Consider the following 67,167-nt stretch of genomic DNA (forward strand, 5'->3'; position numbering starts at 1 on the left):
AAAACTTAACAGCCTATTATTATGCACCAATTAGCACACTTACCAAACTACAGGTATTTACTTATATAAGAGATGAGTAGATGACAGAATGGGTTTCATTTCAACATCTTCATCCATTCGGATGTTTGTTACATCACAGGGGGGAAATTTGAAAAAATAGAAAGCGGACAAGAATATGCAACCAAGCCTTTCTCAGGAAAGGAGGCAAGATATAAGAAATTACAAAATTTAAAGAGAAAAAACAGAATCTCAATCAACTGCATATAGATAAAATTCTGACCTCAGGCAGCCTAGCAGCAAAATACTTGATATAATCCCTCCCGATATTCTTCACAATACTGTCCAAAAGATAGAGAGATGGCAGCTTTTGCTCACTAGGAATCTGTAAATGATGTTCAAAGGTAGATTAACATGAGCTCGCCATAGCCATCAAAAGTCAGGTGATACAGGGTAAAAGCAAAGAAAGAGCATGAAAGCAAATTCTCAAAATGATGACGAAATGCAAACAGCAAGAAAGACAGCATAACCAGTGAATGAAGTAAGAGAAAACTGTTATGCCCTTTCAAATGTGAAGTCCCACAGGACAGTCTAATATGCAGGAAGGAGCTACTGGACACTCATACATGTCTATATAATCAGCGTATAGAAACTGAGCAGTAACAAGGCTGAAGGATCACCATATACAACCATCTAATATTCAGAAAGATTGACGCTGTATGAACAGAGACTTACTAACATAGGAAACAACTGAATCCACTACCTACAACCAGAAGAACAACTACACTTCAATCCCGAACTAACTAAAACTGCATCGTAAACTAGTTTTACCTGCATAGTCTTTATTTTACCAATGCAATTTAATGTCGCAAGGAGAACAACCATTCAAAGAATCCAAGATTTTTGATGAGCAGTAGAGTGAGAAACCTGCCTATTTGAAACTTGTCATGAAGCAGCTGTAACTTCTTTCAGACATACCTTCGACCATAAATAGGAAATTGGAAATAAAGATAAGAGACACATACTTTTGTGCTAAGTTAGAGGACTTCAGACACCATCCAGAGATTGGAAGTAGATTCTTCAAGACAACATCAGCTCTTGCTTAAAGGATTATGCGGAAAACAATATCAGAGTTGATAGGGGCTCAGTGTGTGTTTATTCTTACACTTCTAATATAGAGGGACTGTGTGTTTAATCAATCAAAAACTTAAGAATAGTCCAGCAACCATTGAACAGTGATGAGTTGGAGGTATTTTTGTAGGTCAAGAGCCGTATCAGAAAAATAAGTGAGTTCGCATGATTCGAGAATGTAACGAAAGAACGACCCTTTTTGTTGAAATGTTTAGAAACTATGAGGTTTTCTGTCTTCGGTAAAAAGACAGGCAAAACTTTGCTCCTAGTGAAACTAAAGCTCTGGTATCTCAATAAAACATGTACACAAAGAAGATTTTCTGCAGCGAGACACTGATTTGAAAGATCTTATGATTATCATATGTTATTGTCCCAACAAGATTCCATCTCTGTATCACAAGAATTTCTCAGAATCAGAAGTGTCACTAGAATTACTTGAAGGTGCATCGTAGGGTCTATTTAGTACAACTCCAAGATAAGTCAATTTGATGAGAAAGATTCACTAACATGTACCATAAGACAGCTTGAAATAAGATCCCCTAATTACCCTTTAAAACCCAAAGAACCAAGATAAACATAGAAATATCAACTTCTTTAAAAAATAAATGGGCTGAGAAAATTGCACAACTGAGAAAAGAAAAATCATTTGAGACAATATGCCCCTTTAACATGGAGAGCACTTCAATACTTTTTCGAAAAAATAATAAAAGAAAAGGAATTTATCCTGCATGCATCATTCATACAGGTTAATTCCTGCATATCCTTCATACAGGTTAAGTGTGTAAAACCGGCTCCAATGATGCTCTACATAGATGATTATTTATAGACACGCTTCCAACAAGTTCAATTACTAGACAAGTAATAAGAACTGCTTCACGATTATGCGGCAGGAGCATCCCTGTCACTGTTTGAAGTAAAGCAAGACTGAAAGCTGCCTTTTTTCCTTTTGATAACCGTAGTTCTCCGGGCCAGCTTGACCATACCCCAACTAATTCCACGGGGTACCTGCTACGTCCCACCAGCACAGAGTACCAGCTGCTTGGACATATGAAAGGAAATCACCTAGTGTTTCTTGTTGGAAACTGTCCTTTTGAGTATCTAACAAGATTAATAGAGTTGAAGGGACCTTGAGTTGTCTAAAACCAAGCGGTGACAAATAGTACTTGAAATCCAGCAGATCAAATAACTTCTGCAAGTTTGGACGAACAACTCTAAATTGGATCCACAAGAGCTTACACAATTGATTACTGAAAATAATCACAGTTGAAATTTTGTTTGTGCTCATCATTCAACGTTTGAAAACACAGCAAAGAAATTACTGTGACTGATTACTGATCTCATAAGCATACCATCACAATCACCATACAGAATCAACCATATATTATAGTAAACGACGGAATTGCTTCCACAACCAAATTTCTTTCACTGAAATCCCACATTTGTTACAAATGTATACTCTACTTTTCACTATGCAATCACATTTACAACGAGCCAGCTACACTAATCTAAATAATTTAGCACCATAACGTCTACTGGAAACTAATTGAAGTCAATAAACATACACAGAACAGCACTTAGACTGGAATATCACCTCAAGAATGTTCGCGCAGATAATAGCAGCAATGGCCTTCGCATCACGCATATTTTCACCAGCAATAATAGTCAAATTCGTGATTATCGGCTTGGAATTAATAGTGAGCTCTGCTAAGGCTCTCTTGTATTCACTGATAAGCTGTTGTTGCTGCTGGTGTTGCTGCTGATGTTGCGGCTGGTAAGGTTCACAGAGTGGATCACTGTTCTCAGGATCTTCCCAACTATCAATTGCCCGAAACCTCGGGGCAACAGAGCCTGAATTCACAGCCCGTTGTGGGATAAAACTCCCTTCATTTGAAATGCGATTGATTCCAATAGAATCTTCGTTTAATCTGGGTTTTTTTGTATCTGATTCCAGACATGATCTACGAGAACTCTTCATCTCTATGAACCAAAACCAAACCCTAACCCTAAAATGCAAACTATTTTACACCGATTACATCACAAATTGGCAAATAAAAAACAGAAATTAAAACAAACATATACTACTTTTTAACATCTATGATATCAGAATTACAACGAACATTGAATCCAAAAATTTTGAGAGGTCGGAGCTTGATCGGCGATTCACAAACGGAGCAACCGGAGGGAATTTGGGGAATTTGGGGGAGGGGGTGGGGTGCTCATATGGTTTCAATTGATTTTAGCTGAGAGAAAAAGAGTACTAGCTCTTATATATGCCTGAGAAGAGTCCTGGTTTGTAAATTGAGAAATTGACATTTTTTGACCATTTGGATTGATAAATGGCAAAAATAACCCAAAACTTAAATTTGATGTACTTTAAAAAAAAAAAAATTTGACAAATTATATTTAAGTATAAAAATTATTAAAAATGCCCTACTCGTAAGTTTCTTTGTCGTTAAGAAAATAAAAAAGATAAAAAAAATTAACATCAAAATTCTTCTTTTGCTTTTTCTCACGTGTTTTCCGTGAATAATAATCAACGCAAGTGTTTTGTACTTTTTCACTATTTGTACAAACTTGACGGAGTTAAGTTATATTGAGAAAACCGTTTTATTTCAATCAATGAAGAATATTTGAACTGAATAAATCGATTATTTATTTCGTATTGGATTTAGCGTAAATTATGCCCTGCCAATTAGAACAATTTGAAATAAGGAAAACTTACATAAATATACTATATTTAAAAAAAAATATTTATCATTTATATCAATAACATTTTTTCACTTTAGTCACTTTAAATACATTTATAATACGGTTTAATACATATTACAAAGAATAATTTATTATTCACATATAATACAATATTTTTTTTATAGATAATACTTTTGCCACACATTTTAATACATTACTTATGATACAATATGTCAATTTCTTATCAAACAAGCATAATATATTTTAGAAAAACAGTTATAATGCATATACATTGCATACATAATTTACTTTTAATACATATTGCGAATTTAACATTGTATTGTTATGTATTGCTATAAATGGTACTCTAAATAAAAAGTATCATTAAAATCAGTGATTATTTATCAAAGAGAAAATACATTAAAAAGAATCTTGAACGTGATAACAAAACTTATTTTATTACTTTAACTACACGGGTGTTTAAATACTCCTTATATATTTTGAACTAATTAAATACTACCCTAAGAGCTGACGTGACAAGGTGAGTGTATTCAATCTCCTCAAAGCGCGTGAAATAAAAAACGAAAGGTAAAATCATACAAATGACATTTTTTTATTGGTCAATATATAACTAATAATTTTATATTCTTTATATAAGTTAAAGTTTTAAAAAATGTGAAATTTCTTGTTTACAAGTAAATGAAATTTGTAGGTTCTTTTTTTTTTTTAAAAATATATCTAATCTTTTTGTTGTCTCTTTATTTTGTTGTCTTCTCCAAATGTCTTCTTTCCCATTGAAGCACTTCTTATGTTTTATTTAGTTATATTGAGTTAACTTCAAAGATGTTAGGGGTATTTAAACGCTCGTAAAATTTAAGTGTTAAATTAAATTGTGCGGCTAAGTTTATGTATTTTCTCTTTATTAACAGGTACACATCCAAATTATTTTTTTCCCTTAAAATAATCTAATTGAATCTTACGCATGGTATAAAGGTTTTCATAGCTATTTTAGAATATTAAAAGAAGGTCTAAAAAGATCTTAAACTATGAGATTTGATATAATATTGTTCTCCGTCTATATATCGAACTAAAAATGTTTTGATGTCAACTTTTTTGAATAACCCGTATCCTTATTTCTAACGGCTCATTTTAGAAAATGATGTTAATTAATTCATTAATTACGTGACAAATTTTCATTTATTTATTTTGAATCAATCTAATTAAAAGATTCCTAATTTGACATTTACCTAAAAATCAATGTTTATTTGTCAAATGAAGATCGAAACACACACTATATATATAGTAAACTTATATTTATGAAATGAACGGGATCTTTTATCAAATATAACATGACTTTTTTTTCAAAATGTATATAAAAATAATTTTCTTGCTCGAAAATCGTATAAAATTGATATGAAACATGTATATAAATTATATAAAAGACAGATTATATTTTTGAAAAATAAATAAAAAAAAAAGATAACTAATAAGGGTAATTAACATTTCTTGCTTCAAGTATGATTAGAATTAAACTTTGTTGTTAAACATTTGATAACTCAAAACCATATAAAATATATAGGAACAATATTAGGACTTGATTTTGTTCATCTTTAAGGTGTAAAAATAGTATAAATAGTGGGAAAACAAAAAAATTAAAATAGCGACAAAATAAATAGGAAATGAAATTCTCCTTTTAACCTATTTATTCATTTCCCATCATACCTAAATAAAGAGATAAAAAAAGTTTCAATTCATTTTTTTTCTCTCTATATTGCTCCTAATATAAATGTGTAATTTAAGTACCAATCTATTCACACATACATATGGCCTTTTTAAGTTCTTTAGATTCAAATAGAGGAGATACAAATATGCTATATTTTGTAACGTTGTGTTATGTTTGATAAATAAATAAAATTCTCTATATTTTTAGTAACATAAGATCTTATTTAGCTACCATGAATCATTTTTTGGAAAACTACGAGTATAAACAATCATATATTAGTTAATTACTTAACATAATTATAGTTTATCTTAATTACAATTTGCGACCTACTAATTATGCGGCTCAACTTTTTGATTTTGTATAATTAGCACGTTTGTATAATTTGGAATTTGTATAACTTATGTATAATTCATAATTTGTATAACTGTTTACACTTTTGATGTTTGTATTTGTATAAATTTGTTATTTCGAGCTCATATAAAAATAATGGAATTATACAGATATACCCACAAATTATACAAATCGGCGAATTATACAAACGAGACAACTTAAATTATAACTATTACCCATAAATATCCGAACTATAGTTATGAAACATATTAAGTTTATTATAGTGACCATTCATGAAAGTTCCTCATTTTTTCCTCTTTAGGCCTGTGAAATTACCTCAATATATTTGGGCCTATGCATTGTTTTTCATCACTATTAGGCCCAAGACCCGCACAAAAACCTCAATTCTTAAACCCTAATATTTGCAGTGGCTGTTTCTTCTTCCTTTCTTCGCCATTTTTTTCTCTTGTATTCGTGAGTTAATGCATAGTTCTTTTCTTCATAAAATGAATATGAGGAATTCATATTGCTGATCGTGTAATTGATTTTCGTTGTTCTCAGGTAATCATGATGAAATTCAAAACCCCACAAAAAGGAAGAATCAGGAGGGAGCTTGAAAAGCGTGCTCCGAAATTGGTGAGTTTGCTCGGCTGAATATTGGGTTTTTTTGTTCCATTATTGAGCTAATTTCGATTTTTTACTGGCATTACTATAGTTTGGATTCCCCAAGAAAAAGAAAAATATGGTTATAATTTGTAGGATTCATCCTCGGCTAATAGTTGGCTTAATTGTATTGCATGTAACTGTAAAGACTCTATCTTTGAGTAGTGTATTTGGACTTTATCAATAGTTAGTTATTTTCTCGCTAGGTGGTGACCTTTTTTTGTCTGTGTGGGAGGTGGTGTGGGAGGTGGCGGGGTTTGAAAGATGGGGTTTTGACTGTGATGACAACTATTTTTGGCAGGTTGAAACTGGGAAGAAGACTTTGATACTACATGGTACGAAAACAAGCCAAGTATTGAATGATGTGATGACCGAAATTTATCACTTGAAGAGGGATAATTCCGTCAAATATACCCGGAAGAATGATAACATTAGACCATTTGAGAGCGGGGGCGAGACTTCTCTCGAGTTTTTCTCCCTTAAGACAGATTGCAGTCTTTTTGTGGTAAGTGGGTAGAGGCCCTTTTCTTTTGAAGTTCTCTTTTTTTTTCGGTTCATGGTTACAAAGGTGTTATTTTTATAGCTTGTTTCCATGTTAATCAGGATTTATTTTGCGACTCCCTGACTATAATGACTTGTTTCATATTAATATGATCTTCTTTTTGTGGCTCTCGGACTAGTATGATGTTCTTTGTTTGGTTTGTTCTGAAGCTAGACATATCTGATCTTCTCCAACTATCCAGCTAGCAAAACAGTCGGAACTTGTGTCAAAAGATGGTACATGTGTAAATCAATTACAGGAATAAGAAATTAGGTGCAATATTCAGCCATTTGTTACGTCTTCCTGAAAGTCTCAAGGGTGCTCACTTTGACATGGAAGTGCATTATATTCTTTATTAGGTTAAGCCGTAGTCTTTAACCATCACTTGCTTATGGTTTCCATTTGACGTGAAGTCTCAGGTTCTACATTGCACAGTTCCAAGTCCTATTGCCCTTGTTAAAGCACCAATTAGTATTATTAATAGTAGATTTCAACTATTTATGCAGATAAGTACACCTACTGTTACTTTAGATACTCAAGAATGAGATTGAGTCTTTTTGGACTCTAGCTACTGTGTTGAATACCTTGGTTTCAGCAATAGACTATCTTCGTATAAACTGTTGAAAAACATATCCCTTTATCAGGAACATTTTTTTTAAATAGTTCCTCAAGAGCTCCCACCTTTTTGCTCCGTTGTTGACTCGAACCCAAAACCTTTGGGTTGGAGGTGGAGGGTGCTTACCATCTGAGCAACTCCTCTTGTCATCATGATTATCTTCTTTGATTTTATCTTCGGGACATTCCTACCTTTTGTTTTCTGTACCCACTTACAGTCTCTGGTTGTGTTTCAGTATGGTTCTCACTCCAAGAAGCGCCCTAACAATCTTGTTCTTGGACGAACCTATGATCACCACATTTACGATCTTGTAGAGGTAGGAGTGGAGGAGTTCAAAAGCATGAAGTCTTTCAAATATGATAAGAATTTGGCTCCTAAAATTGGGTCCAAACCCTTTTTTGCATTTATGGGAGAAGGATTTGAGAGTGTTGAAGAGTTGAAACATTTGAAAGAAGTTCTGCTCGATCTATTCCATGGCGAGGTTTGTTCCTTTTCTCAATAACTTCTCTGCTCTGCTTCATTGAATCCGAAAGAGTGACATCAATGTTTGTGGGTTCAATTTTGCAGGTGGTGACCAACTTGAACCTAGCTGGATTAGATCGTGTATATGTATGTGTAGCTGTGTCACCAAATAGAGTTTTCTTCACACATTGTGCATTACGTCTTAAAAAATCTGGCACAGTTGTTCCAAGAATAGAATTAGTGGAGGTTGGGCCATCCATGGACTTGGTAACTCGGCGACATCGTCTCCCTGATGACAGTTTAAGGAAAGAAGCTATGAAGACTTCTCTTGAAAAAGCAAAGAAGAAGGTTTGATTGACTTAGTTACTTTCTCAAATCTTGTTCTTTTCTACGAACATGAGTTCTGAGATACTGATGTTACCTGCGGTCATTTTCAGGAGAAAAATGTTGTCAAAGATGCTATTCAAGGAAAACTCGGGAAGATTTACATTCCTGATCAGAAGGTAAGGAGACGCTACCTGGTTGAATATTGTATATATAATTATGTATCTGTTTACCAGTGACAAATTCTTCGTTTATGTAGGTTGGAAGTGTGCCACTGTCTCACAATGCCAAAGGAGTTAAAAGGGAGCGTAGAGAAGCTAAGTTGAAACATGGAACAACAGAGGAGCTGCCCGAGGAAAAGAAGCAGAAGCTGGATTCCGAGTGATTTTCATTTGACCCTTCTGCAGTGTAAGGCCTTAGAGGGTTCTCTCCTGCTGGATCAAATCAAATTTTGTTCTATCTGCCTTTGTATAAGATATAGGCACACAACGTGTTTGGCTCTAACCCTCACTAACCGGATGGTCACAGTAGGTCTCGAATCTACTACGTTCAAAGTAGTCTAATGCCAGGTGATTGTTGTCAAAAGATATCATCTGGGAGCTTTCTGACCTCAGAGCCATAGTTATCAATTATCATTGTTGTTTTGTTTTTTCTTATCTTTGAATGAAGTTCATTATATGAATTTTCCCATTTGGTATATTATGGAATGTATTTCTAGTTGTTTGGAAACATCAGTACTATTAAAAAAAAACTTAAATTAGTTATTTTTAGTTCATGAATAACTTGAGAAGGTCTCTTCTGTAGCTTTATAGTTCAACCAGCTGTAGTCTGAAATTTAGAAATACCTAAGTAGCTTTGCTTGTGCACTTCTGTTTCTTATTTTCAAGTTTTAAAAAACTATGGAACCCCAATTGTCCTGTCAAATTACTACATCAGAGCACAATTTAACGCCACTCTATAAGCACCTGTTTGGTAGGAAGGAAAATGTTTTTCATGAAAAATACTGTTCTGATGCACTTTTACTTATTTTCTTGTGTTAAGTATTTTTAAAGTATTTACATATCATTTAGATTTTAGACATATAGGTGGAGCAAGGGCGTGGGGTGGTGTGGTATCAGGGTAAATATGAAGTATATCGACAGACAATGACTCAATGAATGTGAAAGTCCATGTGTTGGGAATTATTTTCTACTTTCACTAGAGAAGTTATTTTTCTCATTTTTCGTCATTCTTTGCTCAACTAAGAAGGAACTCTCTTTACCAAACTGTGTTCTCTCTTTTTATTCATTCAAGGGAAAAGCAACAAATCATATGAAACAAACGTTCTCTATGACCCAAATTTCCATTATAATGCTTTACATACAGTTATACAAGAATCCTGGGCAGAAATTACAAAAAATTGAAACTGAACAAAATCAGTTGCTCAAACAATGGTTCAAAGAGGAAATGGACACGCCCAGTGCGAAGGATCTTCTGTGAGGCAGTGGCCACTGCTTGAGCTTGCGAAGAAAACTTGGTTTTCTCCAAAGCCAATCTGAATTAATATGCACAGGTACATCATGCAAGCCTGGAAAACATACAATGTATCCATCAGACTTCACCGCCATATACAGGGGAAGAAACTTGCTTAAAAGTACTGTCACTGCAAGAAAGCAAAGAGCTGCACCCATTTTTATCGAAAATAAACTCTGATATCTAGGTTTGTTAGGCTGGGCATCTCACAGAATACTAGCTGCATGTCAGTCTAAAGTAATGCCTTCTCAATCCACAAACAGTTCAGATGCTCCAGGCTCCAGCAATTCCCAAAGGATCCACCAAAACCCAAGAAAGTGTCATCGACAGAAGTTATTCCAAATATTCTACCAAATTATTCAACTACTGCTGGCACCAGTCACCTAGAGTTAACTTACCTAGAATTGAACTAAGATGTGACATACCAAGGGTAATAACTTTAAAATTCAGTATAATGAAGAAACAGTTTTGGAGATAGACAAACCTGACATAATCCAAATGTTCTTCCTCCCAGAAACATGGCTTGCAATGAATGCAGAATATGTGCAGAGAGCACACGTATTCATGAGAGCAACTGCATGTCTGTGTGACCTGGTGGAGGTAGAGGAGATTTAATATGAGGTCTCAGCATATCCATGATAGTGGAAAAGGAGGGGCGTTTCCACGGTTCACTGCAACATCATCAAAAGTAACTTTAAGATAACACATTAAAACAATCACAATGCTAAATGGTGCAAACTTGGGAACAAGTAAAAGAAACACACTTAGCCCAGCAAGCCTCAATAATAATCGCCACTTGAGGATTCAAGTCACTTGGAATATCAAGCCTCTTCCTGTTAAAGCCGACAGCTGCTATAACCTACAAAGTCAAATTCATTACAGCACATTTCCTGCCATTCACAATAATAAAAAAGAAAAGAAAAGAAAAGAAAAGAGAAGGGAATAGTTCAATAATCACGAGGCTTGACAGATGATCCTCTATTTGATCTTTCAAAAATCAAACTTGTAGCAGAAGCTAGAATGTACTATATATCAACGAGAAACAGTTTTAATAATCATGAGGCATTGATATTGTATTGTCTCATTTGGTCTTCCATGAATCAAACTTATTTCTACATGAACATAGGAGTCTCTAACCCAATTAAGAGAACTTCTCACAAAATTGGACACAACAGAAGTGTAAAAGCTAAGCTCAACAGTTAATCCAACTAGCTAATGTACCCTATATGGATCTTTTTTCTTCTATTATGTTTATTCTTACATAAGCTTGTATTGATCTTCTGAAACTACTTTTCTTCTTGTGCTTGTGCCCTCTTATCGCCTTCAACCTGCATATTGCTGCACCTATAGACTGGTGCACATGGAGGTCTACAAGAACATGAGGGAACTAACTTCTTATATTGATAATACTCTTTAAAAGCTTTTGATATTCATAATCCATTTGTTCTGTCTTTTTACTTTAACAGCTCTTTACACGCTTCTCTAATTGAGCTCCCAAGTCCTAAGCCTCTCTAAAATGTACCAAAGACTTCTCTTATTGCTTTCATAATGCAACTTGTCATTTACTTCCCACAATATCTACATCAGCTTCCAACTCCCATTTACCTTCCTTCTATGGCCTCTAGTCCCATGGGATCTCTTCGACCAAGGTTATCCTACTATCCATATCTTCCCAAATTTTTGTTTTAGTTCTCTTGCCTATTATTTGTAGTACATAGAAACCCATGATATTGAGTGCATACTTTTCCTACAATAGACTTAATGAGATAAATCATATCGCTGATTTTCTTTACTTCAACAATTCACTTTAAATCCTAATACTGCAATGAGTCCCACTTTCTTCCCAGTTTTATCCCACAATACCACATTTAACACATACTCCAGTGCTCATATAGCACATGTCTGGATAGGCAGGCATTACAAATATAGTAAGATGATTCATCATACTCGTACTACTTTTATGCTGGCCGTCAACCTCACCACCGCCACTTCTATAGTTCTCTTCTTAAATATTATCTTGACAAACTGTTTACATATATGTTGCACAAAATATGAACTATTAAAAGACTACACAAGAAGTAAAATAAAACCTACACACAAATAGAAAGTAGTACCCCTGGAACTCTTCCATTCAATGGCTCATGAATGCCTAGCTTTCTACATTAACTACATGAAGAAGAGAGTAGATGACGCAGAGCAAATTGAAAAGACTCTTCCTGGAATGGCTCATCCAGACTTGTGGTGCCCTAATCCCTGGCAGAACCATATGAGACCGACTCATTTTCACATCCCAAGAAATAGCTTTTGGTCCTTTGTTGATATATAAACTATTCACCTCTAGATTGCACTGTTTAAATCATCATTTTTACCTAATACTCTTAACATTAAAATACTTCAAACAAACAAATACAAACCTGTGGTGGGTTCAATTTATTCCATGGTTGTTGAAGAGTTGCCAGCTCCCACAAAATAACACCAAAGCTGTATACATCAGATTTCTCATTTGATGGTTCATCACGAATAACTTCAGGCGCCATCCATTCCGGCTGTCACAATAAGCACCAAATCATTTATTTCCCCAATTCAATCATCAAGAAACAAGTCAAAGATCAACAGAACATAAAGGCACCAGAGTCGAATTAAGAATTTACAGTTCCGGCAGCAGTCTTTGATGAAAGGAATGTATTCGCTTTGAAACGAGAAAGACCAAAATCACAGATCTGATGAAGACATTAGACAAGAGAAAACATTTAGTACCTTTTACTGAACAAAGAGAAAGAACAGCTTCATATATTATTTTCAATATTCTAGACAAACTCTAGAGTAAATTATTTGTTAACTTGCAATATTTCTCTCATCATTAAGGATCAATCACAAATAAAAGTAGAGGTAATATTAGACATAGTCACACTACACTATGGATGCTGCTAGCTGTAAAGGACAGAGCCTTCTTAAATCACGGACATCCCAAAACCCCTCCTCTTTCTCAAGCAAATTCTCAATCAGATCTCAAAGAACTTATTTTTTAAAAAAAATCTTTTTTTGGTTGGGTTTGAAAAGTCAAATTGAATGATCAAGAATTTATTAGTTTTCCCTCGATGGTCCAAGTTGATTAAAAGGAAGAGGACCACACACGCATTTCCAGAGTAAGAGGAGACACATCTACCCTAAATATTTCCTGTTAAAAAAGAAATTAATGCACCAAGAGGTTGAAAAAAGAGGAGAAGATATGTCATGGAAAAATATAAGAAGAAAATTTGAAAGACAATCTAAACCGGAAATAGAAACTTCCTTCTCATATTGACTCCTAAATTTCTTGAAACATGCTGGATAAATGGCAGTTGAAATAAGCACTTTATAGATGGCATATATCTAGAAGATCACAAAGAAAGATTATGGACCAGACTTCCTCCAAAATGTCAGATAATGTATAATGATTTTTCCCCTTTTCACAGAATTTTCAAGAAATATCCCCTCTTATCGGAAAATAACTCATTTCATGGAATGAAAAGTTAACTTTCATCAGAGAAACTGATAAATACTTGCTTTATGTTCTTCAGCAATTTTGATTAGGTTATAAAGATTCTGAAACCACAACTTTTATATGTTTCTCTTGACACTTGGAAAATGTCTGAGGAAGTTGGGTTTGAAGACGCCTCTCAAATGGAAAAAAAAAAATGTCCTATCCAGGATGATGCTTCCTTCAGATTTGACTACTCTGACAGCCAAGTCTGAGAATACATCAATCATGACAAAGAGGATTGAACCTTTATGCTTGCTAAAGTTCTTCCTCTCACCTTCACTGTATATTTTTTGTCTACTAGAAGATTTGGAGATTTTAAATCTCGGTGCACAATGGGAGGATTGCGTTTGTGAAGATAATTCATCCCATTTGCCTGCACGGTATCATATTAAGCGATCAGCCCCAATGAATAAGTAAAATGAGAAAGAAGAGAGGAGTAGGACACATTTATTATACCACATCGTAAGCCATACACAGCCGACGCCTTTCATCCAACACCTCTCTCGCACCAGGTTTATGAAGAAGTCTATATAAGCTACCTCTGAAATACATGATAACATGGCAACCAGTCAGCTAAATCAGGAAAAACAAAGTGCTTTCTCTAATAAGCTGAAGAGAGAAATAGGCTAAGACCTCGATAAATATTCTGTGACTATGGACAAATTTGGTGGCTGAATGACAGCACCCATAAAAAGTACAATATTTGGATGTCGCAACCGCTTCATAATTGCAACCTAGGACACCCAAAAAAATAACAGAATTAGAAGGATGTAGAAGGAATACAAATAACAAACTGACATCCGCAGATCCTCAATCTCCGTGCATTCTGGTCCCTTTCTAGTTCTTCCTGATTGCTAGTCGGAAGTTGGGGGAGAAAGCACAGACTTACCTCCCTCAAAAATTCCTTGAGTCGCTCTGCATGAAAATCTTGTTCCATGAGGATCTTCACGGCAACATCCTAAATGATACAAACTTCCATGAGATGCAATCAGGAAGGAATAAGACCAACGTAATATAGCAGGCTTCACATGGTTGTATCTCCACTAGACATAAAATAGACTACCCCTCCTCCCCAACATAAAAAAGTGAAAATCTGAAAGAGAAAAAAAAACAACAAAGCCAGTAAAAAGTATTTGAGAGGGAGCTTCAGAGCTAACTCGATTAAACTACAACAAAAATACGGTTTCCCCCCAAAGAAGTACAATAGAGATGAAAAAATTCACATTGCAAAAATGGATCTCTAAAGTAGAAGATACGTTGAGATATTTTTTCAGATAGAAGATTTCCAAAAACTGAGATCTAAATGGATAAGTATCTTACAGAGCCATGCCAATCACCACGGTGAACAGTACCAAAAGACCCTGAAAATAGACAAACTGTGTTAGCTTAATCAAGTAAGAATGTTATGGTACTATAGAATCCCAATATAATGTGTCCCCTCAAGGAATAAAAAATAACAGAACATAACTGACATTTAACCAAGCAACCACAGCTCACTATTCAAATGGCTAAAATCCAGGAGACAGATTACCTGCCCCAATTTTCTCCATTAGAACCAGATCATTCCATGGAATATTGAACTCTTCTACATCGAGATCAAGTTCTTCACTTGGTATAGCAGAAACAACATGACCTCCTCCAGCAAGAAACCTAGTATCTTTTACTGTATCTGGTCGTGTCATCGGTGATTGAGCATCTTCCCGTAATGGAGGAACATGCCTCACAAGAACCTGGTCCTTGTCCATGTTCACTGGGTTTAACATACTTCGAGGATTATACATTTTAGAAATTTGAGATTCTTTATCTCGTTCCTTTTTCCATGCATTTAATGGAGGCAGAGGTAACTGAGAAATTTCATCACAATTACTTGAACTAGAGACTGCATTGTTTCTGTCAATGCAACTTCTGTCTGATTGTCCTGCATCTCCATCAGCTGCAGCTCCTACATCAAATACTAATCATTATGAATCCCTGAAACAGGACTTGATGGATCTAGCATTCACTAAAAAAACTGAAGAGAAATCGTCCAAAACAAAATAGTACTAATATTTATTTGCACAAGTTAAAAAAAAAGATTTCATACTTTATTGTACTTACTTTCCTAGATAAAGGTCAAGGCACAAGGTAGATCACTAGTGTTATTAATTTGCCTTTGCATATTATAACTTTAGGTTGTCCCAGAAAAAAAGAAGGAAGATGCGAAGTATGTAAATATACATGTATATATACTGATGAATTTCCAAAGGTTGATCAAAATTCTCTAGAAACAAAACTCAACACTCAGTAGATAGGACTTGTGGAGGTGGGAAGCAAGGATAGATGGAGGTTTTCCAATTAAAATCATACTACCACAAGCTTTTAGTGAGGAAAGATGGGCTTCCTGCATGTATTATTTGGCTTCCTAGCACACCTAAAAAGTGTGCTTGGCTTGGTTGGCAGCAAGGGAGCAGTTCTGACCACTGGAAACTTGAGGAAAAAGAGGATCACATATGTTAGCTAGTGCTTTATGTGCAGATGTTCAAGAGAAAATGTGGACCACCGGTTATTGCATTCTCATGTGGATGCACGATTATGGGGTGTGAACTAGCTCGAGGTGTACCTTACAATATGTTAAAGATGAACATGGTACGTTAGAGTTCATAGATTCACTACAGGAATAGATGCTTAGTCTGGTGAGAGAACCTTCTTTTTGTTTTGTACAGAAGGGGTTCACACTTTGTACTTATCCAGGAACCAGCTTAGTACCAGGTTTCCAATTTTATTCTATAATATACACCACTTCACCTGTTCCAAAAAAAAAACTTGAAACTCTGGATCGTCAATGTACTCAATTGTGTTTTAAGACATTACAGTGTTGAACAAAGTTATAAGCAAGCTGAAAGTATTCTCCGTTCAAGTAAGACAAATAACCACACATACTGCCGAACTTTTCAGGAGATTCTAATAAGTTCGACGGATTATCAGATACCACACTTTTGACACAATATGAAATGGAACTTGGGAAAAGGGGGCATTTTGGTGGAATGCAGCATGCTAGACTGAAGCAATTCTAAATTCGTGTATGAACCTGAATATTTGTCAACATATCATGGCAAGGGCCAAGTAAGATGTTGGGAAAGGACAATTCAAAACAAACAAAATAAAATGCATTTTTTAAGCAGTTAAAGAGTTAGATAATCACCAGCTGAAGAATCATCAAACAGTAGATTAAGTGATTGACTATCCAAGAAATACTGTTTGGCCAATGACCTGAAATCAGTTGTAGGCTCAACTTGTCTGTATCTCGGAAAGCGCAAAGGTGAAGGGATTGAGATGGAAGATGGACCATTCAACAAGGAATCTGGTTCGCTTAAAACTCCAGGCTTACCGATCAAATCAACCAAGTACTCCCTGTATGGTCAAGAGTTACATGTCAATACTAGCACTCCTTCCTAATATGAGGCTAACCAGGTAGCACACAAATGTTTAGCATATTTTAAAACTATATATGTCTTATCATGTAAACTGAATCCAGCAGAAAAGCTCAACAGATGAAAATAACAGACATATCCAGTTACTAATCTATTTCCAACTTAAAGTAGCAGTCTGCTTTGGATATCTGATTCTACTTCCTTCTAGTACTTTGGTTCTTCTTATCTGCATTTGGGGCTGCATGGAAGAAGAGAAGGATTTCTTTGCATTGGAATTTGGATCATGATTTAAAATCTGAGTGATTAAGACCGTATGACAACTTTAGGTACATTCCCTATCTCATCAACAGTGGATCCGTTTTTTCAAGTTTCTTTTAAAAAATTCAATCTCTGCATATTAGTAAGAACTACCATTCCACTCAAATATCTTAATTCTAAATTTCTAAGAATGCTGCAGCAAGTACTAAGAGAAGCAAACTTCTGCTAGCGACTGAATCTTTAAAGATATATTTTATCACATCAGGAAGGTCACATTATTAGTTATTACAACGAGAAATTTTGCCAGTCATGTTCCGTATATATATTAAGCAGCTCTTTTGACAAATAAATCATATTTTGAATTTGTTTTTCTTCACCAGCTTTATGAAACCGAAGAAAAATTGGATGTTGCGCATAGCATGAATAAAATAACCATGTGAAAGAAGGCAGAAAGCATCTATACAAATTATAATGTTATCAGCAGACACATTATAGCAGTAGGAAAGTAAGGGTATCAGTTTTCCAAATAAAAGTAAGTGGCAGCATCAACTACCATTCGTTTAAGGACTCAACACACCATTCCCAAAACTATTCTATCTAGGAAAAAGGTATACAAAAGGTGAATTGAGTATCTTTCCCACTTTATATCCTAGTAAGATTTCTTTTCAAATGAACCAAAGATTATAATACACACCATATGTAATCTGAACTTTTACCTGTCATGTTCAAATCGAACTAGACATGAGGAAGCATCAGAGCTATTACAATATTTACATCCCTTGGCAATTCGACATGGTAAATCAATGATGTCAGCTAGCACCTGTAATGATTACATAGATGTTAATGATAAAACATCAACCTTGTACATGACAACCAAGCTAAGACACTATGGATTGCAAACAATATCACTCTAAGCGTAGAATAAATAAAAAATAAATACAATATCCATAAGGTTTCTATTTAGTGATAAATACACCATTAGTCTGATTTTATCCTTAAATCTTTCCTTTACAAATTAGATATACTGACTTATACCAGAACCAACTAAACAAGTACATACTTTAAAAAGCAAAGCACGATGCCTGCAAAGCCCAACAGACAGGCTACCAATGGGAAGCACGATAGTTCCAAAACGATCCTTCAGGTCATCACTGCACCCCTTTGACATGGAAACCAATTCCTCTTCTCCAGCAGGAGCTGCACCCCTTTATAGAGAGAATAAAGCTAATTACAAAAAGAAAAAGGAAAAAAGTGGGTCTGTTGGAGCTTCTAAGGAAAAGCTTTCAGTACTCACCCCATATGATCGCAAACCAGCTTGGCAAGCTGATCAACAGCTTCTTTTGTGGTGATGCAACTAGGGGATATGCTACGAATTCTATTCTGCAGTTCCTTCAAGCTGAGATCATTACACCGATCAATTAAAATCACTTCAACAGATGGTGCTTTTGAGGGATCAACTGCCCTCAATGATTCAATTGATGGAATACGGCCACTTTCTTGCACAACTGAGCAGAGAGCCCAAACATATGGATCCATCCCATAAATCCAATAAAATCCATCAGGGACTTTGTCAAAGTATGACATACATCCATTTATCTGGCATAAAATAAAGAGGCCAGAGCAATAAAATGACATTAGGAATGATGACCTGGAAAATCTAGAGACTGTCTCAACTCTCAATTGAGAATGAGAAGAGATCTGTAAGATTATTTAAAATCACAATAGAAAGGCAACATCTAGTCAATGGGTGAGTATGACTACATTCAAAAAAACATCAAGGTAGTATGAAGTAGCTCCTACCGCAGAACATGAAACTAACAGAAGAATATGTGATCAAACTTTTTTTTTATCATATCATTTTCTAGGGCCTTGCAGAAAAAAGGAAGGGGGTTGTCAATGCCGAGATCACATTTTGACTACGAGAAAGGCTTAAAACTTTTGAGGTAGTGTAAACAGCTCAGCCTCGTTGTATTTGGCAACAATGAAAGAAGAAATAGAAAAGTAGAAAGAAGAAAAGGGGTGATCGCGATTAGCACTTAGAAAAGTTTGACTCCCTACAGCCCTACCCAAGAGGCAAGAGCCCATCAGTTGTCCTTTCCCACTTCGCTCCTTTAGTGACTTGAACCCCCAACCTTAGAGTTGAAGGTGTGGATTACAACTAGGCCATCCTTCCCTTGTCACAAGCAATCAATTATTTTTCACCTCCATATCAAATTTTAGAGATTTAAGAGTCTTGACACATAGTATAAACATAAAGATGTTGTAAGTAGAATTATTAAGATCTCTTGAAATTGGGAAGGAAGTTAAAGAAATGAACAATAGGCCTAACTCCATCCCAAGAGCTTGTTTAAGCATTAAGAATTATATAAAACCATATAAAGAGAATACAGTCTATATTCTCAACCATCTGGAACTCTAAGACACGCACAACTCAATCCCCACTTTCAAACAATATGGAATTAACACACAACCACATAGCCAGAGTTGGACCTCTGGAGCGAGGACTACAGGTCCAACTTTGGGTTACTATACAGGTCCAACATTGGGTTACTCTACAACTGAGAATTTATGAAAGAGCAGGATTCCATGTGTTTGGCTAATTGATAGCCCCAGGACTATGGAACATGTGATTAATATTTCTATTCAGCGGACAAGGTAATTGCCAAGAAATTATTTTGAATCCATCGTTTGGGCTCGTAATAAATTAAAAGTTGCTCCTGCTACTCAGCCGAGAGCCTTAAGCATTAGAAAATAAGGTGAGGTTCACAAATATTTTAGATTTTTGTACAATTTGGTATACTTCTTGTATATTGATATTTTTTGTCCATTATTAATAAAAAATTATTACAACAACAACATACCCAGTGAAATCCCACAAGTGAGCTTTGGGAGGGTAGAGTAAATGCAGATCATACTCATATCTCATGGGGGCAGAGTTAAGGAGGACTCTCAACTAGAGTACAACAAATTGAAGTAGGAAAAGGAAAAGCAGTGAAGAACCATAACAACTAATAAGGAAACAGCAACAACAACAAAATAGTGCGATAACAAAAACACAATAAACAATAGATGATGCTAGTAATCAAAATCAAGACACTACAAGAATAATTAATGAACTTTTTTCATGATAAAAAGGGATGGATCCAGTTGTAACATGATGAATATACTTTGGGTCTAACTCACCCCAAAAGCTAGTTTATGATGTGAAAATTGTCCAAAACCATACAGAGAGACTTCAATATAAAATATTTGATCAACGTAGGACTCTAACAAAGGATCCACCAATCACAATATATAATAATTATGCATGTATTTGCATTTGAAAAGCACATTCCTTCCCCGCTTAATCACCTACTTTATGCATGGAGACGTTAATAGTCTAAACCAAATCCTAAACTGAGTTATATTGTTGTCCTGCATAGGTTGTCTGAGAACTTCTTAAAGAGTTTAAAAAGGTCCCGGATAATTCCACTTAATGTCAAAAGAATTTAGGTTGGATAATCAAATTTTTTGACAAATCAGAGCCAACATTTGAAATGCCCATCCTAACACCCATATGGCCATATTGTAATTCATGTGTGGGATGATATATAGTCATTTGTTGTTCTACGTGATTATAAGGGTGTTGACTATTTCACCTATTACCTTAAGTTTTTGGATTAGAAACTCAAAGCCTCCCACAATCCACCACTTAATAAGCTAAGACATTTGTAATCAGATGTGAATCCCCGATTGAACTTTATGAGTTCGAGTTCAAAACTATATGGATTGAGTAAGTTCAAAGTCTACTATTTGTATTTATTTAATGAATCTTTAAAGTATACACCAGTTAGAGCCAACTAGCTTCTACACTACATCTCCTTCACTGTTGGTAAAGCTGAAAATCATTACTAAACAATTACTCTTAATTCTGTCTTTTACCAATATGAAATGATCAAAGGATTCCTAGCAATAAATGTCATACCCACAATCGATGTGACATTGTTACCGCTGATGCAGTAGAATCTGAATCTCGGGATGCCAATACATCAGTCACAGGATCCAAGAAGTTTGGACTATCAGCACAGGTTGCTTCTGAAGAGAGCCTTATTGCCAAAGCTAACTGCAGCTGATAACTCTCTTCCGTCTGCTGCGCCCAGCTCCTTGCCACCGACGAGCCACAGCCCTCATTCTTATGCCCAAAGGAAGTCCCCACGTAGTTCTCCCCAGATAACGAGCTACCACCGAAGCTACCCTCGCTTGATTGCCTCTGCGACCCGATCGAACCCGGTACCAGAAATGATCCGACCCGGTTATGTGATTGCATCATGCGTTGATCAATCAAGTCCAAATCAAATACTTTACCTCTGTTCTTCTCAGCAGAACTAGACTCACCGTACGGCGCTACACCAGCTCCGGCAGAGAACTTCGGCGCCGGCGGCTGGAAAAAATTATCATTAGGAATTTGATTCAACAAAGTATAACTCGATCGTCTACCAGACATTTCCCTGTATAAAAACGTTCAGTTACCAACTGCCATTAGCAATTTTCAGCTCAAAATACACTTCTCTCTCTCTAAATTTTTCTCACAGTAAGAAAGAGGATGGAGAAAATGGATGTATTTGTAATATTCTGAGAAATTTTGAGGTGTAAAAAACTATTAAAGTAGAATTGTGGACTTTAACTTGAATTAATTATAGCAAGTGGGGGCTGTTTGGTCATGAGGCTGAAAGATGCATAGAATTTTGTGCGTAAATACGTGAAGCTTTCCGGCTTCACCTTTTACTTGTTTTTTCCTCTTCTGGTGAGCTGAACTTAACCCATGGCTTTAGCCTCTAACTTTGAATTAAGGACAAATGCATGTTCATACTATTTCCTCCGTTTCATTTTACGTGACGTCAATAATTAAAAAATATTATAATACATAAATATATCTTCTAATTTGAATTTACTTCATATTTATGTTCGAATATGAATAAATAGTCATTTAAACTTGTATAAAGTTTAAAAGGTAGACACATGAGTTCAACATTCCTATAATACATTTAGGACACCATGTACGACACAGATTGTCGTATGATATACTATGTAGGACGTATATATCTATTTATTTAATTTTATACAAATTTAAATGTATACATGTACACACTCAAATTAAAGGGCATCAGTGTGAGATAAGGCTAAATTAAACTAATATAGGGCATGTTATTATTATAGGAAAATGGTTTAAAAATACCTCTCAACTTTATTTATTGATTGACTTTACCCTTACCGTTAAAATAAAGTTATTCTTACTCTTAGTGTATCATTCCTACCCCTTCTTGGATGGAAATTTCCAAATTAACCAAAATTGTCTGGATTTCTTAAAAGATAATCCACCATCCTGCCTAGGGCTGTGTATCGACCGGTTTCGATTCGATTTTGAAGTTTATCAGGTTGGCTTATTGGTTATTGGTTTGTAGATATGCTAAACCGATATAGAACCATTAAGATATTGGCCTATCGATTATTAGTTTATCGATTTTTGCTCGTTATCGATTCGGTTATCGGTTTAACCGTTAAAATTTGACACAAAAGAAAAAACATTGAAAATCACTTAAAAACAAGGTGACAAACCAAATAAATCATGCACTTGAGTTCACAAGTTACATCTTGCTCAAAAGCAAACACTTTTACATTGTAGAATAATCAAGTGTTTGAGACGACCAAAAATAAAAGTAGAAAATTAAACTCTAAGTCGATGACTTTATACACGAAATGGTATAAATATAATTATTTAATTTACTATCGGTTATCGGTTAAACCTTTAAGAAAAAACTTTAAACCCTTAAGAACCGATAACCCGATAACAAAAAAATCAAAACCGTTATGAAAACCACTAAAGCAAGAACCCAATACTATAAATCAATAACTTTTTTATCAATTTCGATTCAATTTTGAACAATCCTAATCAACTATCTCCTATAAAGTTAAGAAAATAGATCATAATCGAGTACAAATAAGTTAGAGACATGTAAAATAAATAAAACGTGGTGGACTAACATATAATTGTACTAATAAGCTTAAGTTGGAGATTGATCATTGACTAAACATACTTTAATAGCTCAAAATTAAATATTCTCTAACACCATATGTTAACTAATTCTACAAAATAACTATACAAAAATTTGGACATTTGAAAGAGGAAATCACATAAGATTTTTAAATGTATTAATTTAGTACAAGATATTTTTTTTTCTAATGATACATCTCTCTCTCTTAAATTGTTCTTTTTACTTTTTAGAGATTTTTTTTTATCATATCAAAAGAAGAAGCAAAATATGACTCTACTTGCTCAACTTCAAAGTGAGCCACATAATCAAATTACAAAAGCTATATATATTAGTTTTATCTGGTATATTTTTTTTCTCAAATAAAATTAATTTACCCACCACATTTAATCAAACGTTACAAGTTGTAAATCAACTGTTAATAAATTTATTATAATGTGTATAGTTAACGAATTTGTTGAGACAGCCATCAAGATAGAATTTTTAATGATAACATAATTGTCAAACTTACTAATTTTATACAAATATACTCTCCATTCATTTTTATTTCGCATCTTACATTTTTCGAAAGTTAATTTGATTAATTTTTAAAATTATATTATATTATATTAATTTAATATTTTAAATAAAAAATATTAAAAATTATACGAAACATATTATAAATTGTAATTTTTTACATATCAATATGATAAAATAATATATCGTAAAATGTCCGTCAATATTTTAATAGTTTGACTTAAAAAACAAAATATGACATTTAAAAATTGACAAAGGTAGAGTGACTTTATTATACTGTCATATGCCCTTTAACTTTGCCTAAATTCATATTTATGTCCTCCAACTTTGAGTGTGCACAGGTAGACACTTAAACTTGTATACAATTGAACAAATAGACATACACGACCTATGTGACATTCTACACGACAATTTGTGTCTTACATGATGTCCTATGTGTATTATGTCACATACATTGGACTAATATGTCTACTTGTTCAACTTTATACAAGTTTAAGTGACTATTTATGCACACCCAAAGTTTGAGGGTATAAATATGCGATAAGGTCAAGTTAAAGGGCATATACATGCATTATGTCATAGTTAGACAGATGGACATTAAGCAAATACACCATAGAAATAAAATAATTACAAATATATACCATTTTACATTAATACCTCACTAAGTAAATAATTACACTATATACCCCCCCCCCATCTCCCCCAAATTAGTTTCGCATAACTAATACTATATCAATACCTTATATTGTTTGATATTCTTAACACTGATAATTTCACTTAACTGATATTAAATCATTGTATGTATATATATTTATATTTATATGTATATATATATATACACACATATAGTATTATTGATTAATGAGTAATTTCTGAATAAGAAACTTCAATGCTATCATAATAATATACATATACTCTTATATTTATTTTTATTGGACAAAATAAATACATTTAATTGTTGATGTAAAATAATTCATCATAATTATTTAGTATTCAAATTTTGATACAAAATCATAATATTCAAACATATTTTTAGATTTAGACGTCTTAATTTAAATATTTATACATGCATTTATATTCAAACATATATTAATTCTTTAGATATTAAGACATTTCTTACAAGTCTCGATCATCCAGATCTATTCAAACCAATGAAGTGGTTGTAATGTAAAGGAAAAAGCAAACTTATTTGGATGGTTGTTACTCGTTGTATTATATTATATTATATTATTAGTTTAAATATAATATACAATACAATACAATAAATTATGAATTAATACATGACAATCATCTGAACTAAGTGTTAATGCTTGAGATCTAAATGATCGAAAATTCAAACTTAATAAATAAGTGTACATAATAACTGAGTTCTAAATGATTACTATTCAAACCTTCATTATATGTGGACAAACGAGGTTTAAACGTAAGATCAACGAGTCGGATCCAAAATACTTACACAACCACACATTATATTCAAATCGTCATTGTGTGTAGACAAACGAGATTTAAACGTAAGATCAATAAGTCGGATCCAAAATATTTACACCACCACACATTACCATTCAATAGATTTATATTCAAACCTTCATTATGAATAGACAAATGAAGTTAAAACGTAAGATCAATGAGTCGGATCCAAAATATTTACAACACCACACATTACGATTTAGAAGATTTAGATTCGTTTTTCTCGAACTCGCTTTTAAGATTAAAATTTTTTAATTTTCACTTTTAGGGTAAAGAAAAAAGAAATCATCATAATTCTGATTATGACATGACAAAAGAAAGAAGAGAAGGATCTCGAAGCACTTTTTTGGTTGAAAATTAAGAGGTTTGATTATTCTTCTCTCTTATCTCATGTTATGTCTTTTGTATTTTCATGATTTATATGTCATAATTTAGGGTTCATATTTTTCTAAAGAAAATAATCAAAGATAATGTATCCTCAACCTTGCTTGCATGATAAAATAAAACTATGATATACAAATCTAATTTAACTTTTAAAAACTAGCTCACAAGAAAAGAATTTCTCAAACTCATATGAACAGATCATTATCAATCCTTTTTCTAAATAATATGAGACTTTTACTTACTTTAACACCTCCTTACACAACGTAATCAAATCCCAATTTTTTCTTTCACAAACATGTTCATGGCTTATCTAATCTAATTGATGTCTTTGAAATACTCAAGATTTGAACGAACATGAATGTTAACATGCATATAAAAGAACCCAATATTTGGGGATTGATGTGTTCTTTTTTGTTTAATTTTTTGTCATGTTTGCGTCCTAGAACTATCAGAATTTAGATCTCATATTTATAAACTTAAATAGATGAAAATTGATTCCCAACCTGCTTTTCTACAAATTTATTGTATCTCAATCATAAGCTAATCTACCCAATAAGTTTGATAAAACAAAAATACAGAAAGAAGATTAAAATACTATTTCCATTTTCCTTTAATTTTTTTAAAAAGCTAACTAATATGAACAAATGACAAAATATTAAAATTGATCAATATTAATATTTTTTTAATTTTAGTGTAAAAATATAGAAAAGATTACGAGATTAAGCAAATATATACCAGTTATTTAACTAACATAGCTATAGTTTGCATTATAATTACAATTCGAAACTTACTTCTAGCTATATTTATATTCTCTCTCTCCTCTCTCCTCTCTTCATCTTTCTCTCTCTCGTATCTCCCTCCGCTCTCTCTAGAATCTTGCTCGCCACTTTTTCTTTCCAGTCATTTCTCCCTCGCCTCTATCCTCTCCCTGTCCAGTCCCTCTCTCGCTTCTCTTTTGCCAATCTTTCTCTCACTTCATACATACACAAATTACTTCATACATACACAAATGCATATCTTTCCGCCTTATACACTCATAATTATACAAATACAAATATTTCCCTGCCCAATTCTCTTTTACATTTTTCTGTCTCTCGTTTTATGCAAACACAAATGTATAATTTGTGTTTATATTTGTATTTGTATAAAACGTGAGAGACGGGATATACAAATACATATCTTTTCGTCCTATACTCTTATAAATTAAAATTATAAAAATACAATTCTCCCCTACCCAATTTTCTTTCGCTTTTCTCTCTCTCTCGCTTTATAAAAACAGAAATGATATAAATACGATTTACAATTTCTGTTTGTATAAAGCGAGATAATTTGGATATACAAATACAAATGCTTTAACTTGATTCAATTGTATACAAATTCAAATTTTATGCAGATATACAAATACAATTATTGATACATATACATAGTAGTTACATATATACAATTATCTAACCGATATACATATACAATTCATCTCTCTCCACTCTATGCCCTCTCTCCTCCCTCTTCCAATCTTGCTCGCCACTCTCCACTCTATAACATGTATCTACAAATCGTAATTACCAAACTATAACTACGAAATATAATTAAATTATTTTTGAGTGACTATATGCGAAACTTTTCCAGAATGTGCCCATTGGAGGTAGTAGGTACTCCAAAACTTCATCATTTCTAATTGGGTCGAATTATAAGAGCCCATCAACTAATCGAGTCGGGTAACGGTTCGGAAATGCTGAAACGGTGCAACCCAGCCGCGCGAATGGCGCGTTTGCTCAAAACACGCTGACCCAAAAAATGGAGGGAATTCCAAAAGCTACAAGGAGGGAAAATAAATAGCCAATAAATAAATGCAGTTAAATTACATAAACTCTGCATTTATTCACATTTTTCTCTTCTTCTCATCCATTATTATCAAATCATATGAGAATTTTGAATTCTAAACTCATAAAGTTTGAATTTTGTATCCTTAATGAATCGAGTTACCTTGTAGCTGAGCCGAGTTAGATTCAGGATTCAAACTCTTACGTCTCTCATATCTATCATTTATTGTAGTCGAATGTTATGAGTTCAATGGATCCAGTTACATTTGAGGCGAGAGGATGCAGATATCTGAATACGAAGGTACATTGGTCAACATTTTTATGCTGTGTTTACTATTTTGATATTTGAGTAATGTTTATCGATTATGCGTGATGATTAATGTGCAATTTGTTATCAATATGTGATGATTCGTGATTCTGTGTAGTTCCTTTTGTAATTGTTAGTCCTGAAAAAATCATTAGTATCGCCTATTTATGTGGTTATGGTTAAATGTGAAGCTTCATCTGGGTGAATTGTTGATAATTCTGGTGCTCAACAATTGCGCATAATTGTAGAGTAACTGTTTGAAAATGTGCATACACTCGATATATTGTTGTTGTATAAATGGTTGAGTTCATTTCTTTCGACTTGAATCATGTATATGTAGACTTGAATCATGTATAAGTAAATATGCGAAAAAAGTTGTGAATAGTGTCTGTGTGCAGTAACCACTTTTGAACCAACTCGATCGATGTAAATGTTAGAATCTACCTCTGTGCTTGTTCAGGTTAAGAACTTGTCATCAAAATTGCTGAAATTGAATGTAGTTTTTTCTCAGCTTCACAAAGTTGCAAGCTAAAAATATCCTCTTTTTCCAGGTAACGCACGTAGTTTTAATGAGATTTCAGTACGTTAAAGATACCATTAGCAGTAGCAGGTGCATTAACATGTTTAGTTTTGAGTAGTACTATTACTTCAAAGTTCAAACTATGTGTAGCAAAGAACATATAATACTACAATGCTGTCCAGTTTAGGGCTGTTACGTAACACAATGCGGTGTTGTTGCTACCTGAAGAAAGATAATGGGGCTTTGTAAGTCTGTTATACATGCCCATATATAGATCTGATTTTCCTACTGGTGTCAATGTAGTTTTTTTTCCCTCGACTTGAAAGAGAAAGGAGATGTAAATTGCGTGACTTCAAGCGAACTAATTGAGAACAAACTGATTGAATATTTCAATAAATTGTTGCTAACTAAAGAAACTTCATAACCTAAAAAAAAACTTATTATCTCATTTACAAGTTAACCAGATACACCTATCTTCTTTTTACCGACTGGAATAGAACTACATGATATTGAATGTTGTTAGATTGTTTTGGCTTTGGCATGAGTACTTGGGTAGCTATGTTCAGGAGGCTACTCCTTTGTCTTCATTTGTTTTCCCATTAGTCCTATTTAACTTGCTGGCTGGAAAATGGAACCTTGCCAATAGCGGTCGAGGTGCTCGTGTCTTATGATCGAATCCTCGCACACAAACAAACCCTGAGAAAAATACAATATCTATTCATCAGAAAAGCAAAAAGGTTTTGCAGCAGGGGACGTCAAACTCTTCTTGTTAGCTAATATTCTATTGTCATAGCCAAATTTTCCCATTTGTCCAAATGCTTGTGGAACAAAATTATTAATTGTCATAAATGGTGCATTTTTTACTGTTATTGTATACTTTTAGTACTTATGTCAGACCTTTTGTAACATATGTTCAAAACCAGTGTCCTTTTTCAAATGAATCTTACAGCTACGTGTGTGTACCTCATTCCTGCTTCATATATACCAAAAAAAGAGTCCTAGGAACGCTTATTGTCCAAAGGGTCTCACACTTTAAATTGAATAGATAATGTTGAAAACAAGATTCTTGTTCATAGAGTGTAAACTGTACAGAAGTCATTTTTGCATTGAAATCAATCATCAGATGAATTAGACAGAATAGAACAACATAAATCGTCATTGTATACTACCATGGTCCTAAGCTAAAAGTACATCTATTGTATATTCTAGACCCTAGCTTAGAGGACCTTTTTTTGGGGATCAGATTGGTGAAGGCGAGGGCCGGAGGACTCAAGAGGTAGAAGGCAAACAGAAAATAAATAGGATTCCCAACAAAGGTGAGCATTGTTGATCCTTGTTTCCTATGTTTTAGGTTTGCTCCTGACAATGAGTGGTTATATAATCCTTGTTTCCAAGGTCTCCTGATGCTTCTTTCATTATAAATTTTGACAATGGCATGTTTAAATATAAACAGACTAGACTGTGATCCGTTTTATCTGTGTATTTAACAGGATGGCATCTCAACATAAAGCTAGTTTAACATGTATTTTTCAGGGATTTACTTTGTTGAAATGGATAAGAAGCTAGCTTTTCGCTGCAAAAATCTTAAGGATTTTCCATTTACATACCTCTCCAAAAGCAGTGTTGGATACTTTCTGTGTTTAAGCCTGATGAACACAACAAATTTCAATGTTATTTTACTCCCAAAATTTTCTAATGAGGTTCCATCAGTTTAGTGGTTCTTTCACCTTTGAATATCGTTGGTATTGAGGTTCCAAAGTAGACAGTCCGCCGTGGGAGATTCCACAGCCAATCCCTTGGAACATTGATTGGGTTAAGGCTGGAGTCATGGTCTGCGAACACCTGAAAAGTAACTTCTATCAATGAAAATTACAATATTTGATGCGGAATCTAGTCTTTGACGTGTGGAACTGTAAATGAGCTAAAAGTTGGTTATATTACCTCATTGACCTGAAAGTATGTACCATTGAGCGGAAAGCTTCCTCTTGTAGCTGTTCGGCATGGTATCTATTGACAAGAACAATGATTAATCATACTGTATGTATCATTTTGGCCGTTTACTCATATGAAATGACCACTATTAGAGTCTATGGATCTTCTTACCAGAAGAGTCCCTCTTACTGTTTGAGATTGTGCTTCACGTATGCTGTTGCATGAGGAACAAGTCTCATCTTCACATAGTTCGCCAGATTCTTGAGAGTTGCACTGAGTTTCTGGAGGTTGCATTGAATTTGCTGTTTCACCTGATATGAATTTGATACAAGCGATGAAATCAGTCAAGTGCTGAAATGGGGATATGAAAGTTAACTGATATTACCTACAACTTAAACAAAACCATGAAATTTGTACTCTATATTTACCAACGTGATAGCTATATCAATAGTTTCTTAAGCATGACCTAGCTAATTCATCTATTTTCCACATTACAAGAAATAGTGGAAGGAAGCCTTCCAAAACAAAATTCTTCAATATATAGCATTAGTGCATTACAGTTCTTGTGATCATACCCGGTGTCCAAATAGCAAGAAGATAGCAAGAAGGATCATCTGGTTCTCTTTTGTCCAACTGCAAAATGAAAAATGTAATTCTCTGGAGGATTAGTTTTATATCTGCTTGGCTGCTGGTTATATGTTGGACATAAAACTAATACTAACCCCTTCCAAAAGAGGATGAGAATCTGGAAGTTCATAGCTGTAGGAGGAAAAACAATTGATAGTTAGTCCAAAAAGTTCTTTAAACATTGTATTACCTTGAAAAGTACAGTCTATCCTTGACTCTTGTTAGTGCTTCTTTGGCAGCATAATTCTATTTTTTATGATGTAAAATCAGGATCGTTTACTTACACTTGATGTTCAGTTCTAAGCCGGCTAACATTCTTAAGTTTAGGCGTGGGAATTGATGCAGCTTCTGAAGTCAAAGCTACTAAGGCATTTGACATTTCTACCTGATGAAGCTCCATATTGTTTTCCACGTACTTCTTTACATTTTGAGTGAACTCTGCCATATTCAATTCAATCATAGGAATTTCATTAGTATCTTCAAAGTAAGCGTCCTCTATGTCGATTTCTGGTGCTTTTATTTGCTCTTGCTCAGGTGTGGATGGAACTTCAACAATGGGCTCTGGTGTTGCTGGCACTTCAATAATAGGAGCTGAATTGATCAATTTCTGATTCTCCACTGATTGTTGATTACCCGGAGGTAATGGCAGAGGCAGGTGAGTGAAATTTTCCCTTGGATTGTTGTTAGTGGCTTTCTGTTCTGTTGCACTGACAATGCTTTTCTCTTCCGGCGCGGGAAGGGCAAGCCTTGCACTGAATGAGGCATTTTTATTAGGTCAAGTTTATGAAATACAATGTATCTGAATGTTTAAAGTTTATACAGATAAAATAGTCATTCAAGTCTTATAGTCTCAGACTCTCAGTCAATGTGCTTGCAGTATGGATATCATTAATAAGCTGGTTAATTTAAGAAGCCATCTATAAAATGGATGCATCTAAAATTTTTAGCATGAAATTGCCTTATCAGTGAATGAAATTTTATATACTAGAATGCATCATGGTTATATTTTATATGTTGGAGGGTTAGCTTGCAATGGACAATTCACTGCCACATAGTAGATTTTTTATACCAAAAACATTGTAGACCTATGATCCTTTGGGTTTGAGTAAATAGTTTATGTATAAGAAGCAAGATAGTTGGACAAACAGGACAGAAGTATTTTAGCTGCAGAAAGTATAAATAGTAGTATGCTAACCTTGCAAATGCACTTGCAAAGTGTCTGCATTCTCCTCTCAATGGACATGCATTGCAATTGGGTTTGCTTTTTGTACAGAAGACCTACATGAAATGTAAGAGTGGCTTTAGCCTTTGATTCTAGATATCTATAACTTTTAGGAGATATCATCTAATATATTGACATACCTTCCCAAAGGTGATCATATGATAATGTAGCTCATATCTGTAAGTAAGATCTTATATTAATGGACGATTACTGATTGGACGAAAAATAAAATCGTTTCTAAACAATCTTAGTACGAGCAAACAATACTTTACATCATTTGATTATTACCAAAAGATTGTCATTGGACTACTTACTTTTAGTTACAATCAGAGCTCGACATCTGTCTATGTATATATGTTTAATAGATGCTACTTACAATGTTCTTTGATCAAGCTTGCAGAGTCGTGGCCATAGGTACTGTTGAATTGACTCCAGTATTGGGTACCTGTAGGAATACCACAGAGTTAGCCTTGCACTATGTATGCTTAAAGATTTAGATTCAGGAATACTCACAGTTCCAGAAGATGCAACTGTAGTGACTCAGGCAATGGCTGCAGGGGCACCCATCCTAGTCTAACAGCTATACGCCCTACATTTACGTCAACCTTATCATAGAAACACAGAAATTAGTGTAATTAAATGACTGTTTCTCGTATATTTAACTCATCCAGAATTGGTTTTAGGTCTTACAGGGAAAGCAAGGTGATGAAGTGTTAAAAGTCTCACACACTCCACGCTCTTTAGACCCAAGCCCCTTATGCTCAGTAGATACTCTCTGAAACCATACATTTGAACTTTGTTATAGTTTGTACATGACTAGAATCTTACACATGGGAGATTATTTGGAACAATTGCTGCCTTACTTTGCTTTGTCTGGTGGAACATCTCTCAGCCATTCAAGATCAATGCTTCCATGATCACTAACAATCCGGTTAAGAAAAGCCTGCAATAGCAAGTTTATTTTTTAAAATAGAGCAATCATGGGGATTTCAGGCAAAATAAATACTGTAGATGTATATGTTCTATAGTACGCAAGGGAAGATCGTGTACAATAGACCCAATTTGGTTTGGCCCTTCTGCAGAACCCACACATAGCAGGATCTTAGTACTATGGGCTGACATGCATATATTCTCTTGTCCTCAGATATTGCAAAGAAGGAAATGCAATGCAATACTCATGTGTGTACCTGGATTCTCTCTGCTAGCTTGTTGTTCATTCCTCGTTCTCTAATTGTATGGGCTATCTCATTAACATTTGCACACCTCACTGCTTCATAGTCCAGTGAATCCATTGTGTTTGCTGTCCTTTCTCTTTTCTTGCCGTTTGCCTGGGCCTGTAACCGTAAGCTGTCCCAATCAATGTTCTCTTTCTCCTTCCCAAGCTGTCCATTTTTTGCTTTAGAAGGATTGTCATTTACTTTGTCTACTTTGCTACGAACATGATTACTGTCATTTTTCAAGCTGGACCCCAAACCTGTTTGCTCAGGCTTGCATGAATCAAAAACTATGCTGGCCCTTTCTGTGACATTTACAATGGTCTCTGAACAGGCTGGGGCTTCAGGAACTTGCTGGACATTGCTATTGCTATCTTCAGTTGGAAATTGTAGTTCAACATTGTCTTCTGCATCAGTCACTGTCTCTATGTCCAACTTATTTTGAGGGGTTGTGTACAGTGCTGAATGTGCAGATTCTGCTGACAATACACTTTTTTTGGGGGAAATAAGTTCCTTTTCAAGAAATGGAACGTTTTCACCTTCTTGTAGATGTTCAGTGCACCTGGTTCCTTGTGCTCCTGAAGTTCCTGCCATCTGTAATAGCTTCAAAAAAGAAGTGGAGTTGCAAAAGTTGCTTGAGTCAGTTCCTTCTGAAGCTTGAATAACTGCAGAGATCTCAGAAGAAACAACAGAACTCGGAGAAGAAGGCAAATCATTCAACTCTTTTCGATCTTGGGAACTTGTAACTGTTGATCCATGATACAGATCTGAGCCTTCTCTAGAAGAATCTGATTGCAGAATTACAGAACATTCTGCTGATTTTATGCATTCTGTGCTATTTTCACTTGATTCAGAGTCATTGACAGCTGGTTTTTCTTCATTTGAATCTGTATTATAGACTCCTGAAGAATCCTGACAATGGGTTGACTGATTTGGTTGATCTTCATACCATCTGATGGAAACATTGGGGTCTGTTGCACACTCTTCAGGTTCTTCAATTATAATACCTGTATTTCCTTCATGCTTCTGAGTACTGTCTGTTTTCAGAGGAAAGTGGGCAGCGAGTGACATGAATGCAGAACTGTAAATAGGATAAAGTTAATAGTTTTAGGGACAAAAGTGGGCTAAGCAATATGTTGGCATTCCATCTTTGAATGTTTAGGAATTTGCTGGAAGACAGGAAAAAAATTCCAAAACTGTAGAAGTATATAGCAGCTTACCTAGAAAGGTGATCTGAAACATTCTGTGTAAGATATACCCCAACCACAGAGTCCACAACAGATCCTTTCCAAGGTGAGAAGCGCCTGTCTCCTGACTCACCCAAAAAAGAAGAGAATAAAGTTTATGGCTATTACAACAGAAAAAAACAGGTCACTGACATTTTTTTTCTTTAGATATGGCATGTTTAAACTCCTAAAGTATTCCTAGGGAAATATAGTAAGGGTATGTGAATCTTGGTGTGCAAGATCAACATCTAGTTGATGCCTCACTTTTCTATTCTTTTATATTACCACATGGTGAGTCACAGATTAATGATATAAGCATAGCCATTCTTATCTTATTTAAACTAGCAATATCTTCTTCTACCTATGTTTCTAGTGAAGGAATCTAGCTGGCAATTTGACCTAGTCACTAGGAAAGGTTGAAGACTTTGCACAATTACCTTGGACAAGACGCATGCGTGCAATAAATGAGTCTGCTCTACTATTAAACACTCGACGTTCTTCCTCCCACCATTTAGCCTTGTCTTCATCTGTTCCATCAATGCCTTCACTGTTTATATCTTGCAGCAAAAGCTTCCATACCCTATCAGTCTCATCATCAACATCAACTTTTGGCCGTGGTTTTCGTTTTCTAACTAACGAACTTCCAAAAGGGACAATACTTCCATCTCTTTGATAAAGAACAAGGGCACTCTCCCTTTGAAACTTGGTGTGGTAGGTGATTCCATGTGGACCTTGATTTTGGCTGCTTTCTCTATTTAAATCAAGAAGCCGCAAGCGTTCTGCAATTTCATCGATTGGAGACATGCCTCTCCATGTTAAAGCTGGCAGAGAACCTGCATTCAATGTTGTTAGCAAGAAAAGAGTTATGATATAATTGATAGTTTAAGTATATGCCTTTATGTACCCCTTGCATTTTTTGCGACATGTTGATGGGTATATAAGTTGGAAGCTGCTGAGCTGACAAGGATGCTCTTCTTTGACTGCCTTTTTTTCTTCATTGCTGCTTGGGTGTCTGCAATTGGAGTTCCCATGCATGCACTGGATAGATGTGAAGTTTTATATCTTTCTCCAAATCCATATTTTGTTAATTCTTTAGATGTGGAAGTTGGAAATTGTTTGTAAATTTCATGCAGAGATGCAATGTCATGTACTTGAGTTGGGCCGTTTGATCTCTTGTTCCTTAACCTCTCTGCTTCCACAAATGCTGGCATAACATTGGAATTCCACATTCCATAATTGCCTATATTGGTTGCAGAATTGTTACTAGGGGAACCACTGATATAGCACTGAGATGAAGAAACGTAGTTAGTTTCACCAGTAAAAAGTTTGATGTAAGATGATGTTGAGATGTGGCCCTTTTCTGCTCTCATTTTCTTGTAAATAGCAGGAAAATGCATCCCTACATTACTATAAACATCAGGTTTATTTGCTGGAAGGATTGCTTGATAAGCCTGCATAGAATTGAAATACGTCCCTCTGGCATTTATGCTGTAGAATTGTGCTTCATCAGTTCTACATGAATGCTGTCTTTTCAAGCCTTTCCCATGTGGTAAGCATGAACTGCTGCCGCAGTTGGAAAAATTCAGGCTCTGTGGTGTCATTTGTAATATGCTTGCCTGTTTATCATGAGTTACATCTGAAAAAATGATTCTGCTATTTCCTCTTGTGCTTTCATTGTGATTCCCAACAATGGCTTTGTCATGATTCCAGCCAACCTTGTCCGAAGTTGGAGGACCAGGCTGCATTCTAGGCTGTGATAAGTAATTTCTCACCTCTTGATTCAGGGAGCGGGTGATGTTATGAGTTATGCCCGCTTCTGTTTCTTCACTTGTGGTTTCTTTACCTTGTCCAAGCTGAACAGACTGTGCTGTTGACCCAGAGTTATTTGCATGCAAATCCAAAGTTGACGGCCTGTATGATGAATACTCATCACTTGCTTGGCTTTCCAATTCAAAACTCAATGATTTCCTGCAGGATTTTCTAGAATGCGGAACTTCTGACGGGTCATTTGTTCCACTGCTTCCCTCTTCAGAGAGTTTTTCCATGCTCATGTTAACTTGATTTGTTCTGACATTCCTTTTTGCTGTTGGAGTTTCTTCAGAACTGGGAGCCTTTCCCACGTGAAAAGTTGTGTTCTTTACCTCTTCTGTGGAGGTGGCTGCAGGTCTGCCAATTGTTACACTGCTTCCTTCTTCAGAAGGTTTTTCCGTGCTCTTATTCACTTGATTTCTTCTGACATACTTCCTTTTTGCTGTTGGGGTTTTCTCGGAACTAGGAGGCTTTCCCTCGTGACAAATTGTATTGCTTACCTCTTCTGCAAAAGTGGCTGCAGGTTCGCCAACCTTGTTTCTTCGGACATATTTCCTCTTTTCTGTCTTTGTCTCCTCTGAACCAGGCTGCTTTTGGATTTTTGGTTTAGGAGTCCTTTTAGGCTTGTCTTCTACAACCACTTTGGGCCTGTGCTTTCTTCGTCTTGTTTTTAGCTCTGGTGTATTATTCAGTTCAGTATCCAGTTTGCCTTCCAAGATCAGCATTGACTGCTCTTTATTCTGTTGGAGTTCATTTGCTTCAGCTCTCTTTATTATATCCTCATTTGACTGTATAACTCTTGCTGCGGTTGTCACATTAATATCTAGGTTTGATGCATTAGATGCTTGCCCTTTAATCTTCATCATATCTGGTGTTACTGGTTCAAACTGGAATTGAATGTTGCTGCTCAAGGTTGCACCCGTCATTTTTGGTGGTGACTTCAAGTTGAAAGGGAAGCTGGATAAAATAGAGCTTTCATCTGCACAATGAGTTCTCTTATGTCATATTAGTTTATCAAGGAAATAATCTCAAACTTGAAGCAACAAATTTTCTTAAGATTTTGACATGTCACCTAGATCATGATATTGTGATGCTTAGCCGACCTGTTTTCATGGAAATGAAACCAAAACAAAACATGTTGGAGCATGTGCTGCACGTTATATATAGAACCACTTATAGATAACAATAGGATAATTTGACTTGGAATGACACTCTAACAGTTGAACACTCAATCAGAGAAGCACAGTATCATGGATCATATATGTGACCTTTGTTTTCATTTTGATTATGTTATTGGAACTTCAGTAAGTATTCACAGGGTTCAATTCAACATGAGCTGATTCGTGCATGCTGTGCATTCAAATTGTTAGTAGATGTAAGTTTCAAATTACCAAAGAATGATACTGAACTTGTTATATTTCATTGTCAAACATTTTGCAGGTCTTACAATGCACAAAGACAAAGTTGTGTTAATGAGGCAGGTAAAAAGAAGCTCTTGACATATACATGGAATGCAATTATTGTAATCTGAAAATCCTCCAAGCAGTAGGGTCATTACAATAAACAGAAACGAATGTATCAATGACTACTTCAATTTTCTACCTGCATTCTGAGTATTGATGAGCGGTTGGAAAGAACTCTTCACACTATAAGCTGTTTCATCAGCTGGCGTGGTGCCACTGCCACCAGCATGTGCCATCGCCAACAGATCCCCGAAAGACATACTACTCCACAATTCTACATTATCACTAGGGAAGTTATTGTACATATTTATACCACCTCCACACATTTCAGACTTTGTTCCCACTACTGTTTCCGAGGTCGTGAAGCACTGATCTTCTACTGAACTTGTTGAACCGCGATTTGCAGCAGCATTTTGAGCTTCAGCTGTGCTTCCATTAGCATGTTCTACTGCTTGTTTTCTTTGCAAATCTGACAAATCAACTTGAGCTTGCTGGTTTTCCTGTCCGGTACTGCAAATTGGTGGCGATTCCGATTCGGCAAAACTTGGCTTCCCTGGAGTTGCTGGGATCCATGAACTGCCTTGGCCTGTTTCCATTCTGCAGCTCTGCAAACTGGTAAAAATCCAATCTTTTTTTCCCTTTTTATTTTCTTCAATTTGACATAATGAATTTCTTATGAGAAAAACTCAACCAAAGATACAGGACTTAGATAAGGTTTTATTAATTCTAAAGTACCAAATCTGTTTTATGAAATCATCCTGCAAAAAAAAAATAAAATTAAAAGATGAAATGACCCAAATTAAAAAAAAAAAATCCCAGAAATTACAGAAAAACATAAACAGAATTTCAGAAACTCTACCAAAATCAGAATTTATCAACAGTCCCATTCAAATTTGTGAATTTACATCAAATGATTCATTTTATCACAGATCCCCAAAGACCAAAATCAGAATGTAGATTCTACATCAAAACAATAAATCCCAATTTTTTGTCAAATTCAAGAAATGAGTAACAAAAATTAGGTCTTGATCAGTGAAAATTTCAGCAAACCGACAGAACATTAAATTCTACATCAAACCTCACCTCAAAAATCCCATTTTGTTCTTCAATTTCATAATGTAAAAAATTTAGAATTTTTTTTTTTGTATATATAACTGGTAAAGAAGTGTAACTTAATTGTAGAAATCTCAGCTGAATTTTACTCACCTGAAAATGGATCTTTGAAGGAGATCTCACAGAATGGTAGAAGAGATATTCCTGTGGGTGGGTGAGAGAAAATAGGAAAGAAGCTGAAAACAGAAATACACAAGGGATTATTCATAGACTGGAATAAACCTCATTTTACCGATAAATATGTATGTTTTTCTCGGTTAAGCTGTTAGTGATATTTTAATTATACTTATGTGTTTTTAAAATTAATTTAGTAGAATAATAAATAACTTTTTATATTTATTTAAAAATTATCAAGTTTAAGTTTATAAAAATTCATTTTACTCCAGATTTACTGATGTGAATTCAAAATTCACTGATACAAATTTAAATTTAATCTAATTAATAATCTGAAAAAAAAGTTGCGAAAAAAAGGGCTTAAAGTTAAAAAAGATTAACTACAGTTAAAGTGTTAAATCTCTGTGAATTCGTTTAATTTGGGTCTTGACCACGTGCCGTGTAAGGAGAGTGGTCCTGCTTCGCATGTTTTCATGCTACTTATATTGTTAAAGTTAGCCGTTAGGGAAGTAGTAGTTATAACTAACTTTCGGAGGCGAATTCAGAATTTAAAACTTATAAATTTTTAATATTATTTTAATAAACTTTTGTCATATAGTCACACAGGTCTAGTCAAAGGTTGTTATATATATTATATATATATCATTTATGTTAAGTAGTTGCTTGAGTATGCTATTTAAAGTTATCATTTTATTTTAAAAGAATTGATTTATAAATATATATTTTATTATTTATTATTTTTAATTTTATCAAAGAAAGAGATGATGTTTTTGGAGCGAAAGGATTACATGTATCATGTGAAAAGATTATATTAAATAATAGCTAATTGTTATTATATTGAGTAGTGATTTTTATAATATTAAGTGTGTTTTAAAGTTTGTAATTGTAACTATTTATTTATCAAAAGAATATAGAGTATTGATTCATTAATCTGGTGTCGTAAGATATTCTGATATCTTGTTTATGATCTATGATTTACTCATTTGGTAAGATTTAATAAGAATAATTTTTTTTCTTATAGTTATCACAATTTGTAGGTTTTATTTTGTGAAAAAATATAACTTGAGAAATTTAAATTGCATGTCTTAATTAAATGTCAATTTCAAACTAATCTATTTTCAAATAATGTTTAAATGAGGTCTAAATTAGATATAGAACATGTGTTTGTACATATACCTTTATCACAAGAAAAAATATGAGATATCTAAGTCTTACAAGTAAAAGAGATCTACTCATTCTTAAGAAAAAAACCAATAATAAAAATAAAAATAAAAATAAGGATAAAATAGATTTTGTTCTTTAAAAAAATCTTTAGCTCTAGCCTTTAGTAATGCTTGTCAATGCAATATTTTTTAAAGAGGAAGTAAACTATTGAAGTGAAGTAGATACAAATAATATTTAATAAATCATTCAATAAAATACTTATAAAGCATAGAAATAAAAAACAATAACAATAAAATAAAGTAATATTTCAAGTAAAAAAACAACTGAAATTGAAAACAAGAAATTACAAGACAAGTGCTAATGTTAACTGTTTGTGTAGAGAAATAGGTAGAGTGTAAACCTATTCAGTTCATAGTAAATTGAGATAACTTCTTTCTCTTATTTTAATAGTTGACTTCCACATTCTTTTATGTTAAGTCATATATGTTTTTGGTGAATTGAAGATGTGTGTATGTTTTATTTAAACAGTTCTCTTTAATACTTTTTTGATTTTATCTATGTGTTTACTATATTAAATTAATTACATGATCAATTAAATTATCTGTAAATATTTATCATATATAGTTAAGGAAGTGAGAGTTATAACTGTTTTTTATGAGCGTTAAACAAGTAATATATCATTTATTAAAAAAAAAAAAGGTAATATGTCACAAGTTAATTTTTCGAATTATCACTTTAGAAATAGAAATCGTAATTTTTATGCCAAAAGCATCTACTAAATAACTTAATTAAAGTACAAAATCTCCGAAACTTCCTCCTTGTTTTTTTTGTGGTTGTTAGTTTTGCTTTTAGGTTTTGTATTTTATTCTTTAAAGATAAATTTTACTTTATGGAAGTTTTTTTTTTCAAAACTAGAATTAAAAACTTTTTTTTTAATAAGAGGGCATAAAGTAGTTTTTACACCTCGATTTTGATGGTCTGTTGCAAATTCAATTTTTTTTAAAATTTTCTACCAAATAATATTAATGTTTTACTCTTCATCACAATTTCCATTAGTTAAGCTTTTGAGAAGTAAAAAATATTCATTTTCTTAAGAAAAGTAATTATTATAATTAGATATTTAGAACCCATTTATTTAGGCAAAAAAATATTTTTAAGTAAAAAATTAACCACAACTTTAAATGACTTTTAAGTAAAAAAAAAAAAAGTAGTTTTAAGTCAATTCAAAATGGATTTTTGTTAGTTTTTGTTTTTTTTATTAAAAAATGTTTGAATTGTAACGAGCTTTTTGTAAAAAGTTGAAAAGAGTAATTTTTATTTTCAGTTCTTACATGGATAATTTTTTAGGTTGATTAATTAAATTTAAATTATTATTCTTCAAAAATAGCCAATTTTAAGATAAGCAAGTTTTAGAATTTTGACGAAAAAGGTTACTAATATTTTATGAAGGCGTTAATTTAATTTTTTTTGTTGGTCCTTTCATTGCGTAATTGACGGTGCCGTCAGTTTCGCCGTTAGTGGTCCCGTTTCAGTAGTACAATTATACACGTAAAGAATTTGCTGAATTTAGTATAAAGTTTTAATGAGATGGTGGTGGGGGTTGTAACCTACTGTATTTATTTTTTATTCGGTACAAAATACAATTATGAATTGTTTATTACTTTTATATATTTGGTGTCATATTGTAGTGATAGTATTTTAGTGATTCATTTCTAAGAAATTCATTGAACATGGTATTATAATCATTGTTATTGTTATTCTGATTGGACATCATCAATCTTCTTAATTGCAGCACAACCAAAAAGTGACATCTTGTCTTATATTGTATTGTTAGTTAGAATGAGACGAAAAATTTAAATAATTTATATATTTTATGATTTTTTAATATTTTTTCGTTTTAAATTGTTTATTCCTTTTTTGATATAATAAATTTTTTAAGAAAGTAAATTTTTTTTATTTGAAGTTTGTAATGTTATACTTTTTCTGTTTCTATTTACTTGTCAAATATATATATTCTTTTACTTATCACTTTTAACTAAGGAAGAAATGATATTTTTTATTATTATATCTGTAATTTATTAACATTGAGTTAATGACTTTGAAAAATATAATGAGTGAATCTATTTGGAACCTTATCAGTTTTTTATTTTTCTTTAAATGAAATTGAAGTTTATATCTTTGACTATATTTTGCGATATATTTTTTCATCATATTGATGTATAAAAAATTGAGATTTATAGTACTTTTCATATAGTTTTTAAATATCTAAATTTTTAATGTAAAATGTGAGTTGATTTCTATCGTTACAAATGAGCTCATATATGTTCTTCATTTAACTAAAATAAAAGTAGTTTTAAATTTATATTTTTGACTTTTATGTAAAATAAATTCATGTAGGTAGGGGTGTGCATCGGTCTTTTGGTTCGATTTTATGTATTACTAGTTAACATATCCGCGCTTCGCGCAGACACTATTAGATTTATAAATAAATTTTTTTGTTTAAAATTTATTTGGTATGTTATCTTTAGAAACATGTAAAGAAAGAAAAATAATTTCATGAAAATTTTCTTTTTGTTTATGCGACTGTAGTAAATTCTAAATTATATTTTAGGAGGGAGTTAAATTATACAGTATTCATAAAAAAAATATTAATGATAAAAGTTACTCTAAACAAATTGATAACCAATAATTAATAAATTAGAAAACATATCATATATATATGTGTGTGTGTGTGTGTGAATGAAATTCCTAGAGTGGAAATATACAATTAATTTCAAGTCATGCTAATCATATTATTTTATCTAAAATAATTACATCTTTTAGAATCTATTGCTTGTAAAATAATAAAAGGTTGACTTTTATTTTGGTGAAAATCATCTTCGGTATATTGAGAAATCATGTCAACACTACATAAGCAATTCAATAGGAGTATCATATTTTCATTATTCAACTAAACAATATACTCTACTTAATTTTTTTAATTTAACATGAATCTAATATGAAAAGCAAACATTCAATATTTAAAAAAAATAGCAACACAATAATTATCATTACAGAACGAAAAAAAAGCAACTGTTGCAATATACCAAACTGTTAATAAACACTTATAAATTTATAATATATAAAAAAATACTAATAAAATACAAAAACTCTATAGAAAATCTCTTTAAAATTGTTACTTGTAGCAACTAAGTAAGATAAGAAAAACTATATAACTTGCACATTAATTACTTTAGGGGGTTATCCACATGAAAGGTTTTGAAGTCATGAATATTATTAATTAACAATTAAAAATAAAAGTTACATATATAAAAAAAATGTTAATTATGCAAAATAATACTATTAAGTAATTATTTGAAGAGGAAATTTTGAAAATATATTTTACAATATCACACTGGTGAAGAAAAATAAAAAACATGCTAAATAATTTAGAGAAAAGATAAATGTGATCGGAAGTGATAGAAATGTACCACATCATCTTATTTATTTCTAACATTCTAACTTTATATGTAAATAGATATATTGGTTGTAAGTAAATAATAAAGAGAAAATAACTTAAAATATATTTTTAAAATTTTTATTCCAAAATTATAATCATAAGAAGATGAAAAAAAAAAAGAAAAAGAAAGTGGAAAATTAATCTATTAGGATTGTAAATTAGATGTGAGTTATGGATGATTATTATTTACTCCTAATAAAGTAGTATGTGAAAAGTTTTTATTGTAAATGTTTCTCTATTAATAAAAATTATTTTTAATTAATTAAGTAAATTACTTTTACAAAAATTAATTAATTTAAATAAGAAAAAAGGTCAATAAAGAGAAGGTAAATGTCACATCACTTTTTTTTATGTTTCTCATTTTCAATAATTAAGAGAAGTTAAATAAATTACACTTTTTAGTTTTAATATAATTAATGTGACTAAGGGAAAAAAATTTCTTCATTCTTTTCATTAAATAATTTATTTATTCATTAAATTTTTTAAAAGTACTACAAATAATTAATTTATTTTTTGTTTAGTCTATGACTATTTTTTAATATGATAAACTACATCATATATTTTTTAGGGATATCAATATGCAATAGCTATAAGAAATGTATCATGTGCAATACTATATTTTTCAACCGTGACAAAAATTAAAATATTAATTAGAACTTGACGAAAAAATTACATAAAAATAAAACTATATAACTTTTCATCTTCATTCATAATAATAATAATAATAATAATAATAATAATAATAATAATAACAATAATAATAAGAAGAAGAAGAAGAAAAAGAGCAAAGTAAAATGAAGAAAATAATGTTAATTGAGCTTTCTAATGTGTTAATTAGTAGAGTTTCATAATTTAATTTTTGTTGAATAGCATGAAATTATATATCTAACTAAAAAATATAATCAAAACAATACATGAATGAATTAATCTTCAAAATATTTGGAAATCATTCAAACTTTTTTACTAATATGACCATCTTCTTGATGAAATCTTGAAATAATTATGATTCCTTCTTCATTTTCATAAACTTGTACCAAACTAATGCAAACATCAATTTGATGAATCTTGAAGAATATATCTATGATCTTTATCAATATGAAGATCATATGGTGAACTTATAAAGTACATGATTGATGAAAAAGATGAAGAAAAAAATGTAAAAAGGAAAAAACTATACTAATAAAAAGAAAGAATGAGAAAATGAGAATGATCATTGAACATAGATAGTTGTTATTTATAGTTTGTGTAAACCATAAGAATAATTAAAAATAAGTTGAAAAGACATATTATTTAAGTAGGGAATGTAAATAGATGGAGGTTTTGTTGTAACTTATTAGGTATAATTAGAATAATAAATATGAATAATTTTTTTAATTAATAAACAAATTATTTAATGAAAAGAAATGAAAAAAAATAAAAAAAAGGAGGAAAAAAAGAAATTGAAATAGAGGCCATAGAGAGGTGCCACATCAGCTCCTCTATGATCCTCATTTATATATATATATTGATTGGTTCGGTTTATTGGTTTTAGATTTTTAGATATGTTAAACCAATAACAAATCAATAAGATATTTTTTATCGGTTATTATCCTTAACGGTTTGATTTTCGGTTTAACCAATAAGAAAATACTTATAAATCAAATATATGACTTTTCTAATAAATTTGATGTGAAAACATAATAATGTAACTTTACAAATACTCATAAAATAGAAACAATAATATTAACAAACATGAAAAGAACTATAAAAGTGTAACACAGAGAAATTAAGAAGAATAGGGTTCTTACTTTAGATTTTAACGTTTTGTATGATATGAAATTTTGAGCACAAAGTCATTGTGAAATATGAATTGAAGGCTAAAGGACAGATAATAACTAGTAAGATATTGAGATTATTATATAATATTTATGTACAAGTAAAGTAGTAAATTACTAGTCTTGATGGGTTATTGATTTACCCAATAACTCAATATGTAAAATCAATACCGAACCGATAACCCAATAATCTTTTTTATAAAACCATTAAGAAACCGTTAATCCATTACCCCAATAATAATAAATCAATAACATTTTTATCGATTTGGTTTATTGATCGGTTCGATTTTTGTATACCCCTACATGTAGGGGTATATATGATCCTTCCAGCAAAGTTTAGATATATTTTAATCTTTTTTTCACACAAATATAGGTGAAGAATTACACTAGCAACAATATATTCGATATGTTTTTATTTCAAGAAATTATAATATACATAAATTATACCCTCGTTTTTGTGGAATTTTCTTTATTTAATTTATTTATTTTGCTTTTATTTGGTAAAAATTTAAGAATGTACTATTTATTTTTTTTTGAAATTTGTGGTATTAAGTTAATAATTCGTCAAATATATTATAATTTTCTTTAACTTTTTAGTTATAAATAAATTACGTAAAACATTGAAATTAAAACAAAAAGTAATATAATAACAATGTATTCAATATAATTTTATTTGAAGAAAGTATGATGAGCAACAACTGTATTTCTACTTTTGTAGAGTTAATAGATTGTTTCAGATAAGAACTTTTTTGTATGATTTGTATTACAAAAATTGCTTAAAAAACACCAATTATAGAAAAGTAGCAAAATAACATAATCATAACGGATGATCTTATTTTAATTTCCTTTTAGTTTCTCATCTTGTGAGACACTATATGTTCTCATATCACTTATTTGAAGGTTAAAAGATTTACTCAATTTGTAAAGTAAAATTATTTTTAAATGGAATTTATGTTGATAGATTTATTTTCTCATCAAGCTAAATTTTAAATTATTGGTTAATTTTCTTTTTTATTATTCCTTTTATAATTATGTATCTTGACTCTTTTGTGCATATTCAAATAGTGTAAAGAAATATAATAAGTGAATATCTATTTTGAAAAATATATCTTTTTTGTTTGGATTGATAGTTCAATTTTGAAAAGTCTTATTATTGTATTGAAAACTTAGATTAGACTAGATAGATTTGTTTAAGTGGTAAATTTAATATAATATAATGAAAAAGGAGTATATATATATATATTTTTTAATCTTTTTTGATAGTGGAATTAAAAGAAATAACTGTTTAACTTAAATTTTGGATAAAAACCTTATTAGAGAAACTCAAAAAACCTAAGTAATATTGCTTTTGGTTTGAGCTTGGGATTTTCATATTGGAGGTCTCAAGTTTGAAATTTCCTTTCTAGCGAAAGCAAGGTGTTTGCTTTCTGGGTTGAGCTTGTCGACCAAGCTGGCCAAGTGTGGGTTACCTCTCCTATGTGGTTTGTGAGCTATTGCATAGGAGAGGGAGTTTTACCTTGTGTGCACCCGAAGGGTAGCGACTGCGTGTTCCTCTTGTCATAATTTTTTTTTTATTTTATTATATTTTTTTAAAATTATTCACAATTTGAAAATCTACAAAAATTCCTATTCTCTTTATGTGATGTATTAGTTAGATTCAATACTATAGATGATGTACCGTAACGTAATACATCATTTTATATGATGCATCAATTGGCTATATCACTATATATGATGTATCGGAATATTGAGTTATGTATCCAAAATATAAATGTAATATATTGAAATTTTGAACGATGTATTTAAAATTGAGACATAATATATCGGGAAGTTGTAGGATGCATCTAAATTCTACAAAATTTTAAATTTTATAATTAGAAAATAACAAGAATAAAATGTAATATGTTTCTTTTAAACCTCAGGATAACTCGCAATCGCTATAACATCTGTCACAGCTTCTGCTCTTTGTGTGAGCACTAGATAAACCTTCATTGTGCGATAAACCTGTAAATTACACAGAAAATATAAATTGTACTAAACAAACCCTATGGAACAAACTCAACTCATAAAACATTGAAAAAGAATTAATTTCGAATCATCCGTATGAATAACCACGCGTCAAACTAATTGAGTCATCCTAAAAAATTAATATATCATATCTTTTTAACATTATGAAATTTATGTAAAATTTGAGTGGAAAGTCAAATAGTGGGCCATTGAGTATGGGCACCGATTCTCTAGGTGATATTGTGTTGGTGATTCATTTATTCGAAAATATTCAATTGAAAATGATAATATAATCATTGTTGTTGCAACTGTTATTTTGATTGGCTGTCATCAATCTTTTTGGTCAATCAAAAAGTGATATCTTGTCGTATGTTGTCAGAAGGCATAATACGTAAATATATTATTTAATTTGATTTCATTTTTTTATACGTTAGAATTTTTTGTACGTATAATTATACATTTAAATTTATATAAAATTAAACTTACTTAATGATAATTTATTTGCTCGTTTAAAGTGTTGTGTGACGATTTTTAAAAAATAAATTTTTAATGTCTTAATTTCTATTTGAATATCTAAGGATCTAATGGGATTTCGACCTTTTTGTATTAGTATAAAAGTATATATATAAAAGTATCGAAGGCAACACATATCAATCTTGTGAATAAAATTTTCAAATATTTTAGTAGACTGATTCACCTAACATTTATTTTACCATTAAAGATCTTAAAAGAATTTTAGTAAAATTTATTCTCTTTTTTAATCTGTACTTCTATAAGTTGATCTATGCAATATTGTTGGAAAATCTCTATTCACTTATTGATTTCAATCAAATAAACTGTGTCTTAGCTTCATGAATGAAATTTATTTTTATCATTTTAAGAAGTAGCAATTGTAGTCTATTTTGTTGATGGACATGATATAGTATTATATCTATATATAAATATCAGTCTATTTAAAATTTAATTTTACATAAATCAAATAAATATCATATATTTGGATAACTAGTTAATGATGAAATGAAGTCATTTAACATATGTCGATTATTCCTCAGAAATATACTAATATATAGTTGATATAAAACCTTAGTTGTTATTTTTTTTTTGTTATTAAAAACACGTTTTAAGATATCATTATCTTTATTTGTTATTTATGCTAACCGTAAAATTAGTTAAATGCAAGATTAAAATTTTAACTAAATTTATTAAATTTAGTTAATTTCGACATCTTCCCTTCTTCCTCTAAAATCAATATGTTAAACTTATTACAATTTCAATTTACGTAGAGGCGAATCTTATGTATTAAATAAAAATTTTGGTGAAATGAGCAAAATTTTTTTTATCTAAGTAAATTTTTTGAATTTAAACATGAATATTAAAAAAATATATTAGAAAAACAAGCTCTTTTTTAAATATACAAAAAATTAAATTAATTGATGTCCTAGTGCTTTGGAAAAGCCAGTGTGGGTCACTGATAGGAATATAGGCAACCGATTACTCAAGTAGTTTAATATCAACTATTGATAGTATATAATTGGTTCATTTCTTTAAAATTTAAATAAAAATTTGTTGAAAACGATGTGACAATATTATTATTGTTATTTTTATTGTAACTGTCGCATCAACTTTTTGTTCAGACTATAATCAAAAAGTTGCATCTTGTCTCGTAGTCTGTTTGATTAATCTTTTAAAATTAATTTATTTTGAACATTATTTTTAGTTAATATTTTTTTCATTTTAATTTATACATTTTAACTCGATTTAAAATAAAGTTTAAAAAAGTAAAAGGAATTTCTAAATTTAGCGATCTTAAAGTATAGGTAAATGTAATGAAGCAAAATATATTTTTATCTTGTATTGTCAAACATGTCATGTGAAATATTAACATTAGTGAGTTTTGAAGTTAGATATTTTTTTTAGAAAATACTAAAAGAAAGACAATTTTTAAAATTACAGACTACTAGAAAAAAAAGAGACAAGTAATTTGAAACAGAGTGAGTAATTACTTTTGAAAGCTACTAAAATATTAATTACGAGTTAATGACACATAATTAGAGTAAATATTCAATAAAAATATATTTTTCATCCGCTTTTAATTTTTTTCGAAACAAACTACATGAAGTTTTTGATCAATACTTCATGTTCTATTTTTTCATTTTAACATGAGAATAATTGCAATTCATAGTATATTTCATATAGTTTTCAAATATCTCAATTATAAATTTAAAACAACAACTTAAACTATTTTAGTTTTAAATATTAGTCAAATAAAATTTTATAAGTAAAATGTGATTAATAAAAGTGAACGAAATAAGAATAAATTAGTCAATGAGGACTAAGACTATACGCCTAAAATACTTGCTATTTTTGGAATTAAACATTATATATAAAATTGTTACTATATCAGTAATTTCCATGCGTATTGCCCTTCTTATCAAATTCTTTTGTTACTATCAAGAATTTGCTGGAAAATATCATTATCATCATTTATTTTTATTGGTAAACATTGGACTAAATTTATCACAATTATCATTAATTCTGCAAATTAAACGAGCTTAATTAGTTTCAATTTTAAATTTGAGAATCTTTTACGTGTATCTTTTATTTATCTGTCCATATTAAATATGTCATTTCTCATCAAACTCTAGTCGAAAATGCATTGTATTTTATGGCGTATTTATGCAAAATGTATAGCTAACATACATGACATATTTTTATATAATTAACTTAACTATTTAATAAACAAATGAGAAAAAAAATTGAGAATATTTTGTTGATAATAATATAGCTTAATACAAGTGTTTAAATAATTGATCCATTTTTCAAACCTGAACATTCGTTATTCCTGTTGGGTATGTAGCAAGAATTGATGGGAAATAAAGGGAAGGAGAGGAATTTGAAAGGTTTAGAACTTGAAAGGTTGGGAACTTGAAAAGTCCTCTAATGCTTTATTGAAAAAGGCAATAGTCCCTCATCGGTAATGGAAAGGAAAATAGGAGAGTTTAAATAAATAAACGCTCCTATTAATTGTTAAAAGGGTTGGAAAGAGGGACCCCCCTCGCGCCGTCGTCGTCGTCGCTCGCTTCGGCTTCGGCTTCGGCNCGTCGTCGTCGCTCGCTCGCTTCGGCTTCGGCTTCGGCTTCGGCTTCGGCAAATGATCGAGAGATAATTTTTTGGACAAAATTTATTTTAATTATTTATTAATTAATTTTAAATGGCCAAAAATTTATTGAAAATGTTTTCAACTTTTTAGTTAAAACCCGACCCGACTCGGATCCGCGCGAGTGACCCGTTTTAAATTCCGTTATATTCAAAATTTCCCGCCATGACTGTTCTGAAAGGTTGCAACTTTCAGGAACAGTCAATACCATTTGAAAGTTTGCAACCTTTCATTAATGGTCGTGTTAATTCTGAAAGGGTTGCAACCTTTCAGAATATATTCTTCTTGCCTATAAATACCATTCAGTCTTCAGAATATTACTAACGAATTTTCTGATCTTCCTTCTTCTTAAAATCACATTTTTTCTTCGTGTACTTTCCTGCTGTGGATTGATTCGCTGACAGTAGAGTTTTTGGTATCTATACTCTACTGATTAAAATCATTTTACCCTGGGAGGTTATATTCCAAATCAAACCTCGGATACTAGAGGGGAATAATTTCCTTAAGGGGACACTGTGAATTCAGTGGACTTGATTTTCTTCCTAAATTTTCAATAAGAGTATTCCAGATTCTGGTACGTTTTTACAGATTAAATTATTTTATTTCTGTTCATCTTATTTACTGGTTATAAAAATTCTCAGTTACTTCGTGTTTCTGAATGATTTATTAGAACCAGTAATTTCTGATTTTATAACACAGATTGGAAACAATTCCCTAGGTAGATATTAATCTAGTTCTTCTCATTCTTTAGTAAAGATTTTAAATTCTAACCTTAGATTAAGAATATTCTAGAACAAAAATAACTTTCAGCGGTATTAAATGTTGATACTAATAAAGAGTGTTAAAATTTTTATCGACATTAATTGAGTGTCATTAGAACTAATCTTGCTAAAGATTTTAGAGACATATACAAAAATGATAATATTTAACAGTAATTAAAAATTAAATGTAGTTAATAGTCATTTTTTGCTATAGTGAAAAATTATGTTTATCTTATGTTACACAAACTTTAATTAATTAAATCTTTGATATATATTCAAATATAATATGAAAAAAATAAATACTTGGAAAAAGACAATAGTGGACCATTGATAGGACATAGAATAATAGGCAACCGATTGTCTAGGTAATTTTGAAAGGCATTAATAGTAATATTTTATTGGTGCAACTTTTATTTTATTTTTCCAAATTTCAGTTGAAAAAGACAACACAATCATTGTTATCGTTACTGTTGTTCTAACTGTCGCATTAACTTTTTGATACTATCGCAATCAAAAAGCGATATTTTATCTTATAATTTGTTTGATTAATTTTTAAAGTTAATTATTTTTAAAAAGAAAATTTTAAAGTAATACAATTTATGTCGACTAATTAATTTGAAATTAGATTTTATTAATATTAGAATAATTAGGTTTTTAAATATTTTTTCAAGACTTTTAGTTCTGCTAGCGCGATAATCATCCAAATTATTTGACGTGTTTTCGTATGGAGCAATACTTAATTTTCACTTCATAGTTCATATTGAGAAATTTTGACTTTAAATTAAAAAATATTTTTTTCATAAAGACTTAGCTAAATAATTTCACGATTAAAAAGAAATATACATTTAAAAAGACGTTATCACTTTTAGCTTGTTGAAACTTGACGCAAAGAACAAATTATTCCTGCATTTTATGGAAATGACAAGAAATGCATGTAACGTCAATTGAAAAATATATTTTTTATGCAAAGAACAAATAGGATACGTAACTTTGATAAGAATATTATTATTTCGTAAAACCCTTCTTATTGGGCGATCATGTACTTTCCAAAAATTGAAATTCTTGATTAATAGAGGAACAATATCACCATTTTTGTTCAATAATACCAAAGTGGATGATTGACTTATTCCATACTAGAAATAATCGCAGAAAATCCTTTGATGATAACACTTTATTTAAAAATGTATTTTCATACAACTTATTTGTGAAAAAACAAATATGAGAAATCGAGTTCATCCAAATAGTATATGTAATTTTTTTTTAAAAATATTTTGCTTATTTTGGAGTTGAGCGTATTATATAAAATTGTTATCATAATTAGCAATTTCCTTTCGTATTGCCCTTCTTATTAATTTCTTTTGTTCCTTATATTATCAAGAATTAAGAGATGGTAGAAAGTATAATTACCTTCATTTATTATTTTTGGTTAATTAATTCATAAAATTTATTACAAATATTATGAATTGTGCTTATTAATAATAACATATTTATTGAAATCCCATAAAATAGTCAGAGAGGGATAAAATATACGCAAATCTTATTACTGAAATTAGATTTTTATGTTACTTGTTTTTAGTATATAAAAAGAAAAAAAAATCAAAATGTTGCACCCTCAATATTAACTACTTATTATTTATTTTCTAGTTTAATCATATATATAAATTAGTATAAATATTGTAATAAAATACTTGTATCAGTTACTATTTTTGTAACGAATGTGTAAAATTGGAAAGAGCAGTGTGGAAATGGTCAGAGGGAGTAGTTGGTCCATTTTTATATCAAAGCCTCGTTGAGTAAGGAATCTTAACGATAAATGTCTTCTTGATTTAGAAAGGACTTATGAATCATCACTGAATAAAAATTTGTTGATACGTATTTCTGATAAAGAGAAAAACTTATCATCTTATGACCGTATCGTGGATGTCTTCTAAAATTTATGATCCTCCTCTCTAATCTTGGATGAGACAAAAAGAGTTATGTCGTATCCCTATTTATAGTTGTAGAGTATAGATATTATAATCTGTTTTGTTTGATTTTAAATAAAACATGTAGGTCGTCAAATCTACACAAATTATCTAATTATTAAATCATATTTGATTAGTTAAAAATATGTCATTTTAGACATTTAATGACTTCAGTTAATCTCATATCGACTAAATCTATTACACCATTTACGCACGTGACATAATCTTAACGATCTTTATTTTAACACATTGTGGACCTTGAGCTAATGTAGCGGGCCCATTAAATGAAATAGCCCAATAAATTTGAACTTAACTTCGTATTCATGTCTTGAACAAATCATATTTTCTGAATTAAAATATGATTTTATTTTCATGAAAGTCATATGCTGACAATATTTTGTTAACTTTGTTTTAAAAAATAATATGTATAGAAAAACGAGTAAAAATAACTTTTCAACCTTTTTTTTATTACTCATTTCACTAATCTCTATGTTTTTTTTTATAAAAATAAATAATTTTACATGACCAGGTCTTCAGTGCTGTTGCGTCACTGTCGGTACCACAGCTTTTCGTGTTTGAATTTTTGCCTGTTTCATTTTATCTGTTCATATATTAAAAATAAATATTTTATTTTTAATTATTCATTTTAACATTTAAAAGAATAAATATTTTTATGTATATAATATTATTTTTTGACGAAAGAAATTCAATTGAACACCCTCATAGTAACGTAGCTCATCGATTTCTAAAAAAAATATATTATACCTCAATTGTTAGGTAGTGGAGCCTGATTAATATATATATCTGTTTAGGTTTTCCTATTTATTCTCTATTTATTCTCTGTAATAAAAAATACGCTGATTTAATTAATATAAATATACCTCACCGCCGTGGAAGTTTACTCACGGGTTGTTACCACGAAATATTGGGTTTTCTCTTTCTCTCTCTAGATCTCTCATCTCTTTTTCTTGATGAAAAGTTCTTGTGTTCTTCATTCATCTAGTGTGTGTACGTGAATTCGATCCTAACAAATAATTATTTAAAATTGACTAGAAAGAATAAAACATTATCAATATTTTGATTTTAAAAAGAAAAAAGAAATTAACAAAGATCAAGTAATATAACACGAGGAGAGTATACATATAACTATGAAAAGATCTTTTTACCCAGAAATATGGCCAAAATTTGATCAGAATGATATTTTACTGTGTTAATTTTACGTTTAGAATAAATTTTTTTAAAAAATTGATAAATACGAGGAGAGTAGACAAGAAAGAACAGTAAATGTCTTGTCTAAGGCTCTATACATTGGAATTATTCTGCCACAACTTCCAAGCTACCTCTGAACAAACATTGCATCACACTTTTGTTTGGTCCTAAACCCCAACCCCCTCCCCCAAACCCCACCCCACTATTCCGTCCGACTCATATTACTTGACTAATATTGATTTGGTATGTATTTTTTAAAAATAAAGATACATTTAATCAATTATACTCTAATTTAGAATTTTAATTTGATTAGTACTATTTTGTATAATTATTTATAATATTAAGGATATTATGATTTTAAAAACTTTCTTGATTTGCTAAAAAAATATTTTTAATATAAGAGTTTGAGAAAAATAATCCTAAAATTTGTGGTCCTAGTAAAATATGAGTTCAATTTTGTTACGTAATGACATTTATATGGAAAATTATGAACTATCCAACAAAAGAATATTTTCAAAGCAAATAGGTTTTATTAAGAGAACAAAAAATCAGAATCATCTTTATGTTTTTCCTTTCTTTTAATTAAGAATTGCTTAATTATTATCGATTTGAGTAAAGATTAAGTTATAGCAAGATAATAGAAATTAGATAACTCCTAATTCAGGAAAATACGAACTAATTCTTCTCTCTTAAAACAATTCATTGATCACATTTTAAAACAAAACTTTTTATATTATGTTTTGATTACACGTTTTTGAGCCAATGATTTAATAAGAAACAATGCATCTACCTCCATACAAATTGAAGAATCAATTACGTAAATCTTTCCTTCCCCAATTTCTTTCTAAAAGAAATCAAAATTCCTTCGTGTCATAAAAAATACATTATTTCTCGAGTCTGATCTAATCCCAGAAACCTTTTTTCCATGCCTTGTGACTATCGAGTGCTTGTGAATTTAAGAATAAAATAGTGTTGTTAGTTGAGATGTCAATTCTTTTACCTAAGTTATGATTCTAGTGATGATGCTGACAAATGAGAAAAGAACAATTCTCCACTAAATTGATTTAATTATTAATCCTCAGTACAAGAGAATATACTAAGCATTTACAGATTCTATTAACAAGTAGTAATTAGGTTTTTCATAGTTTGTATTTCAAGTCAGAATTATTTTAGACATATGTTCATTTCTCAAAGTTACTCGAGGATGATTTCGATGGATATAATTCAGCTCAAATAAAGTGAGTGTCATTTCACTTCCTCATGGCCGTATGAAACTTTAGTAACCATGTGATGATCCAAGTTCGCGGAGAACGAGTCAAAATAGATCACATCATTACATTGAGAAATTTGTATCTTACTACTTTTTGTCTATTTTCGTACAATCTTACATCAGATAACTACCTTTCGAGCCGAGGATTTATCGAAAATGATCTCTCTACCTCATATAAGTAGAAATAAGATCTTCATATATCTTATCCTCCTTAGACTCCACCTGTGAAATTGTTGTGGATATGTTGTTGTTGTAGTAGTATACTTAAAGAAAAGATGGGTCCATAACCCAAGTCCTCCAACATAAACAAAGAGTGAGTTAGCTATATGTACCCATTTGAAAATGCTTGCGAGAAGAAAATCGTTTTAATGATGCGTCTAGTTTTTTTAGCAAGTTTCTTTTTCTCTCAACTGCAAATCATGCATCTAGTGCTTCCATTCCAAGATTTTTCTCTCACCATTATACATCAAAATGGCTAGAAAATCACTGATGTCAACACATTCATGATTTTAGCTTCCATGTCATGAAGCCACAAGCCTACATTCACACCGATGCATAATATTACATCGGAATCACACAACACGAAAGAGAAGATGCAGAGATCATTTCGACTACATGATAAAGACGGCTACATAAATGAAACGAAAGAAACTGCAAAAGGAGTTTATACTGCAGTCTAGCAATTGCCACATAAAAATCCTGCTCTCTTCAGCAAATTTGTTTCAACAGAAACCTCCAAACGACTGAAAGTAAAACACGATTAAGTACTGAAATGAAATTCAACCCAACAGATCACCAACCAGTACAGTTATACACAGCACAATAGTCTTTGAGGATATAAACCTGTAATGCCTAACAAATGATAAAACTCCAAAACAGAAAGAACTTCATAGGTCCATGGACTTGGTTCCTTCACTTCTCGCCATCCCTAGCATGTTAGAAGTCCCATGGACTCGTCTGCAGCAGAGAAAACCTGTATACAAGACCATTGTAAGCTGCTATGTAAAGGTAGGCACGACCACTGCAAAGCAGGAACCTTTTAACCTGCAAAACCTTGGAATAGATAACATCAATCTTATAAGAATGACAAACTCTATGAATTAGCCTAGAAAGAGAGAAGCCCCTAGACTGTAGACAACTAAAAAATCTAAGGTGGGCAGAAATCTTGGAAGGGCTATGTTTCTACTCCCAATCACTTTAATCAAATGTTGCATTTTCAGGAAGAATGAACCAGGGAGAGAAAAAAATCATTTGATCAGAGGCCCTAAGTTAAAAAGCTGTTCTACAAATTAACAGATGCTATATTACCGTTGGCTGGTTCCCTATATAAGAAATAAATAGTTGTCAATATGAGACAGGAAAAAGGACATTGGAAAAATTAACAAGAAAAATTGAGCACTGCAAGCTTCACTGTGCAAGCAACGGATGCATCAGAGTCAGGAAAAATGGCAGTGTTTCTAAGTAGGCCTCACTATGATCCCTGTTAAACAAATTCCTGTACTTTAAAATTTTGGTAAAAAGAAGACAAAAGATGGGTAACACTTTTCAAAATCATAGGACAGTGGACCTGTACTCCACCCTGCACAGTGGAAAATGGACAGTGAGCTATACTTCTGCAATGTGCCACTAAGATTGAAAGACATTCAGGTGAAACAATAAGTATGTGGAAGTGCCACTAACCAGAGGAACACTACTATAGCAGCCGTCACTTCCATTTTCTACCTACTGCTGCTTCGGGTAACCATCATCAAACTGTTCTCCATAGTGATCACCACCATCATTCCTGCCATTGTCAGCGTCAAAATTACCATATTTAGCAGAATCTGCCTCTTCTTTCTCCCTATTCCATTGCTCAATCTTTGCCCTCCTCTCAGCACTGCCTTCCCTGTCTTCCCTACGTGCCCCACCGCCATGATTCCTCCCAGATCCTGTCTCTTCCTTTTCTCTGTTCCATTGTTCAATCTTTGCTCTTCTCTCCTCACTTCCTTCCCTAATTGGACTTCTATTTCTCCTGCCCCCAGGACTTCTGCTGTGTCCGCTCCTTCGTCCAGGACTTCTGCTTCTAGGCCTCCTACCTCTATCATGGTAGCGATCACCACCTCCTCCACCTCCTCTTCTACCAAAACCACGACCTCCCTGTGGGCGCGGCTCTTCATAATTGCGATTACCACGCGGACTTCGGCTTCTACTATGGCTGCGCCTTCGCCTACTGCTCTTCCCAAATAATTGCCGCCTCAACTCCCTTCAACCAAAAAAAATTGCATCAGCCTCCAAATACCAAGATTAGAAAGAAAGCACAGAGTTTTGGTGATGTCTGTGTGATGGGAGAGGAAAAGGAGGGATGGGTAGATGAAAACCTGCTTATCTTCTTCAGATGCATGAAGTTGCAATAGCCGCCTCGGTTACATACATTTTCCTCATACTGCCTACACGTGGCTTCCCGAAAATCAGTCACTGGGGAGAAGTCAACAATGATTGGACGTCCTAAAATTTACAAATTTCATGATCATCAGCCATAGAGAATGAGTTTATCGCACAAAAAGAAACATTATTATTACATAACAAAAAAATTGATTTGATTTGTTCCTTCCCATTCTCAAAAAAAATAATAGCATCCCCTTTGAAATAAACTAAGCTCCCTGCAAAATAAACTATTCCATAGTCCAAACCTAAATTTCTTTCAACCATTTAGGATATATATGATCTAAAAACTGAAATAATGTTTGGTTTAAACACAGACAAGTGCAACCATCAGCATAATACTCTACATAATCTCCAGAAATTGAAGGAGATGAGGGAGCAACAGCTTGAAAGATATCTGTCTTGTAGAGACACTACGAGTCAATTACGTCATACTTGAGATAAATATAACCAAAAACCACCTATATTGATCTTGTGTAAGATACGCACTGAGTTCCTAGGGTTATTTCTATAGAACCAACAAAGTTGATCAGAAAACCCATACCAAAACTAACTGCTAACACAATCAAAACTAAAACTAAGCATCATTCAACCAAAATGAGCGAACTAACCTGCATAAAATCTTCCTGTAAGATTCTGAAGAGCACTTGCAGCGTGATCTTCCTCTCTGAACTGGACATAAACATTACCAACCTGTGGAAAGAGGCACAATATCACTCAGGTCAGATGAGAGCAAATCACTATGGCAAAGTTCATATCGAGAAGTGGACATACCATGTGGTCAGCTAGATTGTCACAGATGTTAAGGTTTTCAATCTCTCCATACTTGCTAAGCTCTTCAAACAAATCTTCATAGAAGTCCTGCATGTACAATGGTGATCAGACATATTTCATACCCACGAAATCAGGAGGAAACACAGGATAATAAATCAACCTACTTTTACTCAGACAGGATTCCTATTAGAAACTTAAACTTACAACAACAATGAACAAAGTGTAATCCCACAAGTGCGGTCTAGTGAGGGTAGGATGTAAGCACACCTTACATTACCCATTACGAACTTGAACAAAAATAACCTATACACAAAACAAACCTCATATTTCCTCAAAGATGACACCACAGCGAGAAAACAGAAGCTAAAAATGAGGGACAGTCTTTTGAATAAAAATTGACATGAATTCCATTTTAACATGAAATTACATCACAGCACCAAAACCCATCAGCACACTAACATAAGAAAAGGGCTTAACGTTTTCACAACACACTGTTTTGCTTTATCATTGTTCTAAGTTCTTGCAGCCTATGGAAACAGAAAATGCTTCGGTCAGTACCGGGCTCTCAGAACCAAGTTCAACGACAACAGCATTCCCGGTGAAATCCCACAAGTTGGGCCTGGGGAGGGTAGAGTGTACGCAAGACCTTACCCCTACCTCATGGAGGTTTCAACACCAAGTTCACTTTTAACAAATCTGTAAAACCCATTCAACGACAACGCTAAACTTGTGCATACTTATGAGTTAACTTTCTATAGTTACACAAAAAAAGCTCCCCAAACCTCCCAGTGGCTAACAGAACAGAACCTAGAAATTAGCCAACAATCAAAAACAATTTATTCATGACAACTAGTTTGAAACTTCAACTTCTCTTTGTTTAAACCTAAGACACTGATAATCATGTAGTAACCCAGATAATAGCACTTCTTAAGACAGTCATTTCATAAAAACAAAATAAACAAGTATCCATCCCATCCATATATACATACGAAGCAGAAGGAAAACTGTATCGTTCGTGCATCCACACACACAAGTATATGTTTTTATTGTAATGATAACGGTGTCTGAGCTAGCTTTAGGGCTTCCAACCTACTAATATCACACATACACAAGTATATGTTTTTTTAATGATAGCAGTGTCTGAGCTTGCTATTGTGTTTCCAACCTACTCATCCACAAATAATAGCAATTCGGCTTACACAATCTAGCATTTCCCTTACTCTTACAACTTTCAATTAAATTTTTTAAGTGAATGATTTCTAATCGTAACTAAATCTTCAATTTCTTCGTATCTAAGCTAGTTTTTGTGCTTCCACCTTACCACTCACGCTCAGAAACCATAAATTAAAAAAACTAGCTTCGACATAGATAGATCCATATAAACACACACAGAGACACATATATTTATATATACCTCGAAGTGGCGCTGGATCTGGCGAGGGTCAAGGGGCTGGCCTTGAGGGTCAACACCAGGGGTGATCATATCAGGACGCTGGTACATGTTAGAGAGAACCAAGGTGGGACTGATGCTAGGCTTTGTGTGAAGCCTGGAACAGCGGTCACCATGCCGACACGCACCGATCTTAAAGTAGAAAGGGCAATTTACCCTGTCTTTCTCTGTACCGAATATAGAAGCCAAATGCTCCGCCATGATTCTCAAGCTTTCTTCTTCTTCTTCTCCAGCACCGCCCCAATTTCAATTTATTGTGAAAACTAGGGTTTCTGATTTCGGCTTAAGAGGGGTTTTTCTAATGTGGATTTTTGGGATACAATGGTAAAATTGTAATTATCGCTAAAAATTTGACAAATAATTTTTTTTTCCGTTTAGTTTTTTTTTTCCACCTTATATTCTAGAGGTTTGACCCAAAAAAAAAAGGAGGGGCAAATAATAAGTACCCTTTGAAGCGTTACATAGTATATAAATTATTTATTTTCATAGATAATTTAAATTTTTATAAAATAAAAAATGAAGTCTAAAGCATACTCATGATCTTTTATTTGGATGTAGTTAGGGTTGTTGCCTATTCATGGTTATGGTTAAAAAATTAAATCGAGCAAAATTAATATTTAATTTGATTTGATTTTAAATTTTTAAAAATTGATATTATTTGATCTGATTTTGATTTTACTAGAAAAATCGTAAGTATAATCAAATTGATAAATTATATATAAACTTTTTTATAATTATTGTATCTTATATTCATAAATAAATTATACATATTTTATTAAGTTTTAATCAACCTAAGTCTTTAAATTTATCATTTTCTCGAATCCAACACCTAAATTTTAGCTCAACTACTACAACTCTAAGTCAAAATTCATTACTTTAATCTTTATCTAATGTATCACACATAAGATAGTCACATTTTCTCTGTAATTAAATCACTTTATTCGTGTAATAATAACTCTAGTATTACTTCATTGAATCCACGATGACGTTCATGTGGATTGTTCATGAACTAGGTGTATCTGTCTATCGAGATTCGTACGTCCTCAAAAAATTTATTACGAAAGAATCAAACCGATGATTTTTTTGTTTGATTTAGTCTTAAAAATTTAAAACTAACTAAATTGGTTTGGTTTTAAAAATTTAAAACCGACTAAATTAGTTTGATTTTGATTTTAGCGAATAATCGATCAACACTGAACCATACACCCTAGATGTAGTAATATTAAATACTTTACGAAAAAAATGTCAAATTTTTTCTTAAAGTTTTAAGAAATTATTATGAATTTATCTTTCGTTTAAGTCGAAGCTACTTTTATAATATTATGAAAATAGGCTGGATTTACTTTGAACAGTGCAAATTTCCTATAAAAATTTAAGCATACAATTACAATTTCGAACACGATATTACTAGTTTATTCCATGCTCAAAAGCTCCGATAGTCACGTAGTGTTATTGTAAGCTCAAATTAACTTCGTTCAAAGTGTCAAAAAAAATTCATATAAAGCTCAAATAACAATAAATTACATGATCAAATTGAATTCTTTGTCTCTAATAAGAACTTTATCAATAGGTTGTTGTGACCGGCCTATGGGCTATAATTAGTGAAGGAGATTCATTAGTTCGAATAAAATATTGGAGAGCTTTATAAGACCTTCAGACCTAATTAATAACGGGTTATAAATAAATTACTATTGAAAAAGGAGTTCTTTAAGTTTTCCACCAGTTAGAGACCGAACTAAATCTGAATTTGCACCGGGAAGTAACACAAGTTACATGCATCACAATCAAACAGCACTCATTTGTCTTAGCAAACTTCCTCTAATTTTTCCAAGTAAATGGACCAGAGAAACAATCACAATCTCCAAATAGATAGAACAAGAAAACAAATAAAACCAGTGCTTATAGTATTAGCCTCATAATCTTTGAAGATACCAATATTATTCATCATAAGACTAATAAGCAAATACTAGAAATTTAAGATGTTAGCCTCAAGATTATCATCAACATTTTCCTCAGAAGAAAGAAACAGGAAAAAAAAGACAAATAAACCTCTAAAGGGCCTTGAGAATATCTTTGAAAGCTCCACCTTCTTACAAATTCAATACCTCAACAACCCCATCATCCACAAGCATAAAACATTTTTACAATGTATTATTTTCGAGTTTCAAAGAGTCATTTCTTTGCGCAAACTGTTGAAATCAAACAGGACTTATCTGTCTTAGCAACATTCCTCTCAATCACTCCCAATTCCCACGTTCATTCGGTTTAAAGACTGATCAGATACAGTCATCATCTCCATATAGGAAGAACAGGAAACAAAAATCAGTGTTTTAACTAGTACTTCGTAATCATTGAAGACATCTTTGTTATGTTATTCAATCACAAGACTAGTAATCAACCACTTGAAATCAAGATTGTTCGCCTCCTGATAATCATCAACGTTACCTCAAAATAAAAGGAAGAAAACTCTAGACTGCTAACATCGAAAGCTACACCTTCTTCCAAATTTAACACTTGAACAACCCATCATCCACAAGCATAAAACATTTCTACAATGTATAATTTCAAGTTTCAACAAGTCATTTCTTTGTGAAAAATGTCGAAATCAAACAGCACTCATCTGTCTAAAGCAAAATTTCTCTCAATAACTCTCAACTCCCAAGTTCATTCAGCTTAAAAATTGATCACAAACAGTCATAATCTCCAACCAAATTTATGCAACATGAAACAAAAAAACAATACTTTTAATTTCATAATCTTTGAAGACACCTGTATTATTCATCACTAACACTAGTAATGAAACAGTTGAAAGCAACATTTTAGCCTCATGAATCATCAACATTACCTCAAAAGAGGGGAAATAAAAGGAAGAAACCTCTAAAGAGCCTTGAGAATATACACTGCTAACATTGCAAGCTCCACCTTCTTCCAAATTCAACAAATTTCAAGTTTCAACAAGTCATTTCTTTGAGCAATATGTCAAATCAAACAACACTCATTTGTCTTGGCAAAATTTCTCTCAAGTCTCAAGTTCATTCAGCTTAAAAATTGATCACATATAGTCAACAACAATAATAACATACCCGGCGTATTCCCACATAATGTAGTTTGGTACGTAGACCTTACCTCTACCTCACATGGAGAGGCTGTTACAAACACACCCTCGGCTCAAGACAAAAAACAGAATCACATGTAGTCATAATCTCCAAATAGATAGAACAGGAAAAAAAACAGTACTTTAACTAATTAGCTTCATAATCGTTGAAGACATCTGTATTATTCATCACAAAGACTAGTAATCAAACACTTGAAAACAACATTTTAGCCTCATGATTATCATCAACATTCCCTCAAAACAAAGAAACAAGAAAAGAAAAACACAACTAAAGCTCTAAAGAACCTTGAGAATATCTTCTGCACTGCTAACATTAAAAGCTCCACCTTCTTCCAAATTCAACACTTTCACAACCCCATCATCCACAAGCATAGCATATCTTCTAGACCTAACACCAAGTCCAATAGGCTTATCAGTAAGGTCAAGTTCACACCCAATTGCCTTTGTAAACTCCAAATTCCCATCACTCAACAGCAAAACTTCATCACTAATGTTCAAATTCTCCTTCCAAGCTTTCATCACAAAAGCATCATTAACCGAAATACAAGCAATTGTATCAACCCCTTTCGATTTTAGTTCCTTCGACTTCTCCACGAAACCAGGAAGATGTTTCTGTGAACATGTTGGTGTAAATGCACCTGGGACGGCGAAAAGAACAACCTTTTTCCCAGATGTGAGGTCAGAGACGGAAAGGGTCTGGAGTTCATCGGATGAATCGAAGTAGGAAAGTGTGGAATTGGGTAATTTGTCTCCGACGGAGATGACGGCGGAGATTCTTGGAGTGGTGTATGAAAGGGGTCGTACGGTGCGCTTTGAGTGATGTACCTTGAATGGAACAGATGAAATGGAGAAAGAAGAAGAAAGAGTGGATTTTGGGGAAAAAAGGGAAATGGTTTTTGGGTTAATGGAGGATTTGCAGAGCTTTGGAAGGGTGAAAATGGCAGCAGCTGTAGTGGCAGCCATTGTTGTTGTACTCAAGAAATTTGATTGGGTTTTGGGGATTTTGTGGCCTTTTTTAGAGACTTCTTTTAGGATATGGACGGAACAAACTATGAAGGGTCAATTTTGCAAGAGGGGCCAAAGATTTTTAGGGTAATTGACATTTTCATTCTTGATCCCATCTAATATTAATTTATTACATGAACAACCCACTTAGTTTTAAAAGGTATACTTTTGTGACATCATTTTCTAATAAATCAATTAGAGCGTAACTAATTTAGATTTGCCTACGTAGATCTCATTTATGAGAAACAATCTCTATCAATGATGATTGCACGTAAGTATTATATTCGCATTTTATAGAAAACGCTACCTATCAATGATAATACCATATAAGTTTCTGTATTCAAATCACATAGAACCCATATGAAAAAAGCGCTATAATTAATGATAGTTTTATACATGCAAGAGAAAGTATCCTCGACAATAATCATTGCTACAAATTGCTATATTTGGATCGCTTAGAGTTCATTTCGCGAAAGTGAGCCCATGATAGTGGCATACAGTAAAAACTTATTTTCATGTTTTCTAGATTATAAGTTTTAAATAAGCTTGCATCTTTGATCAATAGAAAAAACATAACTTTTTTATTATATTAGTAAAAGCGATAGCGCGTATGCCTAACCTACTACCTTAGAGATAGTCATATACAAACTAGACGACTAGATTCTCCTAAAACACCAGGTCAATGAATATTCATTCCTAAACCACTAGTCAAACTAGTCATCCGATAAAATATGAGAGCGAATATCATTATGTCATATAGTTGATCTAATATTTGAAGTTTATAATATCCACTTTGTTATATGTGCATGTTTAGTGAATTTCTCTAATACAATGTGATTCAATTAAACATTTACTTGTTAGATGCACATCTAAAAGATTATATATTCAATTAGCTTGATATGATTATGCAAAGCATTATATATGTTTTAATCCCTACAGGTACCTAAGTAATTTCTTTTAATGCTTAATCAAGATAACAACATATAACATGTCTACAAGATTATAAAATATGTAATAAAAGATAGTTTTTTATACCTTACTTCCTCTTGTTGATAAATAGTTTTATCAATGCCGCAGCATTTCTCCTTTCCGGCTATGAATAGTATTTTTCGCCTTCACACCTTCGGCTACTTTCGAACTATTCCTCCTTCAGGCTGGAAATCGCAACTTCCACTTTGAACTATTTATTAAGTTTGAAGAAAATAGATATATAAACTGACTTTTATTTCATATATAATAATCTCACTTACATATTATAAGTATATATTAATTACAACATTAATAGAAACACTTTTCCCTAACGAGAGAAGTTACTTACTCACTCATAATTTTAACTCATAAAATATTTTTCTTACTCTAAGACTCTCTAACACTCCACACTCGACTCCCCTATACATATGAAACTCTACTCCTTATATAGATATCCGGAAGGGTCTATTTACAATCCACTTTTATTTAAAGGACTTCCTTTAAATATTACATTTTTATCTATTGGCTCTTTCGAATCCAAAGATTCCTTGCCAATAACTTTGTTTTATGTCACATGTGCTGCTTTCTGTCACTAGCCGACAGGATATGATTTTTCTTTTATAAAGAAAAGTATCTTCTTTTTTCTTTTTGTCTTTTTCTTCTTTGTTAACGTAAGTGCTTACGTTTTGTGTATGATTACGTAAGTGCTTACGTTCTTCATCGATCTTCTCCTTCATCGATCATGGTTGTGTTCCTAATCTGTGGAGCTCAATATCTAGGATTCTTTCTTTGAGTATTTCTAATTTTGATCTTCCTTTGTAGATAAGAACCCAATTAGTGTCTTGATCTTATCACCCTGAAATCATCTTTGTAAAATCTATTTAGAATAATAGCATATAAGGCTTTTATCCCTAATGCTCTTCTAGTTTGTATCCATTTCTTGTTAAGATAAGGAAGTTTTTTGTCTACTCCCGTAACCTTAACATTAAAATCTTTTATTTTTTTCAACAGAAATGTAGTTGAGTGTTGGATTACTGCTTGCGAATCTTGGCACTCCATTGAAATGCTGTAGAATCTGCAATATACACCTCCATCGCCTTGGCTGAAATCTTTGATTGCTTTGAACAATCTTGTTGGTAGTTGAGATATTTCTTTCAATTCTGGACCTGTATATACTCGATCCAGATATCCGAACTCGAACAATTGAGCTGTAAAGCTCGGTATTCCATTTGGGAATATAGACAAGCTAGTTGTCTCTAAAACTCCATATGTTTCTCCACTTTGTTCTGGTAGATTGTAAATGTATCTAGTGAAATTTAGATACTCTTCCTCTTTCGGATGTTGTTTTCCCTGCATAGAAGAAAAAACTTTTGCTCCAGATGATACTGGGTTAGTCTTATTTTCTGGTCACTGGTTAGTCTTATTTTCTGGTCTCCCAGATATTATTTTTTCAGCCTTGACTTGATGATGAGCTTGAAGCTTCATTTGCGCGACTTTTTTCATCTTTTGAAGAAGGAAGTTGGCATATCTGGTGCATACCCTACTGACGGTGCCCCGAGGCCCCCCAGCCTCGACCCCCCCAGCAGCTCAGAGGCACCGTCGTGCGCCGAGGCCGCCCCCCCAGCAGCTCAGAGGCACCGTCGTGCG

General features: G+C 32.3%; 6 protein-coding genes and 1 long non-coding RNA gene across 15 annotated transcripts in view; 1 reads left to right on the forward strand and 6 right to left on the reverse strand.

The window, feature by feature from the left end:
* Positions 1-3,373, reverse strand: part of LOC107002521 — a 10,909-nt gene extending 7,536 nt beyond the window's left edge. The window contains exons 1-2 of the mRNA XM_015200573.2: positions 2,720-3,373; positions 281-382 (exon numbers count right to left, since the gene is read on the reverse strand). Coding sequence (XP_015056059.1) covers positions 281-382; positions 2,720-3,103 — 486 coding nt within the window. The 5' untranslated portion in view covers positions 3,104-3,373. The remainder of the gene's footprint in view (positions 1-280; positions 383-2,719) is intronic.
* A 2,850-nt stretch (positions 3,374-6,223) lies between these two features.
* On the forward strand, positions 6,224-9,245 carry LOC107002323 (ribosome production factor 2 homolog). Its single transcript, XM_015200296.2, has 7 exons — positions 6,224-6,343; positions 6,431-6,505; positions 6,834-7,037; positions 7,925-8,170; positions 8,257-8,499; positions 8,589-8,654; positions 8,735-9,245. The coding sequence occupies exons 1-7, from the start codon at positions 6,224-6,226 to the stop codon at positions 8,858-8,860; spliced, it is 1,080 nt and encodes a 359-aa protein (XP_015055782.2). The 3' UTR covers positions 8,861-9,245.
* A 486-nt stretch (positions 9,246-9,731) lies between these two features.
* On the reverse strand, positions 9,732-21,917 carry LOC107002322 (serine/threonine-protein kinase CTR1-like). 4 transcript variants are annotated; one of them, XM_015200295.2, is made up of 17 exons: positions 21,143-21,917; positions 18,473-18,774; positions 18,239-18,383; positions 17,895-17,998; positions 16,692-16,900; positions 15,042-15,443; positions 14,831-14,871; positions 14,400-14,468; positions 14,144-14,244; positions 13,967-14,051; positions 13,785-13,883; positions 12,639-12,707; positions 12,402-12,533; positions 10,752-10,846; positions 10,472-10,658; positions 10,142-10,385; positions 9,732-10,042 (listed from the first exon to the last, which is right to left on the reverse strand). In XM_015200295.2, exons 1-15 carry the CDS (start codon positions 21,659-21,661, stop codon positions 10,550-10,552), a joined length of 2,481 nt encoding a protein of 826 aa, XP_015055781.1. In that variant the 5' UTR covers positions 21,662-21,917; the 3' UTR covers positions 9,732-10,042; positions 10,142-10,385; positions 10,472-10,549. The 4 variants fall into 4 exon arrangements, with proteins under 4 accessions (XP_015055781.1, XP_015055778.1, XP_015055777.1 ...); XM_015200292.2 differs by having other exon boundaries at positions 10,198-10,385; positions 15,042-15,452; positions 21,143-21,914; XM_015200291.2 differs by having other exon boundaries at positions 15,042-15,452; positions 21,143-21,914.
* A 6,646-nt stretch (positions 21,918-28,563) lies between these two features.
* Positions 28,564-39,052, reverse strand: LOC107002204 (protein ROS1-like). 2 transcript variants are annotated; one of them, XM_015200129.2, is made up of 20 exons: positions 38,921-39,052; positions 37,854-38,472; positions 35,347-37,230; positions 34,880-35,275; positions 34,437-34,527; positions 33,190-34,297; positions 32,866-32,945; positions 32,693-32,777; positions 32,516-32,607; positions 32,379-32,447; positions 32,143-32,179; positions 31,976-32,058; positions 31,065-31,532; positions 30,876-30,912; positions 30,729-30,786; positions 30,325-30,464; positions 30,163-30,228; positions 29,949-30,063; positions 29,829-29,867; positions 28,784-28,917 (listed from the first exon to the last, which is right to left on the reverse strand). In XM_015200129.2, the coding sequence occupies exons 2-20, from the start codon at positions 38,308-38,310 to the stop codon at positions 28,784-28,786; spliced, it is 5,439 nt and encodes a 1,812-aa protein (XP_015055615.1). In that variant the 5' UTR covers positions 38,311-38,472; positions 38,921-39,052. The 2 variants fall into 2 exon arrangements, with proteins under 2 accessions (XP_027768246.1, XP_015055615.1); XM_027912445.1 differs by lacking the exon at positions 38,921-39,052 and having other exon boundaries at positions 28,564-28,917; positions 37,854-38,310.
* A 17,371-nt stretch (positions 39,053-56,423) lies between these two features.
* LOC107002305 (splicing factor U2af small subunit B-like) lies at positions 56,424-60,744 on the reverse strand. Of its 5 annotated transcripts, none has more exons than XM_015200271.2 (6): positions 60,396-60,744; positions 58,982-59,068; positions 58,819-58,900; positions 58,144-58,270; positions 57,467-58,028; positions 56,424-56,839 (listed from the first exon to the last, which is right to left on the reverse strand). In XM_015200271.2, the coding sequence occupies exons 1-5, from the start codon at positions 60,630-60,632 to the stop codon at positions 57,509-57,511; spliced, it is 1,053 nt and encodes a 350-aa protein (XP_015055757.1). In that variant the 5' UTR covers positions 60,633-60,744; the 3' UTR covers positions 56,424-56,839; positions 57,467-57,508. The 5 variants fall into 5 exon arrangements, with proteins under 5 accessions (XP_015055757.1, XP_015055756.1, XP_015055758.1 ...); XM_015200270.2 differs by having other exon boundaries at positions 56,424-56,830; positions 60,396-60,743; XM_015200272.2 differs by having other exon boundaries at positions 56,424-57,365; positions 60,396-60,743.
* Positions 60,745-62,425: 1,681 nt separating this feature from the next.
* Positions 62,426-67,066, reverse strand: LOC114074440. Its single transcript, XR_003574839.1, has 2 exons — positions 65,587-67,066; positions 62,426-62,724 (listed from the first exon to the last, which is right to left on the reverse strand). It is a non-coding gene; the product is annotated as an uncharacterized LOC114074440 (long non-coding RNA).
* On the reverse strand, positions 63,646-65,397 carry LOC107002565 (peroxiredoxin-2E-2, chloroplastic). The gene has a single exon (XM_015200628.2). The coding sequence runs from the start codon at positions 64,507-64,509 to the stop codon at positions 63,823-63,825; it is 687 nt and encodes a 228-aa protein (XP_015056114.1). The 5' UTR covers positions 64,510-65,397; the 3' UTR covers positions 63,646-63,822.
* Positions 67,067-67,167: the final 101 nt, after the last annotated feature.

The sequence above is a fragment of the Solanum pennellii genome, chromosome 10 (assembly GCF_001406875.1).
Source record: "Solanum pennellii chromosome 10, SPENNV200".
NCBI lineage: Eukaryota > Viridiplantae > Streptophyta > Magnoliopsida > Solanales > Solanaceae > Solanum > Solanum pennellii.

What these genes read in the sequence shown, in the direction of transcription:
- LOC107002305 (XM_015200271.2), bottom strand. Translation starts at nt 60,632, where the DNA reads ATGGCGGAGCATTTGGCTTCTATATTCGGTACAGAGAAAGACAGGGTA. An exon ending in AGATCCAGCGCCACTTCGAG is followed by an intron (nt 59,069 to 60,395) that starts GTATATATAAAT and finishes TTGTACATGCAG; the next exon opens with GACTTCTATGAAGATTTGTT. An exon ending in CATCTGAAGAAGATAAGCAG is followed by an intron (nt 58,029 to 58,143) that starts GTTTTCATCTAC and finishes TTTTGGTTGAAG; the next exon opens with GGAGTTGAGGCGGCAATTAT.
- LOC107002322 (XM_015200294.2), bottom strand. Translation starts at nt 21,661, where the DNA reads ATGTCTGGTAGACGATCGAGTTATACTTTGTTGAATCAAATTCCTAAT. An exon ending in GTTTGATGATTCTTCAGCTG is followed by an intron (nt 15,453 to 16,691) that starts GTGATTATCTAA and finishes TATTTGATGTAG; the next exon opens with GAGCTGCAGCTGATGGAGAT. An exon ending in GTGGTGATTGGCATGGCTCT is followed by an intron (nt 14,469 to 14,830) that starts GTAAGATACTTA and finishes TGTATCATTTAG; the next exon opens with GATGTTGCCGTGAAGATCCT.
- LOC107002204 (XM_027912445.1), bottom strand. Translation starts at nt 38,310, where the DNA reads ATGGAAACAGGCCAAGGCAGTTCATGGATCCCAGCAACTCCAGGGAAG. An exon ending in CATCAATACTCAGAATGCAG is followed by an intron (nt 37,231 to 37,853) that starts GTAGAAAATTGA and finishes CTCATTGTGCAG; the next exon opens with ATGAAAGCTCTATTTTATCC. An exon ending in CTCATCCTCTTTTGGAAGGG is followed by an intron (nt 30,787 to 30,875) that starts GTTAGTATTAGT and finishes TTCATTTTGCAG; the next exon opens with TTGGACAAAAGAGAACCAGA.
- LOC107002323 (XM_015200296.2), top strand. Translation starts at nt 6,224, where the DNA reads ATGCATTGTTTTTCATCACTATTAGGCCCAAGACCCGCACAAAAACCT. An exon ending in TCGATCTATTCCATGGCGAG is followed by an intron (nt 8,171 to 8,256) that starts GTTTGTTCCTTT and finishes TCAATTTTGCAG; the next exon opens with GTGGTGACCAACTTGAACCT. An exon ending in TTTACATTCCTGATCAGAAG is followed by an intron (nt 8,655 to 8,734) that starts GTAAGGAGACGC and finishes TCGTTTATGTAG; the next exon opens with GTTGGAAGTGTGCCACTGTC.
- LOC107002565 (XM_015200628.2), bottom strand. Translation starts at nt 64,509, where the DNA reads ATGGCTGCCACTACAGCTGCTGCCATTTTCACCCTTCCAAAGCTCTGC.